Here is a 72,089-nt window from a genome sequence, read left to right as displayed (position 1 = left end):
GTTCATTTATTTATTTTGAGAGACAGACTACAAGTGGGGTAGGGGCAGAGGGAAAAGGAGAGAGAAGTCCAAGTAGGCTCCACACTGTCAGCACAGAGTCGAATGTGGGCCTCGAGCCCACAAACCATGAGATCATGACCTGAGCTGATATCAAGAGTCGGGCACTTAACCAACTAAACCACCCAGGGACCCCTCTCCAATATATTTCTTTAAAGAATTCGCAGAACATAAATACTACACTGATACTAACAGTGAAGTAAGTTGTTCTGTGGGATGATTTATGGCTCAATGCTATGCATAGACTAGGAATCGTCTATGCTACTTTTCAGCAATTTATGTTGAGATTAGCCAAGTGTTTACACTAGTGTCTCTTATTTGTTATTTCTTTGTGAGAAATTTGAAGGTTAATTATTTGGCATTCTTAAAAATATTTTGTGCTATTTTTTTTAATGCTACTACTACATATTTTGAAACTTTTAGAGTCTTCCAAAAAGCAAGATCACTGAGCTTTTCTGTTTCCCTGCCAGAGAGATGAAGGAGAATCACCCTCTTTATTAATTAGGATTCTTTTGGTTGCAAATGTAAGAAAACTCCATCATAAATGAGTTAAGTAAATGGGGTAAATATTTGTCTCCCCTAACTAGAAAGTCCAGAGGGCTTGCCTCAGGCTCTATCATGACTGATACTATCTATATGTGATTGTAACTGCTACTTTCCTGGAACGTAGTGGTCTCACGTCTCTGCTCCTATTCATAGCAAAATTCCTTAAAATAGTTGCCCATCCTCACTAACTTCACTTCTGCATTCTCCATGCTTTGACGATAGTGCTGGGCATGAGAGCTAGGTGCCCATCACTGAGCTAAATCACAGGGATACTCTCAAAAGATTGGTCCAGCCCAAACTTGGTAGGGGGTTGAGGCCTCCTTTCACAACCCTCTCTAGAGTGTCCCAGCTTCTCACCACCAACAACAGCTCTCCTTTCCAAGATCAACCACAGGTGGTGAGCTAGGGGAGGAACAGGGACAGGAAGCTCTAGACACCAGGGAGAGTCTCTGGGAACAGAATGCTCACTCAGAGTGGAGTCCTCATTCCTCAGCTCCCAGGTGGTTCTTCTCCACTCCTACCCCTCCCAGGTTTTTTCCACATTCCTTTCTCTTCTGTGAGTAGTTCCTTCGCTTTCCTTTCCCTGTTCTCCAGCCTGGGGCTTCTGAGAACTCAAAGAAACTCTGAATCTGCCAGCCTGACATTCCAGCCACTGGCCTTTCTCCATAAATTTCTTAGTCTTTGGGGCTGCTTCAGATGCAGGTGACTACTGTCCGGGGACAAGGACTGGGGAAGGAGGAGTTGTCAGGGTTCTCCTTCTGACAAGAGTAGGAAATATTCAAGGCACAGATGAATACATTGAAGTATTATCCAGCCACAATGTTTGTGTTGTTGTTATCCTTTTGCTATTATTCCAACTGATGGTAAAATTAACACTAGCACCTCTAAAATTCACACTTCCAACAATATAAGTAGAGTTGAATTTTTACTTTCCACGTTAAAAAAAAAAGAGAGAGGTAAATTTAAATGATATCTTTACCTTGGGAGAAATACCTTCAAGCAAGCACTATCCATTCGGTGAGACATTTATCATCTTTAAACCAATTAAGTCCCTCACTGAATAAATTATTCTACATTCCCGCACTAAAGAAATTATGTAGTCATTATAAGAATGAGGTAGGTCTCTATGGGCTGCTATGAAAGAATCTTTAAGACATTGTTAAATTTCGAACAGCAAAGTATAAAATGGTTTAATCCCATTTGTGCATATGTGTTTTTAAAATAATACTATTTAAGTTTTTAACATGCTTTTAAATTATGCACTGATGTTGGGACGCCTGGGTGACTCAGTTGGTTAAGTGTCTGACTCTTTTTTTTTATTTTTTGATGTTTATTTTTGAGAGAGAGACAGAGTGCAAGCAGGAAAGGGGCAGAGACAGAGGGAGACACAGAATCCGAAGCAGGTTCCAGGCTCTGAGTTGTCAGCACAGAACCCAATGAGGGGCTCAAACTCACAAACTGTGAGATCATGACCTGAACCATAGTTAGACAGTTAACTGACTGAGCCAACCCATGCACCCCAAGTGTCCTACTCTTGATTTTGGCTCATGTCATGATCTCGTGGTTCACGAGTTTGAGCCCCACATCGGGCTCTGTGCTGGCAGTGCAGAGCCTGTTCAGGATTCTTGTCCTCTCTCTGCCTCTCTCTCAAAATAAATAAATAAACCTTAAAAATTTATGCATTGATGTATATACCTGAAAAATTTCTGGAGGCATCCATTAGAACCTGTTGAATGGCATTACCTCCAGTGAATGAAACTATGGATAAGGGTCAAATGATCACTTTTAACTGGATAGACTTTTATTGTTTGATTTTTTTTCCATGTTTACATCATTTCACAATATGAAAATAGATAAGCTTCAATTCTTTACTCAACTATATTTGAAGGTTTATGTTCCTTCAAAGGATATGCAAGTTACATCAACAAGGGGTACAGATTTTTGCTTATAAAAAATGTTTTTAAGTGTCTCAGGCATGGGAAATTAATTCAAAATCCTGTCCTTAAATGATCTCCTCTCCCTGCAGGGTCTCTGAGAAACACATATGCACAGAGGAAAATATATGCACAGAAGGGAACGGCCATCAAGTAAACACTTTATTGCTTGGAGCTGGCAGCCATGCAGGATACTAAGCCCTAGTTGACCACCTGGAGACTCCAGGTAAGTTAGGTAAGCTCACATAACCTGGAATCAAGACAACAAAAAAGGTCTCATTTGCCCCTTACGCATTCATCCCTTCAACCAAATATGAGGTCCTCCCACTTCAACGCAAGGAAGGCTGACACAGAACAAACCAGAAAGAAAAACTACCAAAGCACTAGGGCATCTGCCCATTCCCGGAGCAGTGAGAGCTGATCTACAAGTCTGAGTCCAGACTGCTCTTGGGAAATAGGCTATCGACGTGCTGGTCAGCAGCAGGAGGCTCCCAAGAGAGTGGGACCTCAGGACAGAGGCAGACCACATCCAGTATTATTGCCCTAGTCATCATCATTGACCCTGGGCAAGGGTCTCCACTTTGGGGTGGGCTCAAATGCCTGTCCTGAGCCATCTGCAATCAAATAAGGAAAGCAATCCACTCCTGCTAGGAGCCAGCCCCAAGTGTACTTTGTACAGAGTATTTCTTCAAGATCCAGATGCTTGCATGGAGACACCATCTGGTTGGCAAAGTCACTTTTAAAAATGTATTTTCAAATGGTCACCGATGTATTTACCTTGATTAAATGTGTCATCTTTCATTTCAGAACTAATTTGAATTAAATTTGGCTAGTACTCCAGAGGATGACAGATTATTTCAGTCTGGTAGAAACATTAACATTGAGAGGCCAACTGACAAAAAGCATCAAATCAAATGGAACTCTGAGGGCTACTTCGTTGAAATAACATCATCTTTAAGTGTTTTTCCACACAAGATAGCACTGTAATGCCCAGCCCCCAACATTATCTCACCACAAGAAAACACACACCCAAAATAGAGTCAGAGGTCCGGGCTATGGCAGATGTTTCAAATGTTTGTTGGGCTAATACCTGAAATACTGGTCATCGATATTTATTTCCAACATCTTTAACACCATGTATTCCAGAATTTCAAACAGTGCATAGAACACAGTAAGCCAGCAGTAAATATCCATAGAATGAATGAATGAACACTCAAAAGAAGTCGTAACCCAAAAGAATATTTTTTCAATTTTGTGAACTCTGTTAATTAACAGTTTTATTCAGTTACCTCAATCTTTTATTGTCTCTTTCCTAATTATATTGTGCTTTTGATCATCCTCAGAACTGAAAATATTTCTTGGTAAAATAACAGATAATAATATTTATGTGCTATGTCACTCCATTCTTCTATCTACTATATATCTAAGAAATCTTGCTGCTATTTTGAATTTGCTAAAAAACTTAATGGATACGCTTAATAACTCAGAATTGAAAACATATATAAAAAATACCAGTCTGAATCCTTTACACACTCATACTTATGGGTATGTCTCAACATGTCCATTTCCTGATGACAACTCAATTGGATAAACATAGGCATCTCTCATTATTAAGATTGGGGAAACAGGATTCAAACTTCATGCCAATCCCTGTAGAAACAAAGACCTGATCCTAGGCCACTGTCAGTTGTAGCAAAGATGTTAAGTTAGTTGGGGAAGACAAGATACCAGAGCTGCTGAAACCAGAAGCTCCTGTTGATGGGTGACCCAACTAGGATACAATCAACACAATATACTAGAAGATCATTTGAGATGAGTGTAACTAAAAATAATGGCGGGGGCACCTGGGTGGCTCAGTAGGATGAGTGTCCGGCTTTGGCTCAGGTCCTGATCTCACAGTTCGTGAGTTCAAGCCCCACATTGAGCTCTCTGCTGTCAGTACAGAGCCCGCTTTGGATCCTCTGTCCCCCTCTGTCTCCCTGCACCTCCCCACTTGCACTCTCTCTCTCTCAAAATAAATAATGTTTTTTTTTAAAAATAATGGTGAAATGATAGGCTGGTGCCCGACTATGAAGGGTGCTGTATACCAAGCTAGACATATTGAATTTTATTATGTTGCAGTGGGAACCCATCAAGAAATTTTAAGTAACAAAATGACATGACTTTGACCAGGAGTCGGCAAACAAACTGCCCAAGGCCCAAATCTGGCACACTAACTATTCTTCTAAATAAAGAGTTTTTGGAACACAGCCACACCCATTCTTTATATATTTTCTATGGCTATTTTTCTCTACAACAGAAGACTTGAGTAATTGCAATAGACATCAAGACTCTATCACCCATAAAATCTAAAATACTTACTGTCTGACCCTTTACAGAAAACATGTGTTGACCCCTAATATAGACCAGTGCCTTACAAAGATTTCTAGTGGCATAAGACAGAAAGTCAGACACAAGGCAAGGAAACAGCTTATGAGGTTCATTACTTGTGAACACTTTCAGCATTGTGGATAAAAGGTGGGGCCAGGAAAAGACTTCTTTGAGAATGAAAATCTGCATTCTTACTGAACACAGCCAGGACCTTGTAAGATCTAGGGCTTAAAGAATTTTGAATCACCACTTATAAATTATCTTCCCAAGAAGGCAAAATACCAAACTGGATGGAATATATAGTTGCCTTTGTGTGGATTAGAATATGAGGATTTTTGGTTTTTGCTTGTTTGTTGCATTTATTTTGTCTATGACAGCACTAATTTTCTGGAGTTATGTATTCTTAGAAGCCCCTCCTGGCCACCTCCCTTCTTCAGTCATTCGTGACAACAGTAACAAATGTTTACAGAATGCTTACTGTGTGCTTCAAAGTAGAAAACACATCAATAAAAATAAGAAAAGACAAAAATCTCCATCCCTGTGAAGTGTATACTCAGGTGTAAAGAGACAAAATGAAAATTATATGGTGTACTAGATGGTGATAAATGTCATGTGGAAGGAAATATAACAAGAGAATAGGGAATACAGTTGGTGTGTGAAGGAAGGAAGAAAAAGGAAAACAGAAAAGTCATTTTGGGCCTTATAGGCCTGTGCAAGGATTTTGGCTTTTATCCTGAGTGAGATGGAAAAGCACTGGAAGATTTTGAGCCATGATGTGACATTATCTAACATATTTTTAAAACCTCACTGTGGCTGCTGTGTGAACAGAGCAAGAGGGCAAGGATAATTATAGAGAGACTACTTAAGGAGGCTACTGAAAATCCAGGTGAGAGATGATGGTGGCTTCAACTAAAGTCATATGGATGGAAATGGTCAAAAAGTGGTCAAATTCTGGGAATAGTCTGATGGTGGATCTAATGGGTTTTCCTGATGGATTGAGCATGAGGTATGAGAGAGGAGTTAAAGGTGACTAAAAGCTTTCTGGCCAGAGAAAACTGGAAGTATGAGGTGTTGTTAAACAGAATAGGGAACAGCTGTGGAGGTTGGGAAATCAGAGGCTCAGAATGGGATATTTTAATTTGAGATGCTTATGGACAGCCAAATAGAGTACTGAATAGGCAGCTGGCTATACAAGTCCAGAGTTCAAGGAAAAGGTCCAGGCTGAATAAATATATATATTCACAGCATATACATGGTTTTTTAAATGCCACTGGACTCAATATGATCATGGAGAAAGGGAATAAGAGGCCAGAGTCCTGGGTACACCAATGTTAAAGGTCAGGTTGATGAGGGGGACCCAGCAATAAGAGACGGAGAATGAATATCCATTGATGAGAGGAAAATCAAGAGAGTGGGGAGGCTGTTTCTGATAATCTGTATTTTCTAGGTTTTCTGTAATGAGCATGTAAGGCTTTAAAGAATTTTAAAACATAAAGCATCTTTATTTTTTTTAAAAGGATATTTGTCCCACTCCCTTGTTATCACAACCCAAGCCAGTGATGATAGATATATGTTAAGAGGAAATGCACTTTCTCTCTTCTTAGATAAATCAAAAGGGTCCAGTATTTATCCTTAGAGCAAAGACAAATATATCAAGCCAAATAGTTTAAATACTTATTTAAACCACTAGAATTTTTTTGTTCCCCAAGACTATGTGTTAGATTTATTGGTTTGAAATCTCCCCACAACCGCAGTAATAAATAAGTAAATGCTCTGTCTGAGTCTTCTATTTAAAGTTAGACTTCTGAGTGTTTCTAGTTAATTATAATCAGCAGTTGCCCATAAAACTTGAGAACAAAGCTGAACTGCTAACAGAGTGCCAGCTTCCGGGGCCCTACCATGAGGTTTTATTTGATGTCCTTTATTATTCAAAAGGAATTTGTTTATAAAAAGAGGAGGGATCCAAACCATCAGAAGCAACAAACAAATGCCCTGCATGGCTGAGTCTATCAGCTATTGATTTATGAATCACTTAGAAAACTCCTTTGAAGAGCCTCAGGCATCACAAATTTTGTTCAGTTCTGCTTTGCTATTTGCACCAGAAATCATGGTCTTGGGAATGGAAAATGAAGAAAATGTTCTCTGGACTCTTTAAAACACACATGCAACTGGATCCATGAGGCAAGGCTGAAATAACAGCAGCCATTTTTTGTGACGGTTTGAGGATTCCATCTCTCTAGGTTAGGTTTATGCATTGTGTAATCACAGTACAGCGTCATTGATCTAGAAAATGGTAAATAACTTGAAACCATGATAACCAGCAGCTTTGTGTGAGAACAAAATCCCTAATGATAACATTACTGCTTACATCCCCAACCATCTGGAGTAGAATTTATCATCAATTCTTCACTAAACCATTGTTAAAATACAACCTCTAATTATGATTACCGGGGAATTCAAGCTCCTTCCAAAGGAAGCTAAGCATGTGTGATGTGGAAACATTCATAATGCATGTCTCCCGAGGTGAAGACTGGCCTCTGAAATCCTGACCAGTACTGGGGATAACCCCCTCCAGAAGTAAGGATGCCCAGATCTCCACAAACTTCTCCTCAGAGATCCACAGCAACTGGGGTAGTCATATCCAAATGGCAGGCTTCTGCCCACCAGTAATCTGATTATTTTCCTCTCAAAAGAAATAAGAAAACTTTGTATTACCAACAGAAAGCAAAGGGCTTTCATTCTCATGGGTTTACACAATAGTAATTTGAAATTATTGATTCAGTGTACATTATCAAATTTAAAAATTTTAATCATATAACCTACTGGATCTACTTACCCTTCTGGAATAAAAAGAAGCCTTTAAATTGCATGTGACTTCCTGAAGATCTTCCTTCCATTAAAATAAATATTCTACCTACTAGTTGGTACCTACTAAAAAAAAAAAAAATTTAAGTCTCTCATGCTCTGGGTTAAAATAGCCAACATTTGCTGCTTGTAGTATAATAGACTTGTTGTCAACTGCTTCCCCTTCCCTCTTTGTCAGTCTAGATTATAGCCAGTCTCTTTCTTCAAGGTCAGTTTAAATTTCTTGTCCTCTTAGAGCTGTACTGTGAAGACTCCATCTCTTAACCTTCAATTCTGGTGCTCCCACTCGCAATGTTCCAGTTCCCTCCCCTTCCCAGTCCCCAAACATGCACTCTGGAACCTCATGGAGGTCTCCAGCCTGTATTTTCTCCCAGCTTTCACCTCCTTTCCTGCTTCACTTCATTGTCTTATCAGCTAAATCCATCTTTTGGATTGTTCTTTTGCCACTGTCCACAAACCCCTGAACCTCTGCCCTAACCTCACAGTGGAACTCCAACCCTGGGTAACCCAGCTGACCACTCCCATTGCACTCATAGGCCACTTAGTGCTTCTGGAGAACGGCCTTTTTTCCTATTCATACCAAACTATTTATGATTCCTTGTTATGTTTCTTATCGGGCCATATAATCTTCCACATATTCTTCTTACCTGAGACCCATTTTTCTTCCCCTATTCTTTGTTAACCCTATTCCTAGGTCAAGACTTGTTCAGGAATGCAGCCTCAGAGAAGCAGCTCCTGCTACCTGCTAACTGCCCCATTTAAATGTTCTCCTTCCATACTTCACATCATGTCTCTATGGAAGTGTTTCTCTAACTCAGCAGTAATTAGTGGTTTCCCCATCTATCTTTCCCATTAGACTGTGAGTTCCTGAGGGAAAGAATCCTAGAGAGATAGATTCCAACCTGATACCAAAATTACCCGAGGTGCTTTTAAAGTATACATCCCCAGATGTTACCTAGATTTACTGCATCAGACTAGCTGGAGGTGAGATCCAAAAGTCTGTATTTGTAAGAGCTTCCTTAGTTGATTTTGCTAATCAGCAAGATTTGACTATACTTGCCTAGAGTACAGTTTATAGTACCTAATTACAAAACAGTTGCCCACTAAATATTTCAGAGCAGGACAAAATGGAAAAAGAGTTGGGGAGGAAGACAGCTTCCTAAATGACTTCCAATGATCTCCACCCCCTGGCTGCCACACCATCTGTAATCCCCTCTCCTTGTATATAGCCTGGTTCTAATGACTTGCTCGCAATGACTAGAGTAAGACAAAGGTGATGAGACAGCACTTCCAATTTTAGAACCATCAATAAATTAACATTATATATTAAATAAGGTGTCTTCAAACTCACAAAAATCAAGGTTACGTATAGACTGGATGATGACAATATGACCAGAGGCTCACAGGAACCTAACTCTGTATTTCCTCCAAGAGTAATGATTCAATATTCACTAATTCTGTGGTGACTTTATAGAACATGACTACCACAGGTCATGAGAATCAATTATAGTATAAAATTTGCTTAACAACATCCATCCATTTGTTTATTACAATACGATTTAAATGGGGTGATGGTAAGATCTCAGTGTCTTAGTAGGATAAGGTATAAATATGAGGATGGAGAAGTGAATGTGAACTATTCTTTCTGTAACATCAGCGAAGGGAAGAAAAGATAGGATGGTTGCCAGATGGAGAATGAGGCCAAGACTTTTCCATATAATGAGCATATGTATACATTGAAAGATGATGCAGTTCAGTTAGATGTTAAAAATAGTGGGAAAGTGGAGGTAATTATGGATCAAATCCTAAACAATCTGGGGAAAAGTAGGATCTATAATTAGATGGTAGATTGTCCTTGAAACCAGGGATAGTGCTACTTTTGTGAGCACGTGGGTGATTTTGGTAATCAACAAGATTTATTTATACTTGTCTAGAGCCCATTCAATAGAACCTAGTACAAAACAGTTTTCCCCTTTGACACAGAAGAGAGTCAGAGAAGGAGCACCGAGTGCCTAGATAACATTGCAAATGGAGAACAGAATGTTGAGAAGTTTATACTTGTGATGATTGATTTTATTTAATGCGATTTCCTGAGGAAAGAAAAGGAGGAAGAGTAGAGGAATATGCCAGCGTGGCAAATTCTTAAATGATAAGAATGAATTTTGACTGGTCAAAAATTACATAATTTCTTTTGATACTGATCCTTATATAAGACAAGGTACTTGCTTTTCCTATAAAATAAAGTTTTGAGTTCTAGTAAAGATTTCTTCTTTACAAAGTGCATCCTTTAATTTTCTTGTCTATGCAATATTGGTTTAGTTGTTCTGCAAGTATTCTTTAAGCTCTCTTGTGTCTATGACAGATCTCTAAAGTCACACCTACCTATTTAAACTAGAAGAGTAGCAGAGACCAGCACTCAGTGTTAAGGCTTCCAGTTGGTACCAATTATCTGGAAATTAGTTTCTGCAGATATATCCTTAAATAGTGCCATTTTAAATGAAAATGTTAGCAGTCACCCAAAAGCAAGAAGTTTTTCAAATTTACAAATTGATTTTTTGAAATTATGACTAGGTGTGAGAATGAAAATGAACTGAACAAGACATGTTATTCAACATCTATATATGAATGGCATTTTTAATACCAATAATAATAGGAAAAAATGCATAGAATATCTTCAGATCCCAGTCTTTAGAGGACTTATAATCCAGTTGAGGACATAAGATACATAGGCATAAAAAGATAATCTAAACTTTAAAATGACACATGGACAATAAAAAATTTTATGAACCCGACATGAATAGGTATAGCACTGAAGAAGAGCCATTACTGTGTGCCAGAGTGATTGAGAAAGTTGGTGTTTAAGTGAGGTTTTGAAAGATGAAACAATTTTCAAAAGTAGAGAGGGAAATTATATAACATTCATGTCAAAGGAAATGTTTTTTTAATGCAAGAAATATAAACTGTGTCATATTCAGAATCCCATAACTAGACAATTTGTCTCACATACAGATTGGAACACCTACTACAGTCCAATCCTGTTCTAGGGGCTAGGATATCACAGGGAAGAAGTCAAAGAAGTCAGAGGAGGCTCCACCTCACAGGGAGCTCATAGTCCAGTGGGTAGAGTCAGATAATAAAAAAAATAAACAGTAATAATTTCAGATGGTGATAAGTTCTGCAAAGAACGTAAAATTTGCCTATAGAATAGAAAGTGTACAGAACGCTAGCTTAGATTGGATGGGCAGGGAAGACCTCCCTGGGAAGTCAGCACTTGAGCTGAAATCTAAATGACCAAAAGGAGCCAACCATGTGAAGTTCTGGGGAACCAACACTCCAGTCAAAAATGACAAAAGGACAGAGCAATGGGGAGGGAACCAGCTGGCATGTTAGCAACAAAAACTTCCAGTGTGATGGAGCATAGTGAGACATAGAGAGAATGATAGCAGAGGAGGGAAGTCAAGTCACGCAGGATCTTGAGATCATGGTATGAATGTAGACTTGAATCTAAATGATACAAGGAGTCATTGGAAGGTTTTAGAAGGAGAGTGCCATACTCTGACATATATGGCTTAAAAATTCCTCTTTATATGTGGAAGTTGAAATGTTGGAAGGAAAGCACAGAAACAGGAAAATGTCTAGGAGACTACTAGCATCATCTAGTAAGAGAGGATAGTAACTCACATTAGATGGAAGCAGTGGATGTGACAGGAAATTGTCCCACGTGGGTGTATTTACAGGTAACCTGAATAGAACATGCTGATGGGTTGCTCATGTCGGGTCATGAGGAAAGTGTAGGAACACAGGATGACTTCTAACCTTTTAACCTGATGGTAGATGGTGATGACATATCCTGGGATGGGAAAGCCTGGGGGAGGAGCAGGTGAGGGAAATAGGAATCACAGTCTTTTTGGATATATATTACGTGACACATTTATACCTAAGTTGAGATGTCAAGTAGTCTGTTCAATTTGAAAATTAAGTGCTACATGATAGGGTTACAAATGAGTGTTACCAAGGTACAGAAAAGTTGGTACAGATTGTACAAACCTTGAATAAATGTTGAGAATATGATCTTTAATTTGGAGGAAGAAGAAGCCATTAAGTGTCTCTATGCAAATAGTGACATAGATATTTTTAGGAAGGTTTATAAAACCACAAGGTGTAGGACTGAAGAGTCTAGAGGTGGAGCAGCCCATTAGAAGGTAACTGAAGCCATCCATACTTAAGAGGATTAAAGTTATTTTCCATAGAAACATAATTTAATCTGGAATACTAGCAAAAGAAAATGAAAAAATATTTTCTGACTATGACCTTAAGGAGGCCATAAAATTCAGATGTTTTCCCACAATTTTGTGGCATGGCCCACTGTTTTTCAGCAAATGGACTATAAACATGACAGTTTCTATATGTACAGTTGATTCAGCCATCATGATAGTCAAAATCCCTATAAAACCAGCTAACTCTGTCAACCCATTTTCTACAATCTGTTTTGCCCACGTTTTACAACCGACCTGACCAAAGTGGTATTCCCATATACCTTAGCCTGACCTGTGTGAAAATGGACAATCACTTGCCCCTCACCCAGCTCACCAGGACTGATGCAGCGGCTGTTCCTGGGCAGTTAAATCTCAAGTGCAGAATTAGAAATCAGCATGCGTCCTGCTCTACAGTCATCAGCTCTGAATTTATTTTCCCATCTCTCTTATTTTCCTCCCCTTTTTTTCTGTCCATCTTCAAACTGTGGCCTCTATTCTCTAAGTTTTTAAAGTGAGTAGAAAAAAAAATACAGAAGATGTCCTTCTGAGTGGATTGAAGAATCATGCCAGCGGGGGGAAAAAATCATGAAATTTTTTTCAAACATCTGCAAGTAGAAACAAGTTCCAAACATGGTTATTCCCTAAACATTCACAGCAGAAATATTCCCCGATCTCCCTAACTCAACTCTGGGGCTGGTGACATTAGGAAAGACTGAATGAATTGCAAATAACACTATTCTGTCTCATTTTTTTTAGTTTTTGTATATCCACACGTTTTTCTGCCCATGCTAGTAAATGAACAAAAGGTAGTCAAAAGAAATAGTTTAAACACTTTTTTCCTAGACTTGTACACAACTTTCTTGACACATTAAAAATAATCATGAAAATCATATGTATAGCTATAAAATACTGCAAAAGTCCACTTATCTCTCTGAATGACACCTCTCTCACCTGCAAAAGTACTATATTAATTTTGCCTTCACAGAATTTTTGAGAGTATTAATATTTTTGTGCTGAAACTGGTAGAATACTACACAAACACTATTTAATATTATATCATGAAACAGTAAAGAAAAAGAGTTTAATAAGTGTAGAATTTCTACATAGCCCCTGTGAGATAAACTGCCTTTTAAATAGAAAGGTAATAACACATCAGTTCAAATTATAAAATTAAAATAATTACAGTTAACACAACCTATTAACCAAGTGGTAAGTGGCCTATAAAATGATGCCCGTCTCCTGGTATTTACAACTTTGCATTATTCCCTCCCCTTATATGTGGGCTGGACCTAGTGACTCACTTGTGAAGTCAAAAGTGATGGGATATCCCTTCCAACATTAGGTTACAAAAAGACCCTTACCTATCCTGTTCACTCTCCTTCACTCTCCAGGTGCTCACTCTGATGGAAGCTAACTGCCATGATGTAAACTGCCCGGTGGAGAACTCCATGTGGAAAAGAACTGAGAGAGGTCTCTGGCCAATGACCAGCAAGGAACGGAATCCTGCCAGCAATCACATGAGTGAGCTTGAAAGGATATCCTTCCCCAGCCAACGTGTCGATTGCATCCAGGGAAAGATCCTGAGTTGCACCCAGATTCTGGACTCACAAAAACTGAGACAGTAAAATTCGTTGTTTTAAACCATGACGTTTTGGAGTAATTTGTTACACAGCTATTGGTAACTAATGCAATCCATAATTAGTTGTGTCCATGGAATAAAATTGTGAGTAAACAGATTTCAATGTTTTTAAGTGATGGCTTATAATTAGTTATCAATTTTCAGTGATTTTGATTGATAGTCCATGCCCTACAGTACACAAGCAAACAGAACTCCTTGGAATAGAAACAGACTCTAAATGGGCTATCTTGTTTTGTCGAAGGAAATTTATTCCTATCAACTTATTTTATACATGGAAATTCACAAATCTATGCCTAATCTATGACCCTTCTGTAAGGATAGATACAGAAGAATAGATCCTTCTGTAAAACTTTTGCCAAAACTTCTGCCAACCTAGTATATGTCACTAAGGAGCCAAGACATTTCCAACACACCAAGGCTGGATACTTAATCCTCTCTTGATGAAACTGTCTGCTTCCTTCTACTAAAAACTGGAAGCTCATAATCATATTTTCATTTGCTGTGACTGCTAGAAAATTTAAAATTAAGCTTACTAGGGAAAAATAATAAAATTTAAAATTTCTGTCCTTTGAGTCTCTAAAGTAGAATAAGTAGTAGGCTAAAGACATGCATTATTAAACCACCAGTTGGTTTTATCAAGAGGGCATGAAAATACCTTTTACCTTCATTCTCTCTTCTGATAGTTAGTTGTAGCTTGTCGGAAGTATTTTTGAAACAAGCATCTTTCCTCTTTCGTAGCAAAAAGATTAATATTAATCTTCTGTTCCCCACTTGCAAGGTAAAGAAACTCACTAAAACTGTATCTTGAGATCAACAGCAAAGTTGAGGAATCACAAAAACCAGATAGACCACACCCATGCCTCGAACTTGAATCTACTAAAATGCCAACTTTAGTCTCCTGGACAAAAGATGTCTGGGCTTTGACCAACACCCAATGATATATGTGGGGACCCAAATGGTACAGAAATCAGAGAAGAATGTAACTGACAATATGAAGAAAGAGTGAATCTCTGCTTCAGGAAGTATCACACAACACTAAACAATATAAATCAAAGCTGTACAATTTCCAAATAATTGCCAAAATATCTAAATTTTTTTATTTTTCTGGGCAGTATACTGTATATCTATTTAAAGGAAATATTCCATCATTTAATGACTAAGGAATATCTACATATGACTCTTTTTCATACGTGTTAATTAGGTTCCAGCTGAGACGTGGATGTGACAGAAACAGGCCTTTCATCTAGCCTTTTCTAAACACACCTCCCGCCCCCCACCACTCCCTGACAACAATTTCTGTCCCAGTTTTTTCAGTATACTTTGGCTCTGGGATATCCTTGGAGACAGACTTAGATGACAAGTCTTAGTAACAGATGTGACCACAGTTAATTCCTCTCTTCATTGTTATGATCACAAGCTAGAGTTGTGAATTGACTATTTTTTTAGGAACAGTTTAAGATAAAACTTTGCCCGTATTTATTTAGTAAATGAGAATTCCTGCATTTCAAGTACTACTTAAAGTTGAAGACAGTTTTGAATCACTGAACCACCCGCACATTTTATTTGCTTCTGAGTCCAATTTAAGTTGGAGTAGCAAAAATATTATCAAATATTAAAGAAGAATAAATTATATTACCTCTGGATGGGAGCATTCTTCCTACTAAATCTACCACATGTCCCAAATTATATAAAACTTGCTGTTATTTTGAATAACACAGTAATGTTGACTTTGGTGGAGTACAGTGCAGGAGGCAGGACCAAGTCTTAGTGATTTCCCAGCCACCTAGGAAAACCTACATTCAACACACAGTTCAATGACTCCATTGAATTCCCACTGGAGTTGTATTCATTTGCTAGAACTGCCATAACAAAGTACCACAAACTGAGCAGGTTAGATGACATAAATTTATTGTCTCACGATTCTGAGACTAGAAGTACAAGGTCAAGGTATTAGCAGGACTGTGATTCTTCTGAAGGCACTAGAGAAAGATTTGTCCCAAGACTCTCTCCTAGCTTCTGGTAGTTTCTTGTCTTGTGGCAGCATAACTGCCTGTGGGCCTGCCTGTTTCCAAATTTCCTCCCCTTTTTAAGGACACCTGTCATATTGGAATAGCAATCCACTCTACTCTAGTATGACCCCATCTTAACTAGTTACTTCCGCAACCACCTGATTTCCAAATAAGATCACATACTAGGGGTTAGGACTTCAATATATGAATTGGGAGAGAGGGATACAATTCAAACCATAACAAAGGTCACTGAGCATTTTTGCTAATAAGTTATTTTGGCAAGTCTTGACAGACCACAGTGGCTACTTTAGAAAGGTGATGTTGCAAGAAACATTCCTGGAAGAGAAACCGGACCTGGTAGCCAAGACAGAAGGGGGAGATTTATTTATGGAGAGGCTATCCTAATACCTCTTTAAAAGTCAGAGGTAAGCCCTAGGATGAAACTGAGCATTGAGTAGGGCACAGGGAAATGGGGCAGAAAAGAAGAACGAGCTGACTCATAGATTTTAGGAAATATTAGAACCACTTAATTTTTCAGATGAAGAAACTGAAGCCAGAGACCTAAAGGCACACAATTAATCAGTAACAGAACTAAGACTAGATACCAGATGTGCTGACATTGTCATGCCCTTTTCTCTACACTATAAAGATTAGAACGGCAAAGTGAGGCCAGGACATCCAGGCTCAAATAAAGTACTAACCCACAACATAATTATTTATCCTTCTACGTCTAGAACTCCAGGAAAAGTGGATGTCCAAGACCTTCAGTACTGTTTATCCCATGTAGTCTTAGACACGGAGCGCAGTGACTGACTCATAAGGTAGCACTGCCCTCTAGAGGCCTGGTGCCAGTGGCTCATTCGCGTCTGTCTGCCACGCCCAGGTTCCTAGCTTTGCCTGGGCTCAAGGGTAGCACTGTCACCAGCAGTCCTTTCCTAAGGGGAATGCATCCAGTCCAAGTTTCTCCCAGCAGAGCATTCTGCATATAATCAAATACACACAGCCACCAGACAAGAAGGCAAAAGCATGTTTTCTCAGCATGTGGGATAGCTACCCCTCACTTCACAGAAACTTTGCATAATTCATTTGAGTTCATTTATCTGGCCTCAGTTCCACAAACTGACAGAAAAAAAAAAAAAAAGCCAACCCCTAACTCCAAAGGAAACATCTATTTTAATTACGCCCAAAATTAAAAGGAGGCCAAATTATTAAACTGGAAACACCAAAAACAGGTTGCTTAGATGCATCTCAGAAAAGGTCAATAAACTGAAAAGTAGCTGAGCAAAACCCCTTTGAAATGTTATGCTGTGCTCGCTTCGGCAGCACATATACTGAAATGTTATGCTTCTCAGCTTCATCCCTGGAAATCCATTAAAAAGCACCTATGAGAGCAATGTTTACCTCTTGTTTTGTTTCGTTTTTCTGTTTGGTTCTAATCCTTTTCGGCATATGGTAGAAAGATAATTAAACTGGGAATCAGGAGTCATAGATTCTACAACCATTTCTTCTGTTGAAAGATGTGTGGCCTTGATTAACTCCTTTAATCTCCTGAGTTTTAATTCCTTCAACTTTAAAACAAGGAGCTGGTTTAAATGATTTTCAGGACATCTGCAGCTTTAACCCTCTATAATTCCCTGAAATCAGTTCTGCTAGTCTAGCAAACCTCTATGGTCTGAAACATTCCTACCTACACACCATATAAGGGCCTATATTACAAATGGATTTGCTTGGCAATGACCCAAAAAGCCAGCACAATCAAAACAATGATGCCCAAATAATTATTTCAAATAGCAAAATCATTTCTTTTTTTAAATTTTTTAAATATTTTTATTTTATTTTTGAGAGAGAGAGAGAGTGCACGAGCAGCGAAGGGGCAGAGAGACAGGGAGACACAGAATTTGAAGCAGGCTTCAGGCTCTGAGCTGCCAGCACAGAGCCTGACGTGGCGCTCGAACTCACGGAGTGTGAGATCATGACCTGAGCCGAAGTAGGAAGTTTAACCCACTGAGCCACCCAAGCACCCCAATTTTTTTCCTTTTTTAAAATTTATACACTTTGGAATAAAAATAGCTTCCCCAGGAATTTCCAAATATTCAAAAACATCTTGTGCTCGTCTCATACCTTTTGACCTGACAAATAAGCTGTTAGGCAGCAACATTTCATTGCAGCCAGCTTGCCACATTCACAGTGAGCAGCTGTGACCGCTAATGGGAATCAAAAGCTCCTGCTGGTCAAACTCATAAATACTCTCCCCCAAAATCCGAGTTCATAAAGCAGAGTCAAATAACTTTATTTTCACTCAACTATTCCAAAATTATTTCTAAATTATTAAATTAGTGACTGATTCCTACCAAAGTAACCTACAAGCTACAAAATTGTATGTAGTAAATCTAATATGCAATTAATTCATCTTTGGGGTTATTTTTGAACAAATAAATTGAAGCTACTCAGAAATGACTCCATGTGTTACAAACAGGCAATTAATTAACTTCCCCACTAGTTCTGGCAGAGCAATTTGCTATGCACTTATTACCTATTAAAGACAAGAAATATGTGTAAGCATTTCTATTGATGTGGTCAACTCCAGTTCTAAAATATTTTAGTTCTGGAACACTTACAGTCTCAGATTTCCAGGGGAAATATATGCCAAACAACTAACACCCTTTAAAAACTCTACTGCACAATCCCAAAACTGTCAGTAACATGATAGCTCATTTTCCTGTTTGTCAAACAACAGTACCTTATGGTTCACCTGGCAGAAATTCTAAGATTTCAATGGTAGTCCATAGGAAAAACTGAGCTGAAGGACGGAGCTAGGGCCTAACTGAGTTATGAGTCAATGGTGATCTGAAGTCCAAATTGCAAAGAAAGAGGATATAGAAGTCTTGGGTGCAATCAAGACTGATGTCCAAATCCAATAATATCAGAAGTCTGCAGTATGCATCTATACTTTTAGTCTGGTTGGTGAAAGCATCATGATGAGTTGAGGTCCATTCCCCATGAAGTCAGATGTCAGACAGTGAGTGGTTGGGGGTGTGGGGATCAGAATCCAGTATCTGTTACAGACAGAATTAGGAAGCTTACAATAGCCTGGTAGAAGGTCAAGGTCTTCTAGTCTCAGGGTGGAAAACTGGGTCATTCTCAAGAAACAAAGAAGAATAGGAGTTGAAAATTGTACCAGTACACCCAGAGCTTCCATAAGATCAGCAGATTCCAAAATTAGGAAGAGTAATTCAGATACCTCTCACCTACCTACCCACCCACTCTCCCCACAAGGATGATGAGGATGGGGCTCTGGATGGCCTTCTAGCTTAGTTCCCACTGTCTCAGGAACTCCACTGATACTAGAAGATAAATCTCTTGACACTAAGCTCCAAGATGTGCCAGGGCAGACAGAAACTGACACAGCTTGTGAATACTCCATCAACAATCTCTTCTTTTCCTTCTGACCTGCAATCTGCCTTTTCCCTCCATTGAGTTCTTCTGATGAGTTAAGGGGAGAAGTTCAAGTGGAGCAAAGTGAAAATGGAACTCATTATTAATAACCATTCAATAGCACTAGTAAGATTCCTATACTACTTAAGTTGAAAGGTTTTAAAAATTGAGTCCCAACCATTAGTTTCTAAATGAAGAAACTGGCTCATAAAGAGGGAAGTGTCTCACTCAAATTCACCCAGCCTGTGGGTCACAGAACCAAAACTAGAAACCAGGTCTGCTGCCTCTTAATCTAATATACACCTCACCACAAGACATTGTCATCAAAGCACATGGCACCAAAATAAAGTTCTGGGGAAGGTAAACATCCCAGGGATTCATGGCTATTTGTCCTACTTGACAACTAAGTTATGTGGATCTGACTGTATTCTTTTCTAATTACTGCTGTGCCAGGATAACTTATGGGTTTTAAAAACATATCAGTCCTGACACTGCATTTCATGAAATCTAGAAACAAACAAAAATAAAGGATGGATTTGGATCTGATACCTAGAGAACACTCCAGGAGGAAAATGACAGAATCCTAGAATGAAATGGTGTGCAGTCAGCCTAAGAAGTCCCTGGAAACCCAGATTTATGTGTCAGACACACCATGTTGCCAAGCATACCCTTAGAACATGTCTGGAGCTTGAAGGGCACCACTTGAAAAACGGTAATCCAAATGCATTTTTCATATATAGCACTAATAAAGATGTGTTCCTACAATAAGCTAACATTTTTCTAATTCCCGAATGTAATGCCAAGACTTGAGGGTAAAAAAAAAAAAAACAAAAAAGATGTCAGCAACATATGTTGGAATGGACCTCGTATACTCAGGTCAATAAAGTAGGATCCCAGATGACTCCTCACACGAATCCTAACATAAGTGGTTGGATGAAGGAAAACTTGGTTTCCAGATGAAACACCAGTTTTAAAAGCCAAAATGATTCTATATCCCAGATGGGATATAGTGGAATACTATAGGCAACCAATGGAAAAAAATGTGTTTCCCTCTCCAGGTCACTTTGGCCATGTGAGGACACCCACTGAACATTCCCAATCTCCTTCTGCCTCTGACAAGTTTGTGGCATGCATCAACTGCTTGATCAGGGCAAACTTAAGTTAATTGCAATGTGAAATATACATCAGCAATCACCAACTGAAAATCCTTGGCAAAGTAAAGCAATGCTGAATTTGCCCCCTGGATAAAAACCCATGTGATCTACAATGATTATGGAAAAACAACATGTTAAGAATATTGACAACTTCAAGGCAATTGTTAGGTAACTTACACAGGAATGTTGTTGTCGTTGTTGTTGTTGTTGTTGTTGTTGTTGTTGTTGTTTTAAGGGAATGTCTTCCCTGAGAAACCTAGGTGGCTTGTTCATAGAAAAAAAAAGTGGTGACACCAAAGAAACATTTCATCTCTTGGCTATACACTTATGAAATCCTGAGAAGTGGATTCCTGTAAATTCCTTTGATCTTCATTCTCTGGAACACAGGGCACCTGTAACACAGACCCAGCCACAAATGAAAGCCACATAAATGACCGGCAAATATGGATAGAATTAGTACTCACAACTTGCAACATATGTTGAGTAAGGGCTTTCTCTGTGCCCAGAGCCTGCAAACATTCTATTCTAAGGAGTGCCCAGCTCCTGTCCACTTGTATTTTTGATCAGATTTGGGGGAGTTGTGTTTTGTTTTGTTTTTAGTTTTTCCTTTTTCTTTTTTCCTGGCTGCAACTCAACAATTATAGGGGAACTTTAATTTATTTACTCGTTCAGAGATTGTGATCTATCTCCTTCAACTTTACTCCATTCCTGCCAAATCTATTGGCAATGGAAAATTGTTTAGTGGGCACACAGAAACTTGCTGGAAGAGATGAAGTTTCACTAGTTGCTATTGTATTCAATGTTGTACCTAGTACCAAAGCACGTGATAGTTCAATACACTCAACTCTCTATAATTACTCTAAAATGGAGATGATCTCCCAAAACAGCAATTCTCAAACTTTAAAGTGTTTCAGACTCCCCTCAAGGACAAAACACAGATTTCTGGGTCCTATCTCCAGAGTTCTGATTCAAGAGGTCTGGGATGGAGTTCAAGAATCTGCCTTTCTAACAAGTTCTCAGGTGATGGCGATACTGCTTGTCCAGGGACCACATTGGGAGATCTACTGTTCTAGAATATCCTACCTGATTCTGCAGGTCATACAAACAAATCCAATGTTTAGTGTAGATATTGAATCATAGTGATGATTAGTTTCAACCTTGCTTTGTGCAAATTGTGATTATGGCATAATAAGGACTATTATATTTTTTCAATGTAAAGTGTGAGTTTGGGCAGGGTTTCTCTCCTGCATATTGTATGTATGTATATATGCATGCACCTAAGTATGTATGCTGAAGGACTCACTTGATGATCTGGTACTCCACATTTCAGAGGAGCACAGAACTAAAACCTTGAACTAGGAAGATTAGGATCACCCAATGGTGCCTAACGGCATTGAGGATTCATCTCATGTACCAGGAACCAAGTCTAAAAGGGAAATCCTCAGCAAGGAAAGTTGAATAAGGAAAAAGACTCAGCTTAAAGAAGTTGGTATTTGCTCTTAAATTCAGTCAGGTGTCCAAATTGAATATTTTCCAGATGCTAAGAAACAAGATAAACTCAAGGACTTCACCATGAACAGATAAGAGACTTGGAAGAAAGGAATTCAGGCATTGGCAAATGTATGGCACCTTATTTGGGGCTAGAATAAGTCCTCATCGTAGGATAAAGGCATAACGGAGTGTAAAGTACAGTCCAATTTACTGATGCTTTTATTGGGTCACAATGTTAAAAACTGTATTCTGAGGACTTGCTTATTTTTATAATGTTTGTAATTTTTGTGGTTATTGCCAATCCCTCCTGGCTTTTCATTTCTTTAAATTGTTGTGGTTCTTTGTATCACCCATTAGAAAATAATTTATTCTCTTTTAGCTACATATAAAAAAGTAATATTTTTTCATATTTAGGACAAATAAAAAAATTGAATTATGAGGGTCAAGAACTGTCATAATAAAAGTGATAGATGCCACAAAGAAAAGCAAGAACTCTGAAGGAATGTTATAGAACACTTAAATCTCACACTTGGACATTTCCCACCAGAGGGTTTCCTTATTTGGTCGTTAGAGGATTTTTTTAGTTTTATATAAGTAACTCATTTATTTAGACCATAATGAGTTCTCTAGGTTTACTTGCCCCAGATCAGGTGTTTCCAGAAGTGAAGGGTACATATCATTGCCTCAAAACCTAGAGAATGTGGTCAGTAAATATTTGTTTTATAGCTAATTGTTCTATGTGCTAGATATATTAGAGTAGGGGCATAGAATTCCCCATCCTTCAAAGAGCTTATAGTCTACTGGGATGCATAAGCAAGTGAACAAATTGCTACAATGCTCTATTAAATGCTACAATGAAAGAATGACAGGAGGGCTAAAAAGTAAACACATGGACTAACAGGTAAGGCTTTATAGAAGAAGTTTAATGCAGGCTAACACCTGAAGGATGGATTGGAGAAATAGGAACTAATCAGCCAAAAGGGAAAGTCAGAAAGAAGAGAGTGCCCAAAAGCCAGCAGTGAGTGATATACATGAACTGAAAGGAATTTAGTATAATCAGAATGCAAAACAATGGAGGTGTCATAAACAGAGCAACCATATACATTACCAATGAAACCAGGACACTTTGGAAATGGAATGGAGTTGCTATTAATAAACACAGAATAACAATGATTTAAATTGAGATGTATGATCACTCTAATGATGGTGCATATTAAGGAGCTTGGACTTTAATCAAAAGATATAGATCATTGGGAGAATTACAAACAAGAACATGGCATGATCACATTTATATTTTAGAAAGATGATCGTGGTGTCTGGGTAGGTTGAAGGTGCCATATGGGAAGTACAGTTGACAACAGTTCCATAGTTCCATAAAAGATGATGGTTAAACTAGAAAAGTGCCTTAAAAAAATGGAGAGTCATGGATGAATTCCAGGGAGTCACAGAGGCTACTTGGGGTTTACCTGAGAGCTACAGAAGTTGCTAACTGGGCCAGGGAGAGAGCGCTGTCATGAAGATGTGACTGACTTGTTTTGCCTTCAAAATCTAGCTATCCATTCATGGTCATAACTTTAATTAAGGAGCTTTGATCAGCCTGTGTTTTAAATAAGTGAGAATAAATCATGTTACATATTAAAAATAGAAACAACTGTGTTACTAACTTCCGAACTCCTCCAGAATTGATACAAAAATAAAATAACATACATTATGTAAGTTGGGAAGACTAGATGTCCCAATGTTGTAATATCAGTTTTTATTTCATTTAAATTCACCGTGATCAATCTTGGTTACAAATCAGTGACTCATCCTGGGTTAAGTAAAAGTTTCTTTGATACCATAAGATAAGCATGATTCATAGAAGAAAAAATTAGTATGTTGAACTTCATCAAAATTAAGACTTCCGCTCTTCAAAAGACATTGTTAAGCAAATGACAAGAAAAGTTACAGACTAGAAATGTTCTCATATTATACATGTGATTAAAGACTTATGTTCTAAATACATATTTTTAAAACTCTCAAAGTTCAATAAAAATAAAACAAACCAATAAAAAAACAAAACAATCTGAACAGAAACTTCACCAAAGATGATATATGGAGGACAAATAAGTACATAAAAAGATGTTTGACATCAGTTGTTATTAGGGAAATGAGAATTCAAATTGCTACACATTTATTACAACAGTTAAAACTGAAAAATACGGACTATACCAACTGTTGGCAAGGATATGGAGAAACTAGAACTCTCATGCACTGCTGATGGGAATGTTAACTGGTACAATCACTTTGGAAACAGTTTGGCAGTTTCTTAAAAGTTGAAAATAAACCTTTCATATAATCCATCCCTTCTACTCCTATTTATCCAAGAGGAGTGAAAGTATCTTTCCATAAATGGATGTATCCGCAAATGTTCACAGCAACTTTATTTGTAATAACTAAAAACTGGAAAAAACACAAAAGGCCATACATAGGTGAATGCAGAATCCATTCCACATTCCACATTCATTCCACATTCCACAAACTGTGGAATATCTATACATTGGAATACAACTCAACAAAAAAAGGAATACAACAACATGGAAGAATCTCCAAGAAACCAGACCAAAAAAACAAAGATAATATACTGTATGATTCCATTTATACAAAGTTCTAGAAAACACAAAATAATCTATAGTGACATAAAGCAGATCAGTGGTTGCCTGGGGGTGTGGGGGAGAGGTAAGAGGGAGGACTACTTTGGGGAGCAATGGGTATATTCATTATCTTGATTGTGGTGACATCTCACAGGGCCATACATATGTCAAACCTTATCAAATTGTACACTTTAAATATGTAGTTGTTGTACATAAATTCTACCTCAGTAAAGCCATTAAAAAGAAAAAGAAAAAAAATCAATCACTCTTAATAGTGAGACTTTCTGATGAGCTGAAAAGAAACGTCAGAGGTGTGCCTGGGTGGCTCAGTCAATTAAGCATCTGACTCTTGATTTCAGCTCAGGTCGTGATCTCTCCGTTCATGGGATTGAGCCCAACAGTTCATGGGACCAAGCCCTACATCAGGCTCTGCACTGGTAGCACAAAGCCTTCATGGGATTCTCCCTCTCCCTCTTTTTCTGCCTCTCCCCCACGTGCATGCATATTCATTCTCTCTCTCTCTCTCTCTCTCTCTCTCTCTCTCTCTCTGTCTCAAAAAAAATAAACTTAAAAAAAAGTCAGAAAGTCTTTTCCTAGATCATCACCTACATTTGAAACTGATTATCTAAATGTCTTTACTCCCAAATATGAGCAGAAAGTGCATGAATAAGCCAGGCCAAAAATGGGCTATCAGGCAGGGTGATCATACCTCCTAGTTTGCCAAGGACATTTCCAATCTCCAGCTATTATCTGGCATAATTATTAATTAAATGCCTTTGCATTCTCAGAAGTGTCCTGATTTGTAAACAACCAATTATAGCTTTTCCCCCACTTTCTAAAGTTCACATTATACCACTTGGCTTTTACAAAAGACCTACATTAGTACCTGTTTTCAGTCACCAAAACAAATCCGAAGAGGATTTTTGCTTTTGCAGAAAGTGAAAATAACGTTCAGCATGTGTGTTGCTGTGAGTCCTCATAGAGCGAATGTGCATCACAAGCAGCAAGAGTTGCGCCACCAGGCTCCTTCCCCAGGAACCACACTCAGCATTTCAGCATCAAATGGCCACAGCTTTGAACTGTCTGTGAACATCTGTGCTTTATCTCAATTTATTGTATGCATTCGTTAGCAACATGTGTCCTTACGCACCAGAAAAGCCTAAGGCTTGGGGGTCTGGGGATGCTTACAAATTTTTCCATATAAATTAATGGTAATTGTTTCTTCACTTTACACCATTTCGACTTATAGAAGGTTTCATAGAAACACTCTACTTTCAGATAACGGGGAACCTGTATCCAGTTACTGTACTTGTAGGCAACCTAGGAAGATATGATCATCTTTTTTTAGTGTCTTTTTTTGTTTTTTATTTTTTTAAATTTACATCCAAATTAGTTAGCATATAGTGAAACAATGATTTCAGGAGTAGATTCCTTAATGCCCCTTCCCCATTTAGCCCATCCCCTCTCCCACAACCCCTCCAGTAACCCTCAGTTTGTTCTCCATATTTGAGTCTCTTCTGTTTTGTTCCCCTCCATGTTTTTATATTATTTTTGTTTCCCTTCCCTTACATTCATCTGTTTTGTCTCTGAAAGTACTCATATGAGTGAAGTCATATGACTTTTATCTTTGACTAATTTCACTTAGCATAATACCCTCCACTTCCATCCACGTAGTTGCAAATGGCAAGAATTCATTCTTTTTAATTGCCAAGTAATACTCCATTTTATATATATACCACATCTTCTTCATCCATTCATCCATTGATGGACATTTGGGCTCTTTCCATACTTTGGCTATTGTTGATAGTGCTGCTATAAACATGGGGGTGCATGTGTCCCTTCAAAACAGCACACCTGTATCCCTTGGATAAATGCCTAGTAGTGCAATTGCTGGGTCATAGGGTAGTTCTATTTTTAGTTTTTTGAGGAAACTCCATACTGTTTTCCAGAGTGGCTGCACCAGCTTGCATCGCCACCAACAATGCAAAAGAGATCCTCTTTCTCCGCATCCTCGCCAACATCTGTTGTTGCCTGAGTTGTTACTGTTAGCCATTCTGACAGGTGTAAGGTGGTATCTCATTGTGGTTTTGATTTGTACTTCCCTGATGATGAGTGATGTTGAGCATTTTCTCCCGTGTCTGTTGGCCATCTGGATGTCTTCTTTGGAGAAGTGTCTCTTCATGTCTTTTGCCCATTTCTTCACTGGATTATTTGTTTTTTGGGTGTTGAGTTGGATAAGTTCTTTATAGATTTTGGATACTAACCCTTTATCTGTCATTTGCAAATATCTTCCCCCATTCTTTTAGTTTTGCTGACTGTTTCCAGAAGACGTGATCATCTTCCCAGGTATTTAAGGCAGGAAAGCCAACTTGAAAATCACCAGAGTTTTTGTTGTTGTTGTTTTGTTGTTGTTGTTTTTTAAGTAGTCTCCACACTCAGCATGGGGCTTGAATTCATGACCCTGAGATCAAAACCTGAGCTGAGATCAAGAGTCAGATGCTTAACCCACTGAAACACTCAGGTGCCCCTGAAGTAGCTATTTTAAAAAGAATTCCAAATTAGGCTTCAGAGCATCCAGGAAGATGTTAATCAAAACAGAATTTGGTTTATGAAATACAAACAAAATAAAGAAAGCAAGACATAATTGGACTTTAAATGAAAAATGAGAATATGAACAAAAGGATCAACATCCATTTCAAGGACTGAAAGCACATTCATTTGTTTAGCACCCACAAAGTGACAGGACTATGCTGAATGCTAGGAATGTACATTTTGAATGAGTAGCATGAGCAAATAGGATGGTTGTAATCTTTAAAAAAACATGCACAGACTGAGACGCCCAGTTCTTAACAGTGAGATTATTTCTAATGGTATCAAAAAGTCTTGAGGACAAGGGTAGGACTCTGCTGCAAGAATTTTGAGCTCATTGCCTTCCATTTCTTTCGAGGAACTATTTTGTTTTGGCAATACTGGGCACTAAGTACATATTTACTAAAGAACAAATTAGTTAATTAATTTTCACTCCATGTATTTTCTTAGGCTAAATTAATAGCTTTTACCAGAGGCAACCATCAGCTTGCTGCCTAGACAAAGCCTCCTTATTAGGTCAATGTACAAACATAGTAATAGTTATAAATCACTCGTTAGTTTTATTCTTCTGGATATCACATCATGGAGTGTGTAGAAAAATTAAAGTATACATTGAAAATAAATATTATACACACAAAGCATAACCAAGTAGTGTTGGTTAATTTATTAGAGAGGAGGGGAGTGGGCCAAATCAACGATCCTGGCCTTTCACCTCTTCATATCCACCAAAAATCCTTCATAGCCAAGGATGGTAAGACATAGGTACTGCCCTTGGGTAAGGAACTCCTTCAACCCCAGATACATACTCCTCATTTATTGCTCAATACTTTGCCAGGAAGGGACCTTGGATCTCAGAGGCGTGTGATGCACATTCTGTTCATTTCTGTCCTCATGATACTCAAAATTTGTCTGAAGAGGAGAGTCTAGCATTATGTCAAATTCTTTTAACTCTAACATTTGAAAAGGCTTTTTTACCCATTATTAGAGATGCTCATTTTCAACTAACTAAACCACATACGGTTGTGAATGATGATGACAAATTTAAACCCTGTGTTCAGTTCATAGACAATAATATCTGTGCAGTGTTTTTTTTTTTAGACACAACATATATAAATTCTAATGAGTATCTCTGAAAGCCATAAATTAATTGGTGAATTAATTAACTTACCTCAAGTCTCATTCATAGTGATGGGAAAGTCCATGCCTCTAAAGAAGCTATAAGCACACAGTTGAATTGGTCTCATTCATTCTGCTTAACTTAGAGGTACAAGTAGAATTTTTTAATTCTTCTCTGAATCTTCTCAGCATCCCTAGAAGACTGACCACTTACTTAAAATGTAGCCAAAAAGAAAAAAATACACATAACTAGGATGCAGCAAGCCTAGCCAGGCTAATGAAGAGGTACAAACACTAACATGTTTTTCTCATGACTTTGGGAGGTCATGTGGAATGGAGAGTTTTCCAATGGAGTTTATGATCATCTCAAACATTCACAGCACATATCAGGTGGAAGTACCGATAAACATGAGACAGTGCCCCCCAAGCTCTCTCAAAGAGCTCTTAGACACTATAAACAAAACTGCATTTCATTCTGTAGTTTCAAAAACTAATAGTTAATTTTTTTATGTTTATTCATTTTTGAGAGAGAGAGAGTGCAAGCAGGGCAGGGACAAGGGTGGGGGGTGCAGAGGATTCAAAGTGGGCTCTGTGCTGACAGCAGTGAGCCCTATGTGGGACTCGAACTCCCAAAATGGGAAATCATGACCTGAGCTGAAGTCAGACGGTCAACCAACTGAGCCACCCAGGTGCCCCTAAAAACTAATAATTCTTAAACAAACTTTAAACTGCAGATTTCTTTTAAGTAAGAATTTGTGTAATTTGTCCATCTCTCTGAATAATGCATTTCTTCTCATTATAATTTATTTTAATCCCCGTGGTAGGTGAGGACACCATTTATGGTTTAAGAAAATTGGGGGGAATAAAAGGTCAGTCTGGAGTCAGTTGTGGTAGTGGAAAAATATCTGGCCGGTATATTTCATGGAATGTCTTGCAATCACTTTTAAAATCTCTGGAAAGCTACCACTGAAGAACTTTATAGAAATTAAGGAGTTATTGGCAAGCACTGTTGACTGAGACAGCTCAGTGGAAATATACCAATCCCCCAAAATATAATTCTTGTTCCCCTTCTTCTTTCTCTAGCAACCGCCTGCCATCTAGTGGATGAAATGCAATCTAGTCATGAATCTCTTAAAAACAAGTAGCAGAACTCATGGAATAATGGAATAATGTTTTTAAAATAAAAACAGGGACAGGAACCTATGCTATTACACCCCCCAAAAATAAACTCTATCTGGTAAAGATGTAAAAAGCCATTGTGAGTCTTTTCTTACCAAGACTTTTAAAAAGAAGATCATTTTCATGCTTGACTAAATAAAAACCAATCCCAATAAATTCCTGCAAAATCAAACTAAAATAAAAAAGAAATGTTATTTTCATACTTTCTTTTGTGTTATTTTTATTCTTATTCAATTAATTAATTTACTTCACTTCAGCATACTATAATTTTAACATTTGTGTCAAAAATCATATAATCGGGGCGCCTGGGTAGCTCAGTCGGTTGAGCGTCCGACTTCGGCTCAGGTCACGATCTCACGGTCCGTGAGTTCGAGCCCCGCGTCGGGCTCTGGGCTGATGGCTCAGAGCCTGGAGCCTGTTTCCGATTCTGTGTCTCCCTCTCTCTCTGACCCTCCCCCGTTCATGCTCTGTCTCTGTCTCAAAAATAAATAAACGTTAAAAAAAAAATTTAAAAAAAAATCATATAATCAATATTTATTGAGCACCTCTAATAATGTATGCTATGGGAAATACAAAGAAATAAGAGATGTAAGCCCAGCTCTTAACATTTACAGTCTATTCAGGAAGAGAAAAATAATCCAAATGCAGCAATAAGCCATCATGCTAACTTACATGGTCCAAAGGAAGGAGATCAGTGAGGACAGGGGCAAGTTTGACAGTGACACTTCAAGTGCAATTTAAATATAAATTAGAGACAAATGATCAAATTCTTGGGCCTAGAGATGCTAGAGACAAATGATCAAATTCTTGGGCCTAGAGAGTGAAGATGCTCTTTTCATAGGAATGGGGAGTTAGTATCTTAATATAAAGGAAAGGAAAATGGATCTGTAATGATAGAGAGTGGCCATATCATGTAAATCTGGGCCATATTATACTCTGATCAAGTATCATCTGAGAAAAATTTGCAACATCATGAAAATATTTATGAAAGAGTTAAGTTATATTGCTATTACCATATAAGTCATTTGACCCTTCCTTATCTGCCCTCTGTTGAGCAACTACTGCCTGATTGTAAAAGGAACCAAATTCCTGTAATAAGACTCTAAGAATATTCTTTCAAGCCTTCCTATTAACCAAAGAGAAGCTCCTGATTGCCAGACTCTTGGAATGTCTGGGAAGGGAAACAGGAGTTTACAGAGCCTGTGCATTAGTGAACTCCCACTCATCATGACCTCCATGTGACATGTTCCCTCTGCCGAAGGGCGGGGCCAGGCTGCCCTTTGTAGACTCAGGCTGCTTCCCTGGAGGGCCAGAGTGGAGCCCCCCACCCTAATCAAGGGCCACCATCTATTCTCCTTTCATTGCCCCACCAATGGACTTTGTTACTTATAACTATTGCTCATGTTACTTTAACATGAATTTTAATGCGCCTCATATTTTAAAGAAGTTCTTGATTCTAGAGTTAAATTTTTCTGTTCTCATCTACCCGTTATTTGACTTTTGGGCCTCTTCCTATTTATAGGACATATATAATAATAATTAAAATTATCATTTGTTGTTTACTATATACCTCCCACTTAGGTTCTTTTATTTAACATTTTAAAAAGCCCTGTAAGATTATTATTGTCTCATTTTTGTAGATAAGAAAACTGATGCTCAGAGAGGTTATGCAAATTGCACAACATTACGCAGAGAGAAAGAAGATAGGAATTTAATTTTAGACCTTTCTGAATTCAAATCTTGTCTGTGTGTGTTGTTGTTTGTTCATTTTACTGGACTCTGACTTCTTTCTACTAAAGAATAGATTTTAAAAGACTATTTGATCTTTTGATCTTCCTCTGCTGGATGTGTAATCTCAGCATATATTTCCCCACAATTCACAAACATTGATTTAATCAGATGAATTAGATTTGGAAAAAGACCTTTTAGTTCAGGAGTACAACCTCCCACCAAGAACAGGATTTTCCCCTATAAAGCATTTATTGCTCAAACACATTTATAACAAAAAATCACATTTTTCTATTGCATACCCCCTATGAAGCCATCCCACCGATATCTAAGGTTGCCATGTAAATACTATCAAACATTCACCATCTCCCATCTCAAGCCTACCCTTCCATCTTTTCTACTTCCCAATGGAAACATTCTGCCATTTCTACTCAAGAGAATCATTTCTCCAGTAGCTAACCTGTCACTTGATTCCAGTGGAGGGACAGGTTAACAGGAACAAGGTTTATGTCACCAGCTAAAGACTTTCACAAAGAACAAAGTGACCTAAACTCACAGCTGATGAGTGGCTAGGTACTCTCAGGAGCATTGTTAACAGTCACATTTCTGGCAAGCTCTTGCTCCTAAAGTTCTTTACGACAGAAGGGTGGGAAAAGGACCTATATGAGTTCAAAGGCCTCATGGAATTACTGGTTTAGCCCACTAAAACAACATAACCCAATGAAGGGTTCCTAAGGAGAAGAAAGTCCTGGTTCCCTACGGGCTAAAACCACATAAATTATACTGCAAACAACTTTTACTGTATCCCAAGAAACTTCTGTCAAGATGAGAGTAGCTCAAGGTTTTTCTCGAAAATGAACCCAAAGTCAAAGTAGCAGATTCTACCCACTGGATTCTCCTAATTAAGCAAGACATTTACTAAAAGGTATTGGAGATTTAGAAAACTTTATTAAAACTGTCAGTAATGTCAAATACACACTTTAACCCAATAAACTTGAAAGAGACATTAGGTCAACTTGGTGGGGGTTAGTTACTTTGGTGATGCTGGTCTGTAGGGAGATGGCATAGAAGATCATGGAAAGAAAAAGCCACAATTGATGTACAGAGGCAAAGGTTGCCACCTCTCCATTAGTGCAAGGAATAGCCAGGAAAACCAAGTACCTCCTTAGTGAAGATCTACTTTGCAGTTAACAAAAGTTATAAGATTTTTCAGAGACATAGCTGGAGCAGGGGCAAGGGATAAGGTGGAGAGAACCCACACTTTGAAACCTGCCATACTTGAAGCTACTGAGAATCTGTAAAGGAATAGCTAAATAGTGGCTGAGAGCACAGAGTCAGACAACCTTGAGTTCAAATCCTAACTGCTACATACCACCTAAAAGAAGTAACTTGGCCTTTCCCTATCTGAAAACGGAATGTTGCGAGGATGGAATGAAATAATGTCTAGAAGCACTTGGCACACAGCCTGGTATACCAACCTGCTCAAAAAATGGAATTTACAGAAATAGAGGGAGCTATTAGTGTTGTGGCCATCACTAATTGTCCACTGACCAAACAGAAGCAACATCTAAAAATGTTAAGCTAGGAGAGCAGAGTCTTACTCCATCTTAAGCAACAAAACCACCCCCTCCAGAAACTCTAGAGAGCTGCTTGATGTCTCACTCACCTACTAACCCCAGAATCACATCAAATAGGTCATTTCAAAACACTCATCCACAAATCTCTAAAAGAGGCAATGGATCCCACCAGACCTCCTCCTTATAAAAGCTGCTAAATCCTCATTAGGCAACAACCACGTGGGACAAGTCTGTAGTCTGACAAAGTTAGATTATTGACTGGATGCAGCAAGGTAGGGTGCTCCAACACAATCATGGAGTGCCACTCAACAACACAGAGGAGGGAAGTGTTTTATCCACAGTCTGACTTCTCTGAAGGATTCTGAGAAATATCTAAGGAGAGTAGGGGCCAGTTCTGTTTCTGCTGCTGTTTCTAGGACAAGATTAGGAAAAATGAGGATTACCAAGGGACCAGTTTAGCAAATGGATATTCCCAGTATAAAGTAGATATAAAAAGCCGACCTGGAGGCGTAATTCAGAAAAATGCATCTACTCAAAGAGTGGGTCTTTATGGCATTTGACAGCTGTTGCATAACCTTGGGAGAAATACGTCTCCTGTTAGTTTTGCAACTGACTTATTTGGGTCTCTATGAGGACTGCTTTTCCCTTTTTTACTCTGACTTGATTTTCACTCCTTCTGTTCTGAATAGATTTTTCCTCTGGTGGCCCCCTAGAAACTGGGTGTGCAGTTGACTAGGACTAGGACTTTCTGTAAGTCTAAAACTATTCTTTTAAGTGGCCCCTACACAACCACTGACAGATGCTTATACAATCTTCCTACAAGCACCACTTCACAGGAAAGTAACTCCATTCCATGTTTTAACACCTAGAATTCTTACTTCTTCTCATTTTCAGCCAAAATATACTTTGTGCAAGCTATCCTTCCATGATCCCAGATAGGTTTCTGTAAAGCTACATGGAATAGGTTTACTTCTTTTCCAAAGGTTTTTTTATTATTATTATCATTATTTTATCCTCAAAATTCTTCTCCCAAGTAAATCTCTTGTTTCACATCCAGTTGCCAGTGACCCTCTATTAACGAGGAACACTACTGGACAGAGCACTCTGGTGTGGTTTGACTTTGTTGGTTTGGGGCATTCCTCCATAGACGTTAAGGCCATGCCCACATTACCCTTTTCAGCAATAGGTTGTGCTGTTGGCCCATATTGTGCTTGTTGAAGTAAAATCCCCTACATCTTTCCCATATGTACTGGGGTCAAGCTAGCTGCCCTCTCCACATTTCTAACCAAGTTATACTCACAGTTTATTTTTTAAGTCAAGCATGGAACTTTACTGGTAGCATTCATCTTGCTAAGTTTCTCCCACCTGTCAACGCTGCAAGAGAATTGAAGACTTAAGAACCAGAAATTCTGGGTGCTATTTGCAAAACTTTAAGCAAGTCCTTCTACCCAACTGGGTCTCCTTTGTTTGCCATTAGACAATCTCTAATATCTTTTCATCTCTGCTCATGCACCTATCATACAAAGAGTCAGTCTACTAAACTATTTTCCATCTTTATTTCACTGATGAAGAAACAAATTCAGGGCGGGGTGGGTGTCAATTAACTTGCCCAACATTGTATACAGTTCCAGAATTCTAACAAGAACAGTCAGGGGCTAAAGCCTTTACCCCCACTCAAAACAATTCTCTTACATCACTGATCTTTCCTCTGCTTCTCACACAAGGCTATCAAGAACCTTCTTAGCCTGGAAAAAACTGTTCTGCCCCCAAGTAACCTTCAGTAGTTGTTCCATCCTATTCCCTCCCCCTTCCAACATACACCTGCTTAAAGGCCATCTGTACCCTTATTTGCATCTCATTGTTCATTATTTTCTTTGTCCCCTGACAACCAGGATTGTTTTCCTACACACTACTGAAACTGGTCTTTCAGCCAGGAGACCCAAGGGCCTTATCTCAATCATTATCAGCGACTTTTCTGACTCCTCTTCCTTCTCCCCAGAGTTTCCACAAGGTTTTTGTTTGAATTTGTCTCCTTTTCAGAAAACTTCAACTATCATCTCTATGCAAATCCACATTACTAGCTCTGACCTTCAGACATACAGGACAGGATCATTCACTGTGAGACTAACTTTGGATGGACTCTCCCTGTATTTTCCTCTTTCTGCTATTCCAAACAGGTAGCTTGGCCCTTAGAGGTCTTCCAGGGAATTTTGCTGTGTGGAAATTTGAAGACCATAATGGATGGAAATTCTGTCCAATGGCTGTAGGCAGATTTGTGGTAGCCTTTGTCCAAAACACTATTAATAACTTCAAAGCTATAAAGCAAGTAAAAGTCCACAGTGATACTTAGCAGGAGGTCAGAGTGCTAACAGGCATCTTGCCAATCTCTCATAAAAGTACAAAAATATTCTCTTTACAGCTAGAAGAAGAACAAGTGATAAAGCTTAAGAGGAGGTCTGGTTACCTAGATGTGTAAATAAATATGGTTTGTTTTAGGGCTGAGAACATTTTTTAAAATCCTTGTCCATTTGCATGTCATGGAAACAGTCAAAACAATCCATACGACAACCTTTTAGTACAAACAAGAATGTGCTATACACATTGCTGAAGCAAAACAGAAACACACCAGGAAAAAAGTGAGAGGCAAGCTCAATTGAGGACTCACCACGTGTTAAAGAAAAGAGAGAGAGAGTCCTCTTCATTCAATGATGTACTTATGAACACTAAATGTCTTTCAATGTTTTGTGGAACAGATGGGAACTTGGTGTGAGGGGTTAGAAACAATATTAAATGGAACAACAAAACTCAGAAACCCCAGATTCCCACCGCAACCATCCGTTCGACCCCCATAATTGATAGTGAATAAAAAACTAAATTTAGACATCCATTTTTAAGAGACTACATCAATTTAACTTTATATTACAATAAAAGCTAGAAATTAAAATACTTCTATAATTCATCTATAAATTCTCACATAAATCTTAGACTGTTATCTGAAGATCTTTTATATTTTCCAGAATATTCATGCCAGTGTGAAGACAAGTTAGTTTAAAATCCATACCACATGCTACAGTGGAACAGATTTTTTTTAAGTTAGGTCATGTATGGATTATTTAAGGACCATTTTATTTTTCATTTTTCTTGAATTCACTTTTTCATTAAGAAAACATGTTTATGGTAACAATACCAATTAGTAAAGAATTTCCATTGTCACCCTGCTTGGCTGGAAATCTTACTACCTGAGGTGGGCCTAGTTTTTCAGTCATGGGAATGTACTTCAAGACATCAAATTGAAGGGAAAGTGTTTATGTATATGACAATATTTTTATACTAAGTAACATCACACCTAGTGGAAATTACAAAATATGATTCAGCCTAACCTGGGGAGAGAAAATATGTTAATGGTGGTAAATTCAGGTTAAGAAAGTCAGAAACAATTTATACTGTGTTCAAGCAGAAAAACTAAGAAAGAGGTCAAGTGGAAATATTCAGAGAGTTCAAGCTGTCCCTAATATCCATCTTTCCTTTTCTTTCAGAATACTCTACTTTTTAGCTGTGCACATGGTCACCTAGAATAAACACTACATTTCAAGAAGCTAGAGGAGGCTATGTGACCTTTATGCTCTACCCAATGAGACCCAATGAAGTAGAAGTTCCTGTAACAACTTTCAGGAATCTTCCTTAAGAAACAATTGGTATTATGGGGCACCTGGGTGGCTCCATCAGTTAACTGTTCGACTTTGGCTCAGGTCAAGATCTCACAGTCCGTGAGTTCGAGCCCTGCATCAGGCTCTGAGCTGATAGCTCAGATTCAGATTCTGTGTCTCCCTCTCTCTCTCTGCCCCTCCCTTGCTCTCTCTCTCTCTCTCTCTTAAAAATAAAGATTAAAAATGTTTTTTAAAAAACAGAAACAATGGGTATTAGTACCATCCTGTTGATGGAATGCAGATATAATGGTTTGATCTCCATTTCAAACTTTGAAGACAAGGAACACAACCTCAGAACAGCAAAACAAAGGCTAGAGATCTCAGTCTTGGGGACTTTGTGGAGCACAACTGCCATACTAGCCATAGATTGCTATATTCATTCCCTAGGGCTGCCCTAACAAATTACCACCAATTGGGTGGCTTAAAACAACAAAAATTTATTTTCTCATGGTTGTGGAGGCCAGAAGTTAGAAATCCACATGTTGGCAAAGCATGTTCCTTCCTCCCAGAGCCTCTAACTAGCTCTTCCTAGCTTCTGATAATTGCTCATATTGGGGAGATGTATTTAAAAACAAAAGCTTCTCTCAAACCAGAAAACCTCTCCATGAAAGTAGAGGAGAAAGAATTTTATTATTGAATGAGCACTAAACCAGAACCTGATGCACATCACAAGCAATCCCCCTAAGAGGTGGCAAAGACAGAAAGAAAGTTCACCCTTTCATGTAGCCAAGCAGACACAACCCATTCCATACATTGAGATAAACAGTGACTAGCCCTCAAATAAGAGGACTTCACAATTCCATGTGTCACACACAGCACACCTACCTGGGAGCCAGGGTGTCCATCTGTGTTTGCAAACTGCCTTTATCCAAAGGAAAAATAAACTTCTCATATTTTTATGGCAGGAAGTGGTTTTGGAGGTGAGGTGCCCACCTTCCCAAGGAAACTGGGAAAAAGAGATGCTATCTTTCTTAATGATTGCATTTCAAAAAGATGGCACTCTAGTCCTTGGGAAAGACATTCCTGTTGGGCATAAAGCTGGCAAGAAGTTTATTTAGATTTTAAAGAGATTTACATACATTTAAGAGAGATAAAGAATTTATAACTGAAAGCTTTCTAAAGTAAATACTGCACTATAAGAAAAGGGAGAAGGGGAAAGTCTCATTTTCAAATGAGGCCTCTTATTTTTAATGCATATCTTCCCTTACACTGGCAATCTTTGGCATTCCTTGGCTTGTAGACAACATGGCTCCAATCTCTGTCTCCATCCTCACTTGGCATTTGCTTGTGTGTTTTTGTGTCCAAACCCCCCTCTTCTTACAAGAACATCAGTTCATTGGACTGGGCACACCCTAATCCAGTATAACTCATCTTAACTTGGTCATATCCACAAAGATCCTATTTCTAAGTAAGGTTACATTCACAGGTGCCAGGGAGGATTACAACATATCTTTTGGGGGGGAGGGGGACAATTTAACCCATAACAATGGCCTACCCACAAAATTATATGTTGAAGAAATATTCTAACTTGGTTAAGGTTAAGGTTGATTTGTGGTCTTTGTTACTGACAAATAGTTCTGGGTTCTGGAAGAATCTGGTGACAAAGTCAAGTCTCCCAGCATCCTCTACTAAAAACCAGATCAGCTCCTCTCCCTTGAGATGCAGAGAACACTCTGGAGATGTCCTGGGCTATCTCTTGTGTCACATATCCTTTACCATCCCAACCCCCACCGCAGTTACCCTTAAAGCACCAAATCATTTGAAACCTTGAGATGTTGTCTACAATTTATCTCACCTAGCTGATACCTAAAATTGTTTACGAGGAAAAATAAAACCTTTTAATCTCTTAATTAGCATGAAAGCCCTAACAGACATATGCTAATTGTGGTAACGTTTTATAGTGAATGAGTTTCAGTCAAAATGCAATCAAGCTATCAATCAACAGATATCAATTACTGAAGTGAAAATCTTGGCTCTTTTTCTAGGGAGAAGCAAGCATTGAGTGCAGGAAAGTTCTGTTTTCCAAAGGTCATATCCAGAATAATACGATTAAAGCAAAAACATTTTTTTAAGATAAAATGGAAAATAGACTTAAACTCTTAAAATATTTAAAGATTTAAAATTTACTACTAGACCAACTAGTGAAATCCTGAACATGCCATAACAACAAAACAAAAAGCCCCTTTGTTTTGGTCGTGTGGTAATTCCAAACTGCCTGAGGCAGACTTATTCTTCTTTGTTGCTATAAGATTGGAGAACAAAATTCATGCCAGGGCAGAAAAGGGAAAAACTCAGAATGAAAGCAGATCCGCAGAGGTAAAATGTGTGCACAGATTATCCAGCAGGAGGGGGCCTACAGCAATGACTGGGAGATGAAGCATCTGAGCTGGGCTCTCTATTGCTTAAAGAAAGTCTTTGAAAGGCCCAGATGTTTAAAGAAAAAGAATCTCAGAATTCTAGATTTTCAGTGGATTAAGCATCACTTGGGTAAGGTCCAAAAGTGGTACAAGTAAACCTTGAGAAATCATTTATCCCAAATGCACGGGGATGTGAGAGAGCAGGTGGCTGGTCAACAACCCATGAGCAATAATACAAAACATGGGGTCATGGCAGTCAAAACATGACTAAATTCCAGTTAGTCAACATACAGTGTTATATTAGTTTCAGGTGTACAATATGGTGATTCAACACTTCCATACAACATCCAGGGCTCATCACAAGTGCTCTCCTTAATCCCCATTACCTATTTCACTCACCCCACCCCATCTGTCTTCACTCCCAGTAATTTTAACCTCTCTATACATTTTCTCCCTGAAACCTCCTGATGTCTCCAGGGGCCCCACAACACAAAGCCACTCTCTAACCAACAATGTTCATAGGTATCTCCATTTACATAATAGATGTGGTACTGCAAAAAATGGTTTTGAATTCTGTATTTGATTAAATTCCATTTAAAGTGTATTAAATCTGTTTGCTAATAATAATAATATTCTAAATCATTTTGGAATATAAACAACACTACTGTAAAATATACAGTTATCTCCTACCTTCTTTTCTGTGTAGATCTAGACTGTCATATTTGCATTTTGCTCAGCAGACCAAAGGCACATAAGAGCTTCTCCAAAAGAGGTATTTCACATGAAGGGATCAATAACTCTTTGTGGCAAAAATTGTGAGATTGCTACTAAACAACAGGGATTTGGGGATTCTGTAACCCTTGCATTTCATTTGGATTAAAGTCTCCAGGTGTTTTATTGTAGTGACACAGTGGGCTGCCATTCTGAAGTACCCTGCTAAATCTCTCTGACTGAAGAAAGGATGGCAAATGGTATTTCAGTGGTTGGAATGATAGCACAAAAGGTATTGTTTACTTATGAGTGCAGTTGTTCTCAACGCATTAATTCAGGGAACCTGTTGGAAATGAGGGTTGGAAATGCTGACCCTCACAGTTTCTGATTCACAAGATATGCAGTAAGGCCTGAGAATCTGCATTTTAACAAGCACCCTCAAGTAATCTGCTGCAACGGATCAACATACTATATTTAGAAAAACAATGCTTTAAACTTTATAGTTTAAAGGTTGTAGTTTATTTGTAACATGTAGGCCTCACATTGTGTCCCACAACCATCCCAGCAGCCCGGCTGCCTTTCACATTCTGCTACCACCACTCTTACCACACACACACACACACACACACACACACACACACACACACACAACTATGGCTTTGAGTTCATCCAGTAGATCAAACTCTTCCTTCCACTTGGAGCGATCTGCCATCTGGTGGTAGAGATAATCCGGTGATTTCTCTTCTCTAATAGACTTACTGTTCAATAAATGTCCTTGAGGGGTGCCTGGGTAGTTTAGTCACTTAGGCGTCTGACTCCTGATTTCAGTTCAGGTCATGAACTCATGGTTCAAAACACTGAGCCCTGGGTTGGGCTCTGCACTGACAGCACAGAGCATGCTTGGGATTCTCTCTTTCCCTCCCTTTCTGTCTCTCCCCTATGCATTCATTCTGTCTCTCTCTCTGTCTTTCTCTCTTTCAAAATAAACAAATAAAATTTTTAAAAAATAAAATAAATGACCTTAAAGTCTGGTTCACTTATTGCAGTAGCTTTGATTCAAAATTTTAACCACTCAATTTAACCAATAATTTGGTCAAAGAAGTGCTCATGTATGTCATGGTCCAATTACTATTCTAACCCACAGAAACTCTTTGGTGACAAACAACATTAGCAACTAGGCTCCAAGAGCTTTGAGGTCCACATACTTTCTTCAAAAACTTTTGAGCCCTGAGTTGGAACATTAATTAGAAATTAATTATGAGGAGCACCTGGGTGGCTCAGTCAAACATCTGACTTCAGCTCAGGTCATGATCTCATGGTTTGTGGGTTGAAGCCCCACGTAAGACTGTGCTGACAGCTCAGAGCATGGAGCCTGCTTCAGATTCTGTGTCTCCCTCTCTCACTCTCTCTGCCCTTCCCCAACTTATGCTCACTCTCTCGCTCTCTCTCTGAAAAATAAACATTTTTTAAAAAGGAATTAATAGTGAAATTATTAGAGATTTTTGATCAAAGGATCGCCTTAGAAACCTGCAGGAATTAGAACTTCATTCCCAAACTGCCTTTGTGGTACCAAAATGTAAAGTAGAGATATTGGAAGAAGCAGATGGGAAAGTTCCCTGGTCAATTTGTTTTAAGCAAAACTCTACTTGCCTAATCAGTTATACTGGAAGAGGTTGACAACAACATCAAAATTAAAAATACTACCAACTAGACTAACTTTTGGCATCAGAACATGAGAATATCAACATGTGCTGAATTCCACAAAGAAATAAGGTATATGCAGAAGTTTCAATTCATAGAAAACAGTATCCAAAACAACCACCTTAACTGAGCTTTTAAGCTCTTATTCATATTAGCAGGATGTATGATATTGGGTCCCTACACATTTCTGTGGAGTAAAGTTCATAAGACCATTTTAAACTCTAATATGGAATGGTAAAGTAACAGAATATCTAGAAATTTACTCTTTAAATCTATGTATATTTAGATTACATTAATATTATCAAACACATTATTACCAAAATATAGACTAAAAGTCCTGCTCAGAGAAGACTTTAATACTCCACTTACAACAATGGATAGAACATCTAGACAGAGAATAAAGAAAGAAACAAGGGCCCTGAATGATACATTGGATCAGATATATTGACATATATTTAGAACTCTGCATCCCAAAGCAACAGAATATACTTTCTTCTTAAATGCATATGGAATATTCTCCAAGACAGATCACATACTGGGTCACAAAACAGCCCTTCATAAGTATAAAAGATTTGAGATCATACCATGCACACTTTCAGACCACAGTGCTTGAAATCAACCACAGGAAAAAGTCTGGAAAACCTCCAAAAGCATGGAGGTTAAAGAACACCCTACTAACGAATGAGTGGGTCAACCAGGCAATTCGAGAAGAAATTAAAAAATATATGGAAACAAACGAAAATGAAAATACAACAATCCAAACGCTTTGGGACGCAGCGAAGGCAGTCCTGAGAGGAAAATACATTGCAATCCAGGACTATCTCAGGAAACAAGAAAAATCCCAAATACAAAATCTAACAGCACACCTAAAGGAAATAGAAGCAGAACAGCAAAGACACCCCAAACCCAGCAGAAGAAGAGAAATAATAAAGATCAGAGCAAAAATAAACAGTATAGAATATAAAAAAAATGTAGAGCAGATCAGTGAATTCAAGAGTTGGTTTTTTGAAAAAATAAACAAAATTGATAAACCTCTAGCCAGGCTCCTCAAAAGGAAAAGGGAGATGATCCAAATAGATAAAATCATGAATGAAAATGGAATTATTACAACCAATCCCTCAGAGATACAAACAATTATCAGGGAATACTATGAACAATTATATGCCAACAAATTGGACAACCTGGAAGAAATGGACAAATTCCTAGGCACCCACAGACTTCCAAAATTCAAACAGGAAGAAATAGAAAGCTTAAACAGACCCATAACCAGCAAAGAAATTGAATCAGTTCCCAAAAATGTCCCAGCAAATAAGAGTCCAGGACCAGATGGCTTCCCTGGGGAGTTCTACCAGACGTTTAAAGCAGAGATAATACCTATCCTTCTCAAGCTGTTTCAAAGAAAGAGAAAGGGAAGGAAAACTTCCAGACTCATTCTATGAAGCCAGTATTACTTTGATTCCTAAACCAGACAGAGACCCAGCAAAAAAAGAAAACTGTAGGCCAATATCCCTGATGAATATGGATGCAGAAATTCTCAATAAGATATGAGCAAATCGAATTCAACAGCTTATAAAAATAATTATTCATCATGATCAAGTGGGATTCATTCCTGGGATGCAGGGCTGGTTCAACAGTTGCAATCAGCCAATGTGATACATCACATCAATAAAAGAAAAGATAAGAGCCATATGATCCTGTCAATCGATGCAGAAAAAGCATTTGACAAAATTCAGCATCCTTTCTTAATAAAAACCCTCGAGAAAGTCAGGATAGAAGGAACATACTTAAACATCATAAAAGCCATTTATGAAAAGCCCACAGCTAATATCATCCTCAGTGGGGAAATACTGACAGCTTTCCTCCTGAGATCAGGAACATGACAGGGATGTCCACTCTGACCGCTATTGTTTAACACAGAGTTGGAAGTTCTAGCATCAGCAATCAGACAACAAAAGGAAATCAAAGGCATCAAAATTGGCGAAGACAAAGTCAAGCTTTCACTTTTTGCAGATGACATGATACTATACATGGAAAATCTGATAGACTCCACCAAAAGTCTGCAAGAACTGATACATGAATTCCCCAAAGTCGCAGGATACAAACTTAACGTACAAAAATCAGTTGCATTCTTATACACTAATAATGAAGCAACAGAAAGACAAATAAAGTAACTGATCCCATTCACAATTGCACCAAGAAGCATAAAATACCTAGGAATAAACCTAACCAACGATGTAAAAGATCTGTATGCTGAAAACTATAGAAAGCTTATGAAGGAAATTGAAGAAGATGTAACGAAATGGAAAAACATTCCACGTTCATGGGTTGGAAGAATAAATATTGTCAAAATGTCAATACTACCCAAAGCTATCTACACATTCAATGCAATCTCAATCAAAATTGCACCAGCATTCTTCTCGAAGCTAGAACAAGCAATCCTAAAATTTGTATGGAACCACAAAAGACCCCAAATAGCCAAAGTAATATTGAAGAAGAAAACCAAAGCGGGAGGCATCACAATCCCAGACTTTAGCCTCTACTACAAAGCTGTCATTATCAAAACAGCATGGTATTGGCACAAAAACAGACACACAGATCAATAGATTAGAACAGAGACTCCAGAATTGGACCCACAAAAGTATGGCCAACTAATCTTTGACAAAGCAGGAAAGAATATCCAATGGAAAAAAGACAGTCTCTTTAACAATTGGTGCTGGGAGAACTGGACAGCAACATGCAGAAGGTTGAAACTAGACCACTTTCTCACACCATTCACAAAAATAAACTCAAAATGGATCAAGGACCTGAATGTGAGACAGGAAACCATCAAAACCTTAGAGGAGAAAGCAGGAAAAGACCTCTGTGACCTTAGCCGTAGCAATCTCTTACTTGACACATCCCCAAAGGCAAGGGAATTAAAAGCAAAAGTGAATTACTGGGACCTTATGAAGATAAAAAGCTTCTGCACAGCAAAGGAAACAACCAACAAAACTAAAAGGCAACCAACGGAATGGGAAAAGAGATTTGCAAATGACATATCGGACAAAGGGCTAGTATCCAAAATCTATAAAGAACTCACCAAACTCCACACCCGAAAAACAAATAATCCAGTGAAGAAATGGGCAAAAGACATGAATAGACACTTCTCTAAAGAAGACATCCAGATGGCCAACAGGCACAAGAAAAGATGCTCAACGTCACCCCTCATCAGGGAAATATACATCAAAACCACATTGAGATAACACCTCACGCCAGTCAGAGTGGCTAAAATGAACAAATCAGGAGACTATAGATGCTGGAAAGGATGTGGAGAAACGGGAACCCTCTTGCACTTTTGGTGGGAATGCAAACTGGTGCAGCCACTGAGGAAAACAGTGTGGAGGTTCTTCAAAACATTAAAAATAGATTTACCCTATGACCCAGCAATAGCACTGCTAGGAATTTACCCAAGGGATACAGGAGTGCTGATGCATAGGGGCACTTGTACCCCAATGTTTATAGCAGCACTCTCAACAATAGCCAAATTATGGAAAGAGCCTAAATGTCCATCAACTGATGAACGGATAAAGAAATCATGGTTTATATACACAATGGAATACTATTTGGCAATGAGAAAGAATGAAATATGGCCTTTTGTAGCAACGTGGATGGAACTGCAGAGTGTTATGCTAAGTGAAATAAGTCATACAGAGAAAGACAGATACCATATGTTTTCACTCTTATGTGGATCCTGAGAAACTTAACAGAAGACCATGCGGGAGGGGAGGGGGAAAAAAAGTTACAGAGAGGGAAGGAGGCAAACCATAAGAGACACTTAAAAACTAAGAATAAACTGAAGGTTTATGGGGGGTGGGAGGGAGGGGAAAGTGGGTGATAGGCATTGAGGAGGGCACCTGTTGGGATGAACACTGGGTGTTGTATGGAAACCAATCTGACAATAAATTTCAAATTAAAAAAAAAATCCTGCTCAGAAAATGACTATGGAAGACAAAATACACAATAAATCTAAAGTTTCTAGCTTGATTTCAAACATCTTGATAATGCTGAGTAAGGTCCTAAAGACACCCCTGAAATATAAAATCCCTGAAATATAAATTAAGAATAAGGAATATGCAACAATATGAAAGAAATAACTTGTACCTTTCTGTAACTTACAGAAAATATATATGAAGGCACAAAAAAATGCTATCATGTAGAAAATAAAGTATATTTAAAAAGACAGGAAGGACTGAATGACCTCTATTCCTGCTATTAAAATGTCTTCTGGTCTTTAGTTTATGGAATATCATTACTGGGAATCATGTTTATTTAAAACATCTCTAAAATATGGATAACCATTTTAACAGAAAAGGGTAATAACATTCTATTGGAACTCCTCATGCTATTTCTATTGCTATAAATCTTTAAATAGGGAAAAAGAAAAATTCTTATTATGAGAGACTATAGTGTGAATAGGGAAAACACTATAAAATGTATTCTCACAAAAAGAGCAGGTACTATTCTACATGTGGCACAGGCAAATAGGCAAAAACCCTTAGAAATCTTTCAGTAGTATTCTCCTCTCTTGACCACAATACTTTTGATATAAACTTAGATTTACTCATTTTGGTGACCTCTCTTTGGATGTCTAAAGGTATGCTTATAACTCAACGCCTTACAAAGAAAACAAAAGGACTGCTTGAGAATCACAGAACACACACAACTGAATACATTGTTAATAGTTTCCAAATATCTGATACTTATGCAAATACTATCAAAGACAACAAAAGCAATTTTTACATATGCCTATTAAAGCCTGGTGTTACCAATTCTTTATAACTGGAAGATCAATGAAATCCTCCTAATAAGGTAAGTAAAGAATGTCCTAGACCTGTTCAGAACCTCTTCTCACATCATCCATGCCATTAACATCCTCGAAGGAGAGGTCATCGGAAACACATTTGCCAAAAAGAATAAGCAAAATATCAAAAACTGGAAAAGGAGCCAAAGAAACTACAAGCTAGAGGACCTAAGCCAAGTAAAGACAAAATAGTTTCAGGAGGTCAAGTATAGGGGAAACCGAAAGCCAGAGAAAGTAAGGTTAAGATTGGAAATGAAGACTAGTTGGTGGTAAATGTGTGAATGCTAATCATGTGGTTGGTATGTGTGGGTCAGCATGCAGCACTGGAATAAAGCTTGACTCTCCAAGGAGCTAAATTTGCTCAGACATCATCTTTGTCCTCAGGCTTCCTACCACCATCTAAACTGCCATACAGACAACAGAAAGAAGCCGATAACTTCCCAACTTCAGTTTTCATAAAACTGTCTTATAGTCCAGGGCTCATTTAAGTTCATCCAGAGGCAGCCCCCAGATATGCTTCTTCAGTCTGCCTCTCTGAGGGCCCACAAGCCCCGCTGGACCAGCTCTCTTCAAACCACAGCTCCCAACCAGCTCATCTCTTCCATCCCTGAGGCACTCCATGGCCAAGAGGCTATTGCTGGCAACTCCTATTCTGGCTTCTCCACCCTGAGTGGATGGGAGACTGGGCAAGAATCTGCTTATTGGCCCTGCCTAAAGGCAGTAGACACATGGATAGGAAAGGTGAAGATCATAAGCTGTAAGAATGACTCCTTGTTCCATGGAACCTGCAGGAATTGTCCTCTCAACCACAAAGAGCTGGGGGATGGAGGTATGATGCAGAAAAGACCCTAACCCAGCTCTATTTCCAATTAATGTTCTATGTTTCCAGCATTGATGGCCAAGGCCTAATGCCAAAAATATTTCATGGAAATATGAATTTTTCATAGGTTAGCCTACTGTACAGACTTTTTTTATTATAAGTTTAGCAATCAATAATGATGACAATCACAAATACTTGAACAAGGATCACAAGTGTCTACTATAAGGAACCCTCATGACTTCTGCACATTCTGAGCCTCACTTTAACCTTTTTACTCCTTTCTTGGGTAAACAACAAGCAATACAATTTGCTTTATTAATATGCAAAATAAATAGGTTGGAAGAACATAAACTTTTCTATCACCTCGAGGTCATTTATTCATTCAACAAAGATTTATGGAGCACTAAAAATGCCCCAGGCAATGTGCTATGCACTGGAGATTCAAGATATGAATAAGTAACAAATTTATGCTTTGTTTGGGCAACATTTGCAGAGCAGCTCATTATTTTCTGAGCAACGTCAAGGCTATATGGCATCCTTGTGGTCACTATCCTGAAGGCATTCAGTACCTGGCGGGCCCTCCCAACCTCTTTTTTCCAACAGCCTTCTTTCTTGATAACTTTTATTTCTACCCATCCTGCCCCATTTCCTCCCTTGACCACTGCCAGGCACTCTGTCCTCACCTAGCCATACCCCAGCCCTGAGCTGTTACATTTTTGTGCTCTCGCTTATCCACCCTGTGTCACATTGCCTTTTTCTGCTGCACTTATCTTTCAGTCTCACTGAGTCCTCCAATATGGTTTATTCCTCCACTTTCCACTTTTCTTCCCTACTTACTATCACCATCACTTAAAACATACCTTTACTAAAACCCCAAAGCCCTTGCCATTTGCCATTCCTTTTTGATTTTCTAGAAATACTCCAAATCTGGACCAATCCAGCTATTCATCTTCTTCCTGCCATATATAAATTGTTAAGTGCCATCAGATGAAAAGATTTCACAAATGAGCTATGAGAGAATTTGAACACCTACATATTTATGATCTAGAAGCCCAGCTGGATTTTGAATGCTGACAGACAGACGATTCTCTGTCCTTGAGAGGCTTCTTCCGTATTCTATCGAGGCTATTCCAGATCTTTGTCAGTCTAAGTATTCAGTCCTGCTGCATATCCCTTTCTTTCCTAGTTGATGGTCTTGCCTACTCCTCAAATAAAATAAGTCACTAACACCACATGCTGCCAGTATGTTTTCTGATTCTATCCAAGTTGATGCCTATGCACAAGCAAGACAGATTAGAGGAATATCCTAGTCCATGACCTTGCTCTGCATGGCCAGTGTTTGGAGTAAGAAAATTCACTCATTTCTCTACATCTAGTCTCCTATTTTTCCCCTTCATCTCTATATAACAATTGTCTTTCCTTCTGTTTATAATGAATCCCTCTGCTTTATTCTATATCCCCACCCCTTCTCCTCTTCAGGAGCCCTATCACATCTAGACAATCTCATAATTCTCCCTCACCACTGCCTTTTTTTCTCAGACTATACCCACAAGTAAGGCCATTCTATGTTTAAGATTCTCACCTTGACCCCAAATCTCCTTCTAACTACAGCCCATCTGTTCCTTTCCTTTCTTAGACAAGTTTCTAAAAAGAGAAACCAGGAAAAAAAATATTTATCATATTTTTATCCTAATAGTAAAAGTAATGTCTTCATTTTAGAAACTCTGGAAACTAGAAGAAAATAAAAATCACTCTTAACCAACCACATAGAGAAAACCACATTTATTTCATATTTTGATGGGGTCCTCATCAGTTATTTATATCTCTACATTCCCAGCATGCAATTCTATGCCAGGTGCCCAAAGAATATTTGAAGAAAAAATTAATAAATGAATAAACAGATGAATCAATAAACTCCTTTTATTATTGAAAGCAAGTAGAGTAAGTCTTTACTGTTCAAAATTCACAACACATTCTCACTGCTAGTTGATTGTCATTCTGCTCAGTTGGAATAAATTTCTCCAATAGTCACAGCAAACACCACCCATGGGCCTGTTGCTACCAGAAAAAAAATCCTTGTACCTCCCCCTTCCTCAGACCCCAAAAATGGTGGAAGATGAAGCAATGTGGAGTTTGAGAGCATTTGGGGTCTCTTCAGAATGACAGAAATAGGGTTGTCTTGGGAGTAGTACAGCTTTCATTTCCACAAAACTTCTAGAAGAGAGCCCTTCAGTCCCAGTTGGTAGTTATATTCTTGTCCGTGATGGCCCTCAGGAAGCAGATAGTAGAGATCACAGAATGAAAAGGGAGAATTTTATGAAACAGGACATTGTCAAGAAAACTGATTGTCACAGAATGGCATTCACCCCACTGAGGAGAGTCACTCATCTCAAATTTCTTGTCTTGCATTGCCCAGAGTGACTGAGCAGCCACCTGTTGAAGACTAAGCATTACAAAATTCACATGGAGGGGCACCTGGGTGGCTCAGTCAGTTAAGCATCTGACTTCAGCTCAGGTCATGATGTCACTCTTGAGTTTGAGCCCTACATTGGGCTCCCTGTTGTCAGCACAGAGCCCACTCGGGATCCTCTGCCTCCCTCTCTCTCTGCTCTTCCCCCACTCCCTGTCTCAGAAATAAATAAACATTTAAGAAAAATAATATAAATTTTGGGTGCCTGGGTGGCTTGGTTGGTTGAGCATCCAACTTCAGCTCAGGTCGTGATCTCACACTTCATGAGTCTGAGCCCTGCGGCGGGCTCTGTGCTGACAACTCAGAGCCTAGAGCCTGCTTCAGGTTCTGTGTCTCCTTTTCTCTCTGCCCCTCCCCAGCTCATTCTCTCTCTCTCTCTCTCTCTCTCTCTCTCTCTCTCTCTCTCTCCCTCTGTCTCTCAATAAGTAAGTAAATACATACATACATACATACATACATACATACACACACTTAAAAAAAAGGAAAAAAGAAATTTAAAAAGAAAACAAAATTCAAACGGAATAGGATTGCTTTTAGCACACTAAGTGGGATACCTGACATCGCATCTTCTATTTTCCTTCCCAACGACTGCCCTGCATAAGCTGCTGGGGGTAAAGGCACTAGAGTATAAAATGTTGGTTTCATACAACACAATGAGAGGTTTAGGAGAGGTATGAAAACCCATAAAATGGGGCTTCCCCCTGTTTTTAGAGGAGATATAAAACATACAGGAGAGGAGTCAGGGAACTTTAGAAGAGTGTCAGAAGTGTGAAGGATTTCTCCCTGTTACCAATGATCATCTCTACCCCCCACTTCTGAAGCTAGGTAAGAGGTGTGGGATTCAGACAGAAGTAGGTACAAGTGTGTCTCCTATGAAGTTTGGGGCTCCAAGGAACCAGGGGAGCTGTATTCTAAAATACCTCCCAACAGTTTCTCCCATAGTCAAATTTGATGTAGGGGAATCTGTGCATCTCTTATGGGTCCAGAATTTACTGAGAATAAGCCAACAACACACCAGCAATCCCCTCAGAAGAGTGGTAGGCAGCCTAGTTTTTAAGGTTGGGGGGATAAGGAATGATGCATCAATGGGAGTTAACCTAACCCATATCAGGAAACCATGCAGGGGTGCCAGAGGAAGCTCCCAGACCACTTAATGACCACCTGATGGAGACTGTTTTGAAAATCATCATCCACTTGAGAGATCCTAGCATATGGAGACACAAACAGTAAACAACAGCAGGAAAGCAAACGCAGACCAAACAGAAGTGATAAGTCTGTGAGACCAGACACCACCAATGTGTAGCCAGTCATGGAAGTAGGTTCCTGCTTAACACACACTCACACATGCATGTGCGCGCATGCACACACACACACACACACACACACACACACACACACACACAATCTCCATCAGACAGCAGGCAGGGCCAGGAAGAGAGAAAGACAACAGCCTCATCGATTCTATGAATTGAAATGTAACTAAGAGAATAATCCTGAATTTCAATGAAATCACTGAATTGGACAGGATGTTTTTGAAAGAGTCTGAGTAAGTTTCCCACAATTCATGGAAACTCAGCTCAGCATCTAGAAAAGCACATTTGACAATTTTTGTGCACAAGTTTAACACAGTACATAACTAAATTTATATGAATTAAATAGGAAAATCATGTGTCAAGTTTAAAATTTCTTACAAAGAAAACTGAGGAGATAAACCAAAACTTACCAGAAGGGATTTCAAATCATGAGGTCACAACTTCTTAAGTATTTTACTATAAATCTAAGTATATTAAATTGGATTAACAATTAGATTACTAAGGGTTTTTTTTCTTTTTTTAACTTTATTTTTTATTTTTTAAAATTTACATCCAAATTAGTTAGTATATAGTTAGTATATAGTAAAGCAATGATTTCAGTAGATTCCTTAATGCTCCTTATCCATTTAGCCCATTCCTCCTCCCACAACCCCTCCAGCAACCCTCAGTTTTTGTCTCCATATTTATAAGTCTCTTTTGTTTTGTCCCCCTCCCTGTTTTTATATTATTTTTGTTTCCCTTCCCTTATGTACATCTGTTTTGTCTCTTAAAGTCCTCATATGAGTGAAGTCATATGATTTGTGTCTTTCTCTGACTGACTAATTTCACTTAGCATAATACCCTCTAGTTCCATCCACATAGTTGCAAATGGCAAGATTTCATTCTTTTTGATTGCCGAGTAATATTCCACTGTGTGTGTGTATGTGTGTGTGTATATATATATATATATATCTGTCTATCATATTTTCTTTATCCATTCATCCATCGATGGGCATTGGGGCTCTTTCCATACTTTGGCTATTGTTGATAGTGCTGCTATAAACATGGGGGTGCATGTGTCCCTTCAAAACAGCACACCTGTATCCCTTGGATAAATGCCTAGTAGTGCAATTGCTGGGTCATAGGGTAGTTCTATTTTTAGTTTTTTGAGAAACCTCCATACTGTTTTCAAGAGTGGCTGCACCAGCTTGCATTGCCACCAACAACGCAAAAGAGATCCTTTTCCTCCGCATCCTCGCCAACATCTGTTGTTGCCTGAGTTGTTACTGTTAGCCATTCTGACAGGTGTAAGGTGGTATCTCATTGTGGTTTTGATTTGTATTTCTCTCATGATGAGTGATGTTGAGCATTTTTTCATGTGTCGGTTGGCCATCTGGATGTCTTCTTTGGAGAAGTGTCTCTTCATGTCTTTTGCCCATTTCTTCACTGGATTATTTGTTTTTTGGGTGTTGAGTTGGATAAGTTCTTTATAGATTTTGGATACTAACCCTTTATCAGATATGTCATTTGCAAATATCTTCTCCCATTCTGTCAGTTGCCTTTTAGTTTTGCTGATTGTTTCCTTCACTGTGCAGAAGCTTTTTATTTTGATGAGGTCCCAGTAGTTCATTTTTGCTTTTGTTTCCCTTGCCTCCTGAGACGTGTTGAGTAAGAAATTGCTGCGGGCAAGATCAAAGAGGTTTTTGCTTGCTTTCTCCTCGAGGATTTCGAGGGCTTCCTGTCTTACATTGAGGTCCTTCATCCACTTTGAGTTTATTTTTGTGTATGGTGTAAGAAAGTGGCCCAGGTTCCTTCTTCTGCATGTCGCTGTCCAGTTTTCCCAGCACCACTTGCTGAATAGACTGTCTTTATTCCATTAGATATTCTTTCCTGCTTTGTCAAAGATGAGTTGGCCATATGTTTGTGGGTCTATTTCTGGGTTCTCTATTCTATTCCATTGATCTGAGAGTCTGTTATTCTGCCAGTACCATACTGTCTTGATGATTACAGCTTTGTAGTATAGCTTGAAGTCTGGGATTGTGATGCCCCCTGCTTTGGTTTTCTTTTTCAAGATTGCTTTGGCTATTCAGGGTCTTTTCTGGTTCCATACAAATTTTAGGATTATTTGTTCTAGCTCTGTGAAGAATGCTGGTGTTACTTTGATAGGGATCACGCTGAATATGTAGATTGCTTTGGGTACTATCAACATTTTAACAATATTTGTTCTTCCTATCCAAGAGCATGGAATCTTTTTCCATTTCTTTGTGTCTTCTTCAATTTCTTTCATCAGCTTTTTATAGTTTTCAGTGTATAGATTTTTCACCTCTTTGGTTAGATTTGTTCCTAGGTATTTTATGGTATTTGGTGCAACTGTAAATGGGTTCGATTCCTTGATTTCTCTTTCTGTCGCTTCATTGTTGGTGTATAGGAATGCAACCGATTTCTGTGCATTGATTTTATATCCTGCGACTTTGCTGAATTCATGAATCAGTTATAGCAGTTTTTTGGTAGAATCTTTTGGGTTTTCCGTATAGAGTATCATGTCATCTGCGAGGAGTGAAAGTTTGACCTCCTCCTGGCCGATTTGGATGCTTTTTATTTCTTTGCGTTGTCTGATTGCAGAGGCTAAGACTTCCAAAACTATGTTGAATAACAGTGTAGATTACTTAAGATTTTTAAGCCAGTCATGTGAAATGTGATCAAGTTGTAAGAAGAAAACATAATGGAACTAAAAAATCAATCCACCTACATATCCAGCACATTTATTATGTTAGTTGACTATACTGTTCATTGACAGAGTAGACAAGACAAAGTCCCCAAATTCCAGTATACTTCACCTTATAGCATAAGCATGCACGGAAATTGCAAGCAACAACACAATCTGCCAAAGTTAGAATTATGTAAGAAATGCAGACAAGGAGGACATTAATAAGGTCTGATTAGCAAGGCAAAACTTCATAAAGGACACAAGAACCAAGCTGAATCTTGAAGAAATAGTTTAGGATAGTTTTGGTAGAGCCAACACACTACACAGAAAGAACTAAAATTAAGGATGTCATTTTGGTGCTTTTAACTTTATCGTGTGGGACAATTTTTATGTAAGTAGGTGAAAAATAATGAAAAAAAATAGTATTGGATATATTTGACACTTTATTTTTTTACAGTGTTTTTTTATTTTTTTTTATTTTTTTTATTTATATATGAAATTTATTGTCAAATTGGTTTCCATACAACACCCAGTGCTCATCCCAAAAGGTGCCCTCCTCAATACCCATCACCCACCCTCTCCTCCCTCCCACCCCCCATCAACCCTCAGTTTGCTCTCAGTTCTCAACAGTCTCTTATGCTTTGGCTCTCTCCCACTCTAACCTCTTTTTTTTTTTTTCTTCCTTCCCCTCCCCCATGGGTTCCTGTTAAGTTTCTCAGGATCCACATAAGAGTGAAACCATATGGTATCTGTCTTTCTCTGTATGGCTTATTTCACTTAGCAGCACACTGTCCAGTTCCATCCACGTTGCTACAAAAGGCCATATTTCATTTTTTCTCATTGCCACATAGTATTCCATTGTGTATATAAACCACAATTTCTTTATCCATTCATCAGTTGATGGACATTTAGGCTCTTTCCATAATTTGGCTATTGTTGAGAGTGCTGCTATGAACATTGGGGTACAAGTGCCCCTATGCATCAGTACTCCTGTGTCCCTTGGATAAATTCCTAGCAGTGCTATTGCTGGGTCATAGGGTAGGTCTATTTTTAAGTTTCTGAGGAACCTCCACACTGCTTTCCAGAGCGGCTGCACCAATTTGCATTCCCACCAACAGTGCAAGAGGGTTCCCGTTTCTCCACATCCTCTCCAGCATCTATAGTCTCCTGATTTGTTCATTTTGGCCACTCTGACTGGCGTGAGGTGATACCTGAGTGTGGTTTTGACTTGTATTTCCCTGATAAGGAGCGACGCTGAACATCTTTTCATGTGCCTGTTGGCCATCCGGATGTCTTCTTTAGAGAAGTGTCTATTCATGTTTTCTGCCCATTTCTTCACTGGGTTATTTGCTTTTCGGGGGTGGAGTTTAGTGAGCTCTTTATAGATTTTGGATACTAGCCCTTTGTCCGATATGTCATTTGCAAATCTCTTTTCCCATTCCGTTGGTTGCCTTTTAGTTTTGTTGGTTGTTTCCTTTGCTGTGCAGAAGCTTTTTATCTTCATAAGGTCCCAGTAATTCACTTTTGCTTTTAATTCCCTTGCCTTTGGGGATGTGTCAAGTAAGAGATTGCTACGGCTAAGGTCACAGAGGTCTTTTCCTGCTTTCTCCTCTAAGGTTTTGATGGTTTCCTGTCTCACATTCAGGTCCTTGATCCATTTTGAGTTTATTTTTGTGAATGGTGTGAGAAAGTGGTCTAGTTTCAACCTTCTGCATGTTGCTGTCCAGTTCTCCCAGCACCATTTGTTAAAGAGACTGTCTTTTTTCCATTGGATGTTCTTTCCTGCTTTGTCAAAGATGAGTTGGCCATACGTTTGTGGGTCTAGTTCTGGGGTTTCTATTCTATTCCATTGGTCTATGTGTCTGTTTTTGTGCCAATACCATGCTGTCTTGATGATGACAGCTTTGTAGTAGAGGCTAAAGTCTGGGATTGTGATGCCTCCTGCTTTGGTCTTCTTCTTCAAAATTACTTTGGCTATTCGGGGCCTTTTGTGGTTCCATATGAATTTTAGGATTGCTTGTTCTAGTTTCGAGAAGAATACTGGTGCAATTTTGATTGGGATTGCATTGAATGTGTAGATAGCTTTGGGTAGTATTGACATTTTGACAATATTTATTCTTCCAATCCATGAGCAGGGAATGTCTTTCCATTTCTTTAAATCTTCTTCAATTACCTTCATAAGCTTTCTATAGTTTTCAGCATACAGATCCTTTACGTCTTTGGTTAGATTTATTCCTAGGTATTTTATGCTTTTTGGTGCAATTGTGAATGGGATCAGTTTCTTGATTTGTCTTTCTGTTGCTTCATTGTTAGTGTATAAGAATGCAACTGATTTCTGTACATTGATTTTGTATCCTGCAACTTTGCTGAATTCATGTATCAGTTCTAGCAGACTTTTGGTGGAGTCTATCGGATTTTCCATGTATAATATCATGTCATCTGCAAAAAGCGAAAGCTTGACTTCATCTTTGCCAATTTTGATGCCTTTGATTTCCTTTTGTTGTCTGATTGCTGATGCTAGAACTTCCAGCACTATGTTAAACAACAGCGGTGAGAGTGGGCATCCCTGTCGTGTTCCTGATCTCAGGGAAAAAGCTCTCAGTTTTTCCCCGTTGAGGATGATGTTAGCTGTGGGCTTTTCATAAATGGCTTTGATGATCTTTAAGTATGTTACTTCTATCCCGACTTTCTCAAGCGTTTTTATTAAGAAAGGGTGCTGGATTTTGTCAAAGGCCTTTTCTGCATCGATTGACAGGATCATATGGTTTTTCTCTTTTTTTTTGTTAATGTGATGTATCACGTTGATTGATTTGCGAATGTTGAACCAGCCCTGCATCCCAGGAATGAATCCCACTTGATCATGGTGGACAATTCTTTTTATATGCCGTTGAATTCGATTTGCTAGTAGCTTATTGAGAATTTTTGCATCCATATTCATCAGGGATATTGGCCTGTAGTTCTCTTTTTTTACTGGGTCTCTGTCTGGTTTAGGAATCAAAGTAATACTGGCTTCATAGAATGAGTCTGGAAGTTTTCCTTCCCTTTCTATTTCTTGGAATAGCTTGAGAAGGATAGGTATTATCTCTGCTTTAAACGTCTGGTAGAACTCCCCTGGGAAGCCATCTGGTCCTGGACTCTTATTGGTTGGGAGGTTTTGATAACCGATTCAATTTCTTCGCTGGTTATGGGTCTGTTCAAGGTTTCTATTTCCTCCTGATTGAGTTTTGGAAGAGTGTGGGTGTTCAGGAATTTGTCCATTTCTTCCAGGTTGTCCAATTTGTTGCCATATAATTTTTCATAGTATTCCCTGATAATTGTTTGTATCTCTGAGGGATTGGTTGTAATAATGCCATTTTCATTCATGATTTTATCTATTTGGGTCATCTCCCTTTTCTTTTTGAGAAGCCTGGCTAGAGGTTTGTCAATTTTGTTTATTTTTTCAAAAAACCAACTCTTGGTTTCGTTGATCTGCTCTACAGTTTTTTTAGATTCTATATTGTTTATTTCTGCTCTGATCTTTATGATTTCTCTTCTTCTGCTGGGTTTAGGCTGCCTTTGCTGTTCTGCTTCTATTTCCTTTAGGTGTGCTGTTAGATTTTGTATTTGGGATTTTTCTTGTTTCTTGAGATAGGCCTGGATTGCAATGTATTTTCCTCTCAGGACTGCCTTCGCTGTGTCCCAAAGCGTTTGGATTGTTGTATTTTCATTTTCGTTTGTTTCCATATATTTTTTAATTTCTTTTCTAATTGCCTGGTTGACCCACTCATTCGTTAGTAGGGTGTTCTTTAACCTCCATGCTTTGGGAGGTTTTCCAGACTTTTTCCTGTGGTTGATTTCAAGCTTCATAGCATTGTGGTCTGAAAGTAGGCATGGTATGATTTCAATTCTTGTAAACTTATGAAGGGCTGTTTTGTGACCCAGTATATGATCTATCTTGGAGAATGTTCCATGTGCACTCGAGAAGAAAGTATATTCTGTTGCTTTGGGATGCAGAGTTCTAAATATATCTGTCAAGTCCATCTGATCCAATGTCTCATTCAGGGCCCTTGTTTCTTTATTGACCGTGTGTCTAGATTATCTATCCATTTCTGTAAGTGGGGTGTTAAAGTCCCCTGCAATGACCACATTCTTATCAATAAGGTTGCTTATGTTTGTGCGTAATTGTTTTATATATTTGGGCGCTCCGGTATTCGGCGCATAGACATTTATAATTGTTAGCTCTTCCTGATGGATAGACCCTGTCACTATTATATAATGCCCTTCTTCATCTCTTGTTACAGCCTTTAATTGAAAGTCTAGTTTGTCTGATATAAGTATGGCTACTCCAGCTTTCTTTTGGCTTCCAGTAGCATGATAAATAGTTCTCCATCCCCTCACTCTCAATCTAAAGGTGTCCTCAGGTCTAAAATGAGTCTCTTGTAGACAGCAAATAGATGGGTCTTGTTTTTTTATCCATTCTGATACCCTGTGTCTTTTGGTTGGCGCATTTAATCCATTTACATTCAGTGTTATTATAGAAAGATATGGGTTTAGAGTCATTGTGATGTCTGTATGTTTTATGCTTGTAGTGATGTCTCTGGTACTTTGTCTCACAGGGTCCCCCTTAGGATCTCTTGTAGGGCTGGTTTAGTGGTGACAAATTCCTTCAGTTTTTGTTTGTTTGGGAAGACCTTTATCTCTCCTTCTATTCTAAATGACAAACTTGCTGGATAAAGGATTCTCAGCTGCATATTTTTTCTGTCTAGCACACTGAAAATCTCATGCCAATTCTTTTTTTTTTTTTAATTTTTTTTTAACGTTTTTTATTTATTTTTGGGACAGAGAGAGACAGACCATGAATGGGGGAGGGGCAGAGAGAGAGGAGACACAGAATCGGAAATGGGCTCCAGGCTCCGAGCCATCAGCCCAGAGCCTGACGCGGGGCTCGAACTCACGGACCGCGAGATTATGACCTGGCTGAAGTCGGACGCTTAACCGACTGCGCCACCCAGGCGCCCCTCTCGTGCCAATTCTTTCTGGCCTGCCAAGTTTCAAAAGAGAGATCAGTCACGAGTCTTATAGGTCTCCCTTTATATGTGAGGGCACGTTTACCCCTTGCTGCTTTCAGAATTTTCTCTTTATCCTTGTATTTTGCCAGTTTCACTATGATATGTCGTGCAGAAGATCGATTCAAGTGACGTCTGAAGGGAGTTCTCTGTGCCTCTTGGATTTCAATGCCTTTTTCCTTCCCCACTTCAGGGAAGTTCTCAGCTATAATTTCTTCAAGTACCCCTTCAGCACCTTTCCCTCTCTCTTCCTCCTCTGGGATACCAATTATGCGTATATTATTTCTTTTTAGTGTATCACTTAGTTCTCTAATTTTCCCCTCATACTCCTGGATTTTTTTATCTTTTTCTCAGCTTCCTCTTTTTCCATAACTTTATCTTCTAGTTCACCTATTCTCTCCTCTGCCGCTTCAATCCGAGCCGTGGTGGTTTCCATTTTGTTACGCATTTCGTTTAAAGCGTTTTTCAGCTCCTCGTGACTGTTCCTTAGTCCCTTGATCTCTGTAGCAAGAGATTCTCTGCTGTCAGCTATACTGTTTTCAAGCCCAGCGATTAATTTTATGACTATTATTCTAAATTCACTTTCTGTTATATTATTTAAATCCTTTTTGATCAGCTCATTAGCTGTTGTTATTTCCTGGAGATTCTTCTGAGGGGAATTCTTCCGCTTGGTCATTTTGGATAGTCCCTGGCGTGGTGAGGACCTGCAGGGCACTTCCCCTGTGCTGTGGTGTATAACTGGAGTTGGTGGGCGGAGCCGCAGTCAGACCTGATGTCTGCCCCCAGCCCACTGCTGGGGCCACAGTCAGACTGGTGTGTGCCTTCTCTTCCCCTCTCCTAGGGGCGGGATTCACTGTGGGGTGGGGTGGCCTGTCTGGGCTACTTGCACACTGCCAGGCTTGTGATGCTGGGGATCTGGCGTCTTAGCTGGGGTGGGTAGGCAAGGTGCACAGGGGCAGGAGGGGCAGGCTTAGCTCGCTTCTCCTTAGGTGATCCACTACAGGAGGGGCCCTGTGGCAGCAGGAGGGAGTCAGATCCGCTGCCGGAGGTTTGGCTCCGCAGAAGCGCAGAGTTGGGTGTTTGCGCAGAGCGAGCAAGTTCCCTGGCAGGAACTGGTTCTCTTTGGGATTTTGGCTGGGGGATGGGCGGGGGAGATGGCGCTGGCGAGCGCCTTTGTTCCCCACCAAACTGAGCTCTGTCGTCAGGGGGCTCAGCAGCTCTCCTTCCCTTTGTCCTCCAGCCTTCCCGCTTTCTGAGCAGAGCTGTTAACTTATGACCTCCCAGACGCTAAGTCGCGCTTGCTGTCGGAACACAGTCCATCAGGCCCCTCCGCTTTTTGCAAGCCAGACTCGGGGGCTCTGCTTGGCCGGCGAGCCGCCCCTCCGCCCTGGCTCCCTCCCGCCAGTCCGTGGAGCACACACCGCCTCGCCGCCCTTCCTACCCTCTTCGGTGGGCCTCTCGTCTGCGCTTGGCTCTGGCGACTCCATTCTGCTAATCCTCTGGCGGTTTTCTGGGTTATTTAGGCAGGTGTAGGTGGAATCTAAGTGATCAGCAGGACGCGCGGTGAGCCCAGCGTCCTCCTACGCCGCCATCTTCCCTCTCCTCCTCTATATTAGACACTTTAGCTCCTACCATGGTTCCACAGATGTTAAATAAAAAATAAAAGTAAATAGCAAAGCAAGAGAGAAAAGCAGGGTAGCTGCATGTAAGACAGAAAAGCTCTAATTTCAAGAGCATTTATAGAAGGGAGTCTATTTAATTTCAAGTCCTAGAATAAGAAAATTCTTAAAGTAGTAACGAAGTCAAAATATTACTAAATGTATCTATTTATAATTTTTTATGTAGGGGTTAAGTATATCTTGGAAAGGAAGATATGGGAAAAGAAGAGAATTTTCCTAAATGAAGCCTCTTACTCTGTATCATACCCCAAGGGATTATTATAAATGCTAGTGCTTGAAACATTTTAAATGAACCAAGATTATCACTGGCAAATGCATTGTGGGGGCAGTTTTGGCACTAGGTACAAGAATGAACCAGATGATCTAATGGTGGGTCTTTTCCTGTCCAAAAAAGATGAGCCTATAAAGTGGGTTAATCACCTTAAAATGAACTTTAAAAAAAAGTGGAGAGAGAAGAATGAAAGTAGATGTCTTGCTATTATAATGCAGTTGACTTTGAAATGTACACAGGGAGAATTATACTCTAATAAAAGGCAAGGGGCCACAAGTGCTTTTTTTTTTCTTTTTGCCTGGGAAAGAATAAATGGAAACATCCAAAAGTGGTCTGCTTTACACGCTGTCTGCTAACACTTCCTCTGGGATGGAGACAAGAAGGAGGCAGGTTTGGGGGAAGATCAAACCATGAAGAACATAGGAAATAAAAGAAAAATTCCAGGGATGCTTTATTGTCAGTAACAGATACGTGGATTTAACAGAAAGCAAAGTTGTAAGGCTTGTTGTACAGATGCATACGGTACAAGAAATATAAGGTTAGTCTTTCTGTATTTGAACCTGGTCCATATGAGTATTCATGGTTGAAGTATTCTAAGGAGAGCATTCTAGCAACAAAAATCTTTCTAAAACAAAATGGGAGAAGGCTCAGTGGGTACTGAAGCACTTATGTTGAATATAACCATAAAATCAGGGGGGTTTGTTTTTTTGGTTTGGCTTTCCACTACTTGCCTCTTTCATAGAAATATGATATAAAGTATGTGCAGCAATGTGACTTTTGAAGCATAATTCATCTGGAAATTGTACTCTGTCACATCTGATAGTTGATCATTTTATTACATGACCCTGAATCAGCTTCAGCCATCATCACTCCCCGACTTGAGTATTTAACATCCAGGCAGTGCTAGCTGTCCATGCCCGTGGAGGCAGCTTGTCCTCCCTAGACTGAGGAAACCAGCCATTCCTTGCTTGAAGCTCATGTAATGCTTCACTTAGGGCAGATATCCTGCAAGGGGTATACACTCTTATCAAGACCCACCCCAACAATCCTTTGTTGCCATTAGTCACACAGTAGGGTCATATCTCATCGTGTTCTGGGAAGAGAAAGACAAAGTTTGATCTAGAAGAAAATAGCTTTATATGCCAAAGGACTGCAAAATTTTACTAATCTACACACACACACACACACACACACACACACACACACACGCATATACACACACACCCATACGTATACATACCTAAGATCAAAGAAGAGACTATGATCTTGGATCAATGTAAATGTATTAATATGGATGCACTTACCTAAGACTTTGAGTTTAAGGCTGTAACTTACACAGCTGGAAGTAGTTCCAAGAGCACAATGAGCTGTTGGCTAAAACCTCTTCTCCAGCACTCACAATCACAAGGTCAACCAAGTCAATTAAGGTCTGAGTCTAAGGCTTCTTCATGGACAAAGTCTAATGATTCTTCTAAATCACTTCTGATTATCACTCTTCTGCATAACACCATGGGTTACCTCTGCTCTTTATTACCCAAAATGATGATTTTAGCTTTTTAGCATCCTTAGAACAATAGGATTTCAAAGCATGGTGAAGATATTGGTTATATTTCCTGTTTATTTTTTCCTTAATTGATTTTTACATTAACAGAAATCAAATAATCTTTTCTTAAACCCAGACAAGTTTTTGACAGGAAAGTATTACCTAACTGTGTAATAATCCCTCATAACACATGAAAAGATCATAGCAAGCTCTTCTAGCTTAGAAAATTCTGTGATCTATTCAAAGATACTTGGCAATTTCTACTATTTCTCCTTGCATTCCCTATAGAATGACATTCATTTTTTGGCAAAAACAACTTTTTGTTTTACTGCTCCATTACAGTATTATCTTTTTTTCAATATGTTTTGTGTGACAACTAAGGATCCAGATTTAAAACCCAGCCATGTGTGGAGGTAACAGTGACATAATGATGCTGAGGTGATAATCGTACTAACTGATAACATCTTTGCTTAGCACAGGGCCTGCATATACAATGACAACTAGGTCATAAGTTCTTATTCCTGGCAGAAAACCTTTTCCACATTGCATTCCAATTGCAGATATAAAAAGAGGGAAATGCACATGTTCCAACTGTGGGAATTTGATATCAATATATATTTTTTAACCTAGATACAATCTATTATGGCATTATTCTTCCACTTACTTTCTCTCTGAATAGAGGATAGTCATTTTTATATCTATATCCATAGATCTACATATTTGTTCTAAAAAGGTATTTTATAAAATGAATATATTTACTTAACAATATCCAAATGTAGTTCATATGAAAGGTTTCTTTTATTGTTTTAATTACAAATAATGCCAAAACAAACATTCTCATACAGATTCCTAGAACTGAAATTACTAGTTTCAAAGACCTACATGTTTTTTATATAAATTGGTACTACCAATTTGCCTTCCAAAGATGCTGTATTAATTTACTCTCCCTCCAAAGGTTTATGAGAGTATACGTTTCTCCATATGCTTGCCCCAGAGCTGTATCACCAATCTTTCAAATCTATCAAACCAGTCTTTAAAATGGTTACAATGAGGAAAAGGGAATTACCTAGTTTTATTTTAATTTACACATTTTTCAAGTTTCTTAGCCATTTATATTTCATCTGAATTGTCTACTATATCTTTCACCATTTTGTTATATGACATGGACAGCCTCTATTCTTTCTTAAATATGGCATCTCTATACTTTTTGCATATTAAGCCTTTGTTTTATACATTGCAAATATACAACTTGAATTTCTGTCAATTATTTATCATTAATTATGATGTCATTTCCCATATTGAATTTTTTAATTTTACGTAATTTAATCCATCAATATTTTTCTTTGTCGCTTTCGGTTATATAGCTTTCATTAAGTCTTCCTTATCCAAAAATTATAAAAATATTCATATCCTATTAAATCCCTTTAAGACTGAAACATTTAGTGCTATTTAGGCAATATCTTATAGACTTTTTGTGGTATTAAAGGATCTAATTTTCATTTATTTCTAACAGGTAATTATTTTGATTTTTATATAACTCTTTAGTACAAAAACTTTTAAAATATATTTTTTTAATTTCCAAACGTATAGGTTGTTTTTTAAAATCTTTTTACATTCGTTTTTTTTTTTATTTTTTTAATGTTTATTTTATTTTTGAGAGAGAGACAGACAGAGCGTGAACAGGGGAGGAGCAGACAGAGAAGGAGACACAGAGTCAGAAGCAGGCTCCAGGCTCTGAGCTGTCAGCACAGAGCCCAACACGGGGCTCGAACCCACAAACCGCGAGATCATGACCTGAGCTAAAGTCAGACGCTTAACCAACTGAGCCACCCAGGTGCCCCACATTAGTTTTTATTTTACTTTCCTGTGTTCAGAAAATGTATTATGTGGGGCGCCTGGGTGGCGCAGTCGGTTAAGCGTCCGACTTCAGCCAGGTCACGATCTCGCGGTCCGTGAGTTCGAGCCCCGCGTCAGGCTCTGGGCTGATGGCTCAGAGCCTGGAGCCTGTTTCCGATTCTGTGTCTCCCTCTCTCTCTCTCTGCCCCTCCCCCGTTCATGCTCTGACTCTCTCTGTCCCAAAAATAAATAAACGTTGAAAAAAAAAAAAAGAAAATGTATTATGTGTTATTTTTACTTCCTGGAAATCACTGAAATTTTTGTGTGACTAATACACCGTCAAATCTGTTCTCTGATAAAAGTAAATTCTGCTTGTTCTGAGGCAAGATTTTTCAAAATATTTTTAAAATTTGTACTCAAAGTTTTATAAAGGCTCATTCTTATAGTCTCTCTATATTCCCAAGTTAATAATTAATGGCTGAAAGTTACATCAGCTATTTTGCTATGAGAAATCAGGTAAATCTAAAAAAAAATTTATCACTTTTTATCAAATCATTTATATTTCCAAATTTTGTCAAATAATTTATAATCCCTCTTTGCCTATGCCTTAGCAGTAGTTTTCATGAAACCACATGCTCTCATGGGACAAGATTAGTAGTCAGAAGAACAGCATTTCAGCCCTGGTTTGCCACAAATATTGCATGGTCTTTGGCAAAAAATTTCATCCCCTCACCTGATATGGGGAAAAATACCCACATAGAATGTCTATGGTGATGATCAATGAGAAACTGTATTATTGTATTATTTAATGTAATCATGACAGTAAATCAGTAACTGATCAATACTAAGTGGTTAATAATAAAGACCACTGACTAGACTAGTAATCAATATTCTTATTTAAGTGAATCCAGAGATGACTCCTAGCTGATTTTTTCTGACTCTGCCTAAGTGACATCCTTTTGTATCCTAATATAATACATTATTTTACCAATTGATGATTAAGACAAATGAGGAATAAATCATGGGTGGCATTTTAAATCATTCTTTTAGAATAATTTTTATGGGCACGGAGTCATCAAAATTGCCAATATTTATCTAAATATTGCTTTGTATATGGTATTTGATTCCTTGATGTGTCACTACGTCTGTGTAATGAGGGATCAACACACTTCAAATGATGAATTTCTTAAATTTTTCTCCCCCAAAAAATAACCATGAAAATAAACTAGCTTCTTGCACAGTCTTCTTGAAATCTTCAGTAGTCTGCATAAGCTCTACTAATTCCAAATAAGTCCATTAAATTCAGGAACCATGTCTCACTGATTTTTGTATTTCCATCCCTAAGCAGAATACTCAGGACATTATACAATTCAGTGGGATTGAGCAGCACTATAGCAGCATTTAACTTACACAAGTTTCAACCATATGGTCTTTGGGAAAAAAAGAATGAGAAGGAAAAGGATGAGGAGAGAATTAGCAACTAATAATGGAGGTAATTCTTCCACCCATTCTGGTACATAAATATCTACATCTATCTATCCATCAAAATAAAGAACAAGAGACAGAAAGAGACAGAGAGATTGAGATTTCTGAGTATGAGATGGAAGGTGTGAAATTGCTTTTACTCCTGTTCTCAGTTTCTGGCAACCTTTCAAGGTATGAGTATGTCATTGAGCTGAGTGATTTTATCATTGAAGTATTCATATTTTTCATACAAGATGACCCTAGAGCAAAGCCAAATATGTTATTATTTCTCAGTCAAAAAAAAATTTTCTGTTCTAACACCAGAGGTAAAACTGGCTGTGCTAAAACTTCATAAAAGACATGAGCTCATCTCCAAAGTGGCATTTTCCCAAGAGCTTTGCATCTTCACAGCCTAGCCTTGCCTATTTTATAATCTATACCAGTTGGCTGCTTTTTTTGCTCCACTCTTGTGACCATCCTACCCCCACCTCCTACTGTGTCCTGTATTTCAGGGAACTACAGTTCCCAAAGTCTCTTGCTCTCTGCCTTCCAGGTGGGTTTGGCCAACGGGAAGACCTGGAAGAAGACTAGAATGCTGGAATAGTGAAGCCAGAGTTTTCTACTTCTATTTCTATTTCTATCCCTATTTCTATTTCCATTTCCATTTCCATTTCTCTCTCCCTCTCTCGCTCTCTCTCCCCACCCCCGCCCTGTGTCTTTAGTGGTGCCACTGGCAGTGGCTGTGTCTCCAATGTTGTTCTAGCTCCCATGAGACCTTCCATTATGGTTCAGAAAACCCCAAATTTAAGGATATGGAAACACCACTTCTCCCCATCACTCTGACACAATGGAGGGAGCAGCGTGCTATTGTTACTGTTCTCTGGATTGCCTCCCCCTCGCCTCTTTGGTAGCTGAGTTCTTTCATCTCCTATGTGACCAAAGCTTTTGTTAAATTTCTTCTGCTGAAAAACCTAGACTGTTTCCTAGCTGGATTCTGACTAATACAGAAGCTAAGTCACATACAAAGTAAGACTACCCTGCAAATTTTATTTCTCATTATGATTATTTTTAAGTAACTAAAAAAATAGATGCAGAGCAGAAGAGTGAAGAGGAAAAAAATGAACAATAACACAGCAGTAGGAGTAACTCTGTCTTTTTACTTCTGAGTATCTTATAATTACTAAGAATCTCATCTGGGGATTGATAACCCTATACTGAAACCAAATTCTCTCCAAAACTTGAGTGCCCATATATGGAGATGTGCTATTCTTTTTAAAGTCACTCATTTAATGCCAGATGGTTAATTTAAACTGGATTGAAAAAGTACTATAGGCTTAACTTTCACTAAAAATTATATGGCTTTACTATTAAATAAAGTCATTTGGCTCCTCAGAGACTCAGTTTTCTCAACTCTGTAAGCTAGGAGTATCAGGCTAGCTCAGTGGTTCTTAAATATGGGGGGAATATCAACTCATTTGAGAATCTGATGAAACCCATGAACTCTTTTGCCTGACAAATGGGCTTAGTCACAGAATTCTGCATACCACTTCAGGGATTCTCAGACTCTTTAAAGCGCATCTGTGGTTCTTCAAATGGCCATGGACTAATATTTTGAGCCTGTGGACTCAATCCTAGTCATCTCCAAAGGTCCATTCAATCATTAAGTTTTGTTAAAATATAAACTTATTGTCATACATTCTGGATGCTAGAAGTCTGAAATCAAGCTGTTAATAGGGCCATGTACCCCCTGAAACCTGTAGGGGAAACTTCCAAGTAAGTTTCCCTGTATCAGGTCAGAAAGAGAAGGCTGAAGGAAAATTACTTGAGAATACTGCCACAGTTATCTTCGATGTTTCATAACAGGCTGAGCTGACAAAGATTTTCCTAGTCTTAAACACACTCTTTCCCAAGTGCCTGAGATGAGATCAGCTTCGTGGAGTTATCAACTTGTCTGGCACACAAAGCAGAAGTGCGGTGATGCAGGCTCACTGGGGCCGACAATGGAGTAAGGCTACTAGCCACTGCCTCCCTAGTCTGTTAAAAGGCAAGGATAAACCCATAACGGAAGTGCAGAATGAGATTTCCACATTTCAGGAAAGAAACAGGAACCATTAATGAAGCTCAGATTTTACTTAGCTAGTCCTACATCATTCATTTAGAAAGCTCTTTCTCTGTTCCTACTCCTCTGCTCTCCTCACTCCCATCCATAGACCTCCTGGTCCCCATCTGTTACTGAATTGCACCTGCATGGACAGAGAATGCCAAAGCCAAATGGCAACACTTCCCTTTCACGAAAAGCAGGCATAGTTCTGACCAAAAAGAAAATGCTAACAATTCTAGAGAGTGTTATTCAGATAACAGAAAGAGCACTGGTTTTATATTTTAAACTTGAAAAATACAGGCTTAACTCCTTTGTTTTGCCACAATAAAAGTACATAATTTTAAAAGCTTTATTTGTAACTATCAGTTGTACAATAACAGTATCAGTTAACTATGCTTGGCCTCAGATCTGAGCTTTAAGTTTCAGGTCTCTCATCCATTATTTGTGTTACTTCAGATAACTTAAAGTCTCAAGTTTGGGATAAATCATCTCTGAAGTATATTCCATTGGAGTCCTGAGGAACATTGGTCCTCAGAATGTTTCTTCAAAATAAAAAGTGTAAGTAAGTTAATAACCTTGGGAGACCCTGTAAATCTCTCCCTATCTCCATCCTATCTCTTGGAAATTCCCTATACACGTGAACATATAAACACTATGAAAAGTCTCATAAGGAAGGAAGGGAGAGAGAAACATGCTTGGCTTTGTCTAATTCACCATATCCCAAATGTACCTGGCCTCAGAAATCTTTCAGTAAATCATACCTTTTGACAGTTCAAGGAACACACTTAAAGAAATACTGCTCATTATATTATCAAAATATTTGTGTTTGAAAACTATTCTCAAGAAAGTGGAGTTAGTAAAAAGTGGAAGGAGGTAGAGGTTTTAGATAATGTGTAAATAAATGGGAAAAGATCTAGCACTTTGTGACCCAAAGTCCTTGCTAATCAAGAAAGGCCTTTGAATAAATCTCTTGATGAACTATTAAACATTAATCGGGGTCAAACTTTTTCAAAACTGGAAGGATTGGCTGGGAGGGAGAAGCATTTACAAGAAATAACCGTGTTACCTCCCACTTTGCAGTCAGCAGCTAACCAAACTCTGGGATGACTGACCCCCCAATATGTAATACCTTCAGACCACACAGAGCCATTTGCAAGCGGGTGAGATTTTCTTAACTCAGAAGAGGCCTAGCAGGAATAGTTTTCTATGGCTAATGTAACAAAATACGCTCTACTCCATGGATTAAAACAACATGAATTTATTATGTCACAGTTCTGGATGCTAGAAGTCTGGAATCAAGGACTTGACAGGGTCATGCTCCCTCTAAAACATGTAGGGGAACCTTCCCTGCCACCGCCTACCATCTGGTGGTCTGATGGCGAACTTTGGGGTTTCTCGGCCTGTAAACTCCATTAGTCCACATCTCCATCTTCATATGATACTCTCCCTGTATCTGCCTTCACATAGCTATCTTCCTGTAAGTACATCAGTCAGACTGGATTGGGGACCCATTCTACTCAAGTAGGAGCTCATCTTAATATTCATGACAACTCTACTTCCAACTGAGTATACATTCTAAAATACTAGGGGTTAGAATTTCAACATATCTCTTGAAGAGGCACATCTATATCAATCTATAACAGCAAAGCTCTAGGACTTGCTCATAAAAGCCTTAGACGTTCTTATGGAAGGCTTTCTCAAGATTTTTATTTGTGGTATTTTATTGTTTTCTCAGCCTATTTGTATATCATTACATTGCAAGTATTGACTTTGGACTCTCAACTAGAATATTATACACCTTAAATACTACTGGTTGTGACAGCAACTAAGTTTATCACGTTTTTGTTCACTTAACACCTTAGATTTCTCGTATAGACTTTCTCCACTTAGGAATTTTGAAGAGGCATGAAAGGGGTAGTAGGAGGGAGGGAAGGGTAGGTGATGGGTATTGAGGAGGGCACCTTTTGGGATGAGCACTGGGTGTTGTATGGAAACCAATTTGACAATAAATTTCATATTAAAAAATAATAAATAAATAAAAATAAATGAACATTTTAAAAATTAATTAATTTTAAAAAAAGGGCATGGAATACTTTTCTCTTACTATGCACCTAAATATCCATATTCTTCATTATATTCATTTGTATAACGGATGAAGTTTGTGCTGCAAAGCCTCATTAAGGATCCAAAGAGAACAGAAAACTCTAAACAGCTTTCTAAACCTGTGATTTTATCCATAGTTACAGGATGAAGACAACTAGCCTACAAGAGCCAACATTACTAAAAAGAATCATGTGGGGGCACCTGGGTGGCTGAGTCGGTTAAGCATCCCACTTGATTTTGGCTCAGGTCACAATCTCACAGTTCGTGGGTTTGAGTGCCGCATCAGTCTCCATGTTGACAGTGAGGAGCCGTCTTGGGATTTTCTCTCCCTCCCTGTCTCTCTCTCTGCTCCCCGCCCCCCACCTGCTTTCTTTGTCTCTCAAAATAAATAGACGTAATTAAAAAAAAAAAAAAAAAAAAAAAAGGACCCATGTGAGCGCAAAGCATTAGGATAGGCATCATTACCACAGGGCACATGCAGAACTGCCATTGCCCTTTAGCTCTGAATGCCCTTTTCCCATTTGTATCAGTTTCCCACTCATGCACAACAAATTGCCATTAATTCAGTTGGCTTAAAACAACACAAATTTATTATCTTATAGCTTCTGTAGCTCAGGAATCCAGGAATGTCATGGTTATATTCTTTGCTCAGGGTCTCACTAGGTTGAAATCAAGGTATCATCCAAACATAAGAGACTCTTAAATACAGAGAACAAACTGAGGATTGCTGGAGGGGCTAAATGGGTAAGGGGCATTAAGGAGAGAACTTATTGGGATGAGCACTGGGTGTTACACATAGGGGATGAATCACTGGAATCTACTCCTGAAATCACTATTGCACCACTATATGCTAACTTGGATGTCAAATAAATAAATAAATAAATAAATAAATAAATAAATAAATAAATTTTTAAAGAAAAGGAAGAAAGAAATCAAGGTGTCATCCAAGGCTACAGTTCACACCTGGAGCACAGGATCCTCTTCTAAGCTCACTGGTTGTTGGCAGGATTCATTTCCTTATGGTTATACAACAAAGAACCCTAATTTCCTGATCACTGTCAGCCAAGGATCATTCCCAGCTCTTAGATGCCACCTTCAGTTTCTCACACCATGGCCACTACGGGCAGTTCACAACATAGACACTCACTTTCTTCCAAACCATCCAGAACACGTCTGACTTCCTCTTCTTCAGCAGTCAAAGAAACCACTCTGCTTTTAAAGGGCTCAGATGATTAGGTCTGACCCATTCAAGATACTCATCATTATAGCATAAAATAATCACGAGAGAGATATCTTATTGTAGCCAGAGCTTCCACTCACACTCATAGGAGAAAGGATTATTTAAGAGTGAGGGTCATCAGGGCATCTTAGAACTCTGTCTTCCACATCAGTCAAGGCTTCTCTTTTGTGTGTCCGGGACACTTTTATGGCATTGGTACTTTATTCTAGAAGCAGGAACGATGTGAAAATGGCATCAGAAGCCACATATTCATCAGCAAGGAAGTGTTCAAAATGTTTCTAAAAAGAAAAATGTTTCAGTTGTTGCAAGTTATCTGGAAATCTATCATTAGGCTGGTTCAGTGTCTTTGCAGGTCTTACCAAAACATAATTTGGAAGGGAATATGTTCAGAGAAACAGGTTCTGTCACAGTCAAATTTATATAACACAGCAAAAAGGGGGTAGTGGGGGAGGAAGAAAGTTACCTATCATTTTTTTTTAGTTCAGAAAATACCGAGTTGTAGCTTGGGCATAAATTTAAATACAAGATGAAGCAAATCATCTTGAGACTAAGAACATTTAGAGACACACAAAAAGAGTTTAAAATGACAGGAAACAACCTTTTATGCTTACACACACATCATCTATATTTTCTTACTGCTAGGAATAAACACTCATCATGCACAGTGAGCATCCATGAAACCCCACCACCAAAGTCCTCACCTCACCAGACTTATTATTCTTCTAGTTCAAAATTCTATCTTTCAGACTCTAGGCTCCTTCCTCCCATCCAAAGCCCCAACATTCACGAAATTTGAAAGTAGAGGCTTAGCAGTCCTGGGACTAAAACTAATGATTGCAAGCCCTGTAATATGGACTTTGAAACAAACATCTCACATCAGATTGAGAAGAACCATTGGTGCTGTACCCCATCTTGTGAAAATGTGTCAGAGAAAATATAATTATTCTTAAAAAGATAATGATACAAATACATTTTATTATATATTTGAACATTAATTTTGTTTATTTCAGCAATTGCTATATGACATAAGCAAGGTTTTAGAACACCAATCCAACTTGCATCACTCCAAGACAGAAGCTCTAGAATACTGCCCAAGGCATTTTCCCACAAAAACAACCCTACTTAGAGCACAATGGAGTATCCAAAGGAGAAGTGAAAATACACTGAAAATGTATTAGTTCATACATTTGGATTTGTGACGACTATCTGATGTTTTATTTGTGATAAAAATTTAGTAAGTATATTAAATCAAGATGGAGATTGACAAAAACATGCTTTAATTTACTTAGTAGATAGACTTTGTTTCATTTGGGATCTGCTTGGCTACAGGTAACAGAATTCACAATTCATGATGGCTTAAACCTAAGGATATTTACTGATACGTGACAAGAAGTCCAGAGGTAGGTGATCTCAAAGTGGATTCAGCACATCAATTACACTGACAAAGATTCTGGTCCCTTTCAGTCTCCCAATCTGACATCCTCAGTATCACAACAGTATCTTCACTCATGACTAGAGTGGCTGTAACAGATCTGAGCATCACCCCTCAGCATCCCATGTAGGATGGAGGAGAGCACATGGAAAGTGGCTCTCTCTCACACTGTTCTTCCTGTCCGAGATCTTC

Source organism: Herpailurus yagouaroundi, unplaced genomic scaffold (assembly GCF_014898765.1).
Source record: "Herpailurus yagouaroundi ecotype Mexico unplaced genomic scaffold, PumYag 139, whole genome shotgun sequence".
Classification (NCBI taxonomy): Eukaryota; Metazoa; Chordata; class Mammalia; order Carnivora; family Felidae; genus Herpailurus; species Herpailurus yagouaroundi.
This window is presented reverse-complemented; position numbering follows the sequence as displayed.